Raw genomic sequence first — 72,089 nt, 5'->3', positions numbered from 1 at the left:
TTGGTTTTGGACTCACAATTGGTTGGCATAATCTCAAACGAACGAACAGGGCCTAAATTTTGAGCTCAGGTATGTTTTTTTTTTTCTTTCATTTTTTCCTCTGCTCAATTCAGCTGCAGTGTACTGATTCGTATGAACTTAAATGTTTGAAGAGTTTCCATTTCCCCCTCCAAGATAGATGCAAAAGCTTGGATTATGTTGGGACCAAATCCTGAGCAAAGCCAAACTAGGCTGTTCAGCCCCTATTTTAAATATTCCTTTCCCCTACGGATCAAATGAACTTTACATTCTTCTCCATCCTATTTAATGAGTGCTACCTGAATTATAATATCCTCCATCGTAACTACTATCATCAACTAGCAAAAAGTTGTTCACTATGCAGGAACAGAGGGCTACCATTTGACAAATTTTTTGTTTCTATTTGTATTATATAAGATCATGCATTTTCCAAAATCACTGAATTCTATCAGCTTCACTTGACAATTGACATTTCTTCAAGCCAAATAAACTTCTCAAATCTCAGTTAAATATTAATTCTTTAATAGTTCCTCAACCTCTATACATGAAGATTTATCAGAGAGTATTCTTAATGCTATCAAGAGAGGATTTTTCCGTAGAATTTGTAGTTCCCAATTTATGGTTTTTTTTTTTTTTTTCCAACCTATTTCTACAGTGTTACTGATAGAACTTGATAATTAGTTTAAATTGCCAAAACGCCGCAGACTGCATGTTCGAGTAGGACGGGAGATGAGTTGTGAATTTTTATGCATCTCCGACTGCTGACCTGAACTAACCATCCCTCCTTCCTCCATCCACTGAAGAGGCAAAGGCAAGTAAGTACCTCGATTCAACTCCTTCTCCACTGAAGAGGCATATGACCCGAGTGGTGCCATTGATGCTGATGCTGAGCCAATGGGATCAATACCAAGCACTCTTTCCACCACATTCTTCTCTTTCTTCTGCTGATGAGTCGGATCCGAAACAAAGAATTCAAAACCTAGCCAACCTGCCTCTTCTTCTCTATCCATTGATGATAAGTAAGTTTTATGCATTTATACTATTGTTTCCATTGGTTTGATTTCAGTGTGAACCTGAAAAAGGAGCCAGGAAAATCCTTCTTGAGCAGTCCTCTCAAATGGGTGTATTTTGGATTTTAATTCAGTTTCATCATTTTTTATGCTACCATTTTGCTTACTAATATTTTTTTGTTTTTCATGACAATGGTGTCCGTTCTTTCTGTCTGCGCAAAGAAAGGGACTTGGAGTTTGGGAGATGAATTCACACTTAAATTGTGAGAAATGAATACCTTTGCATCCATTATGCTCACACTTCAAAGTGCTTTCCCTTCTCTTTTTTTTTTTTTCTGACATGGAAAAGGAGGACTTCAAAGAGCTTTCTTATCAAAACAAGGTAGACTTCACCCTATTTATTTCTTTTCTCTACATAATTATTATTTCAAATTTATGGAAACATGTGTTTGATTAGATTTATAAATATTAGATTAGCGTTCTTTGAGTAGACTTTTAAAAATTGACACACTGTCAAAATGCTTTTAGATTAGCAAATTATTCTTTGTTTTAGAGCTAATTGCTTCCATAGAGACCTTAATGTCACATCATTTGAGGCACAGACCCAAGTCCTTCAACCACAATCAGAATTAATCTTCGATATTTGACGCATTTTGATCTCTCAACTACATGTAACTATTTCTCAAAAAATCACCAACTCAATTAATTTTGCAGATAAAACAGAAGAAATCACAAAGTTTGATAATTAGTGTGGGGTATTTGCCTCTTTTTTGTCAATTGGGATTCGAAATTCAAAATTGTATTACTTTTCCAATGTGGCTCACCTAAAAAATGCCACTCTTTTGTATTTCATAGCTTTGGATGATCTTTTTGATTATTTTCATATTTTTGGATCTTGAAGCTTATCTCCCAAATCTTTGTTTCGTAGCTCTCGATCTGAGATCTCTCTAGATATTTCTCCCACAGTAAACGAAACCCTAACGAAAACCATCTCTATCCTCCTCTCTGTGTAACCCATCAAAACACCTCACCCTCTCTACCGCTCTGTCTCTGCTCTCTCTTGCATATCGTTTCGCTTTTATTTGGATGGAAGATGGCAAAGATGAAGGGTCTTTGTCAACGTTTCTGCTCCCATGATCTTTTACCCAACGTTTTTATGGAAATATGTATAGATTTGACCTAGCATCATGGAAAATCAGTGAAAGAATATCTACTTGGGATTTTTGCCAATTCACAGAGGTTTAATAACACAGGGGTTGGGAGTATCTCTTGCCCATGGGGGAATTTTCTTTTTTGTATTGGCTTCTCTTTTAAAAAAAAGTTTGTTTATGAAGTTCTTTGTGATGGGTATGCAATATGTTTCTACATTTTGTTATTTTATTTCCTTTTTTGGTATGTATATAGCTCTGTTTCATTGGTTTTTTCCTGCTCCTATGATCTTTTACACAATGTTTTTACGGAAAAATGTTCCCAATAGAAATATGCTTGCAATGTTAGCCCGACCCATCCACTAGCTCAGTTTCAAGCATGCCCTTCAACAAATCGTACGTCTCCTACAAATAGGTTAGAAAAGACAGGGGCTACTCAAGCTGTGTGTGTCAGGGTTTCTGTTTTTATATCCTTTTTATCTGATATTTATATATGCTCTCCATCTTAGTTGTAACTATTTAAGATCATTTTCTTCGCTCTGATTGATTCTCAAAACCTTTTATATGCTGAAATCTTTCATCGGATTTGATTTTTCAGACCAAGGATTTCAGTGTTGTTACTGATGTTTTTTGAGAATTGGGTTTTCAGGTGTAGATTTTCCGTACTGAGTTTGATCTTTGTTTTCCTACTTTGAAATCGGAACCCGAGAAAGCCACGAATCTGGGTTTTTTGTGAAAGAAAATTGGAGAGAAGAATGCAGTTGATTTCATATTTAATTGATAAAATTAACCAATGACTGCAATTTGGAAGAAATGATTGGGTTCATTTTTAATTCTATAATCGCTCAACCAGGCTGCTTCTTGCATTTTGTTAATTGGCATTGGATTGGTTTCTGTACTTTAGATTTTTATGCTGGTGGATGAGGTGCATGGTCATGGATTTTCTATTGAAGTTCCATTGCAATCTTACTGTTATGTTTTTGGTTCTATGACGTTTATTGTTTGGGGTTTTCTCAAATAACCTTATATTTTAGTATATTTTTTGGGTTGAATTGAAATCTTGCTTCTTCATTAACTACTGTTCAATTCGATCATTGTGGTTATTATATTAGATATAATCGAAGACTGTTTTCTACCACTTATGCAGGTTCGGTAAAAATGGCAGTAAACTTCTGCTTTGTTTTGTTCTGATGGACTTTCTTTGACTCATCTATATAGGTATTAGCAGTTACGTAGAGGCCTGGTGAATTTGGAAAAAAGTGCTCTCTGGGAATGACTGATGCTGCAAGACAGTTCATATGGCTCTCTGAGGTGTGAACTGTAACTAAATTTGTTGTTACTTACATTTGTAATTTTGTCCGGAGCACCCATGGATTACCACCCATAGTCGAGCATTAGTTCATTCAATAAGGATAATAACATGAATGTCATACAATTATATATTTTCACGTGGGCGCAAATGGATGCACATGCGTGGTGACTAAGCATTTTTTTTTATCCCTGTTGATCTCCTCAGCCAATATTTATATTTATTCCTGTGCAATTTGCACATGAAGCCAAGAATAGACACTGCTAAAGACACCTTCCTTTCTTTCAATTTCGTGTGATGACCTTTTTGACAGTGAAATCCTTAACATAGTACCCTTATTTTAATCCCGAATCATAAAGAGGAGAAAAAATTCCCACTATAGTAGAATAATGCAGTTATTTTTGCCATTCGATTAGGTTTTACTGTTCTTTTTTGTGCTTCGGCAGATAATGCAATGGGGTTTATTGTAGCGTCGAGAATAGGGCAACAATATACCCAGTTGCCACAGAGGGTCTCCATAGCTACATTCTACATTGTCATGAAGCACAGTGACCCGTGACCATGGGACAAGATGTTAGATAACTATAGATGTTAGTTGAAGAACATATTTTCTCTTGAAATGATACATTTATTCAATGCTCTCCAATTTTAGGTAGAGACCTTCTAGCTTTATGGGTTATGAACAAACATGCCACTTACTATCTTTCAATGGTATGCATGGTCCCAGTGGCCCCAATTTTGTTATATTCTCATTTTGAATCAGTGTTTTGTATAGTTCTAATCATTCTTGAGAATTAAGAATTTATAGATATGTGGCAACTGCCCTTGCTGTAGATACTAAAGCGGTTAAGCGTTTAAACACTTCTCCTGTCAAAGTATAACAATATACCATACAAAAGAGAGCTGAAGCTAGATTCTCGCGAGAGGATGTGAATGGTTATCCTCTAGGCATATCATGCACATGTTTAGTAGTTCATATTAGATATGGGATCATCAAAAAATATTTTTTCGAATGGTTTCTATGATACCGAACTTCAAATTAACAATTAGTATTTTTATATGGCTGAATCATGTGAAAACCAAATAATGTCAAAGATCACAACCAAATAATGTCAAATATTGCTTTATTTTTCTATTTTACAGTGTCTAAATCAGTATGCAATGCTATTTTTTTATCATTTTCTTCGTCGTCCCGTGAATCGCAGGGGGGTTTTTTACTAGTAAAGAATAAAAGATTTGGTGCTTATGTATAATAGAGAGAGAGAGAGAGATGATTAAGGGAAGTGATATATCTAAACCCCCCCCTCCCTCCACCAACACGCGCACACCTTTTACTTGGGCAGTCCCCTCTAGTGAATTTATGACTACTCTCTTACACTAGAGGAGGCTGTCCCAAAGTAAAGAATAGGGGCAAATATATCATTTCCCGAACATTTATTGTTAATCATTTAGAGCATATTAATGTGGATACAGCATGCTGAACACAGATAAGGGTCCTTGATTTGGTCTGTCTATAAGGCGGGCTCCATTTTGATGGTCTAAAAACTATTTTGATCCAACGATCCAAATCATTCACCATGTTACCTACAAATGAATGGTTAAATTAGTAAAACACTTTTATGAAACTCCTTTTATGAAACTCCTTTTTAGGGGCTGTTTGGATAGGCGGTTTTAGAATACAGGTTTTTGTTTGAAAGCCATGTAAAATTCTGGATTTTACAATCCAGGTTTTAGAAATCTCTCCACGATCCTGAGGTTTCTAAAACCTAGAAACAAGGCATGGTCTCCTACTCTTGCTCGACGAAAAAAGGGGCGAGAAATCATAAAACGACGGACAAAACAAAACGACGGACAGTCTCTTTCTTTTGCCTCCCACCCAGGATTTTGAGGAAATCTAAGATTTTAAAAAATTGATATCCAAATGGCCCCTTATGCAAACTTTGGGTTTATCATTGCCTTAAAAAAAAAATTTACTCATTTTTTTTGCATGAAAAATGTTCGTGCATGTCACATGTTCTTTATTCCAATAAAATGATGACAATCAGATGATTTGATTATGAATTTATGACTACTCTTTTTTTACACTAGTAGGGATGGGCCCAGGGAAGTTAAAAGAGGAGAATGTATCATTTCCTTTGATTATTTTAGGGAAATGATATCTGCGCCAAGGCGTTTCGATAAACAAGCGCTCCACTTGTTTGTCGTGTAGTATTTAAAGGGTTTAAAGAGCTTTTTGAAAATGGTAATATCCTCTAAATCCCTTTAAATACTACACGACAAACAAGTGGAGCGCTTGTTTATCGAAACACCTTGACGCAGATATCATTTCCCTTATTTTATCTCTCTCTCTCTCTCTCTCTCTCTCTCTCACACACACACACACACACACACACACACACACACTTGCGTACTGTGGAGATGAGACATGAATCGGAGATCCTTGGAAGTACCTGGTTTTTCCAGTGTTTGGTTGCTTGGTTTCTCTTAGGCTCTGTTTGGTTGCATAGAAATGTGGCATTGGGGTGGGATTTTCTTTCCAAATGAAGTTCCACACTACCGTTTGGATGTGTTTTTTTTTTTTTAAACTCTGTTTGACCACTGGGGTTGTTGGATGCTTGTCGGCCCATGTGGCCTTCTCCACAACGCCGAATGGCAAACCCAGAAATGAGAGTTTTTTTTTTTGTAGAAAAGGGATGGGAACGGGATTTCGAATGACTCAAGATTCCTTCTTACTGCCCGAGGCATTTCCGAGAGGACGTGAGGGCAGAAAAAATAAAAATAACAGAGAAGACCATTCATGGCCGCAACCACCATTCTCTCTTCCTCGAGCTCCTCTTCATTCCCCTCACCACTGAAGTCGACGAGCAGAAAGTGGAAGGCCAGTCCGGTAAGTTCGTTTTTTCAATTTTTTTTGCCCCTTTGAATCGAAGCTTTTTGATGTTAGCTCTATTTGAGGGCTTTCTTGCATTGTGAAGTGTTGGGTTCTTTATTTGGGGTTTTTTGTTGTTGTCTGGAACCCTACCCATAAGAAAAAGACGAAACCCATGCTGTAACTTGGTTTGCATGTGTGATATTCGACCGGTTTATTTTTTTTTGGGGGTTTTATTGTTTGATGTATCTGAAAGACTGAAACCCTAGTGAGAAAAATCAGTTTGCTTTGTGGGGTTTTTTGGTCGAAATGGCGAAGTTGTGCCCGCTCCTCTCGAGTTTTTCCGCATATTAAACCCTAAAATGGCGAATTGTATTTATTTATTTGGGGTTTTCTGCTATTTGTTAGTCTATTTTTCCGCATTTCTTCCCCTCTTCCAGTACTATTTGAATGGAGTTTTAGGGTAATCATTTCTTTTATTTTTACATTTTTCTTCTCATCCAACTTCTCTACTAGGTGGTTGCTTTATTATTTCTGTTTCAATCTCTGAACTTGTTAACTTGCCCATCAAAAATAAAAAACTTGTTAACTGATGACTATTTTTGTAGATAGTTTATGTCCATTCCTTGCATTATGTATATAATTTTTTTTCCTCTTTATTTGATAAGACTGTTTCTTCATATCCCCTCTGTTTGGCTTGTGATGAAATGAATTTTTTTATTTGGGCTTTAATGGTATTGTTTACTAGATTTTTTCGCATTTCCTCAACCGTAAGAAGGAAATCAGTTTGATTTGTGCTATTAGGGCTCTTCTGATGCGAATGTGCACATGAATTGCATTGTTAACATGTTTTTTTTATATTTTTAATCAATGAATCCAACACACGGGAACTTGTGGTTTTGTGATTTTTTGCAACTGTTACACAACACGGTTATGTTTGGTTCGAATTTTGACTCATGGAATGGTTACTAACACGGCACTAATTTTGATGCAATTATTTATGTTAGACTTGATCCAACTATGATAAGACATCAGGATGGAGGACGATGATTGGGAAATAGATGGTTATGTCTATACCGAGGGAAGTGAAGGCAGTGACGATGAAGATGATTTGGTTGACGAAGTGGCCTCAGTTGTTTGTGTTGGTGCGTGTTTATTTTTAATGACGGTAATGGGCGAAAAAGGGCTTTTCATAGAAAGGGGTCCTTACCAGAACCACTATCTCATTGATCGCAGTTTCGTGAACTATGTAGTAGAGAGCAATGAGCATTGTCATAATCTCCTTAGGATGAACGTCGAATGATTTAGACGATTCGTGAATATTTTTAAGGAGAGCGGCACCCTAAAGGACACTATCCACTGCAATGTTGATGAACATGTTGCGATTTTCCTGCACACAGTTGCACACAACCTGAGGAACCGTTACATGAAAGTGTATTGTCGAAGGTCTGGAGAAATCATAAGTCGTTACTTCAATAAGGTTCTCTGTGCCATTCTGTCTATGGTAGACAAATTTATAATACCACATTCTTCGGAGACACCTACGCAGATTGCGGAAAATCCAAGATGGTACCCTTATTTTAATGTAACCTCCTTCCGTTAAAATTATCTCTAATTTCTAGTGTAACACATAACACTAACACCGTCACTTGTAATTGTTTAGGACTGCATCGGCACGATAGATGGGACACACATTCTTGCAAAAGTACTAGCCGAAATGAAGAAGCGATTTATTGGTCGTAAGGGCCACCCAATGCAGAATGTACTCGCCGCGTGCGACTTTGACATGAAATTCACATTTGTTGTCGCGGGATGGGAAGGGTCTACGTCGGACTCTAGGATCTTAGTGGACGCCATCGCTGACGACTTTGGAATTACCCGCCACCCTGGGAAGTTCTACCTTGCAGACGCAGGCTTTCCGTTAGTAAGCAATTTTATCACTCCTTACCGCGTTACAAGGTACCATCTAAGTGAAAAGAGAGGGTGATGCCGAATGATGCGTATATTGCTGAGGTTGATAGAGAAGTAGCTGAAGTAGAAGGTAGACGTGCCCGCCGCCGCCGCCGAGAAGCTCCCGATGAAGATGATTCAGAGGCAGAAGAACATGAAAGTGCACCACGATTGGGTCGAATAGCCGATGCTAGGGAAGGAAATCGGATTCGGGAGCAGATCTGTAGTGACATGTGGAATGATTACCGCGCGGCCCACTGATGTCGAACTGTTTATTTTGTTTTGAAATTTGGATTGTGTAGTTAATTTGATACTCTTAAGTGAAGTATTGTTATGGTCCTGCAAACACTAAACTATTGTGGTTGTCTACATGAGGCAAGGAATGGAAACATCGGCTGATGATGGGAAGGGAAAATATGCGGCTGATGAATGGAAGGGAAAAAATGCGTCTTGGACATCTGAGATGGACTTGGTGTTATTACAGGCCCTTAGGCATGAGGCCATAGAGGGGGGCAAAATTCCCAACAGCTTCAAGAAGAGTGCGTATAAGTATGCACTACTTGAAGTTAATCAGGCATGCGGTACCGATTTGACGTTTGAAAAAGTGAGAAACCATGTTAAGACAATGAAAGCCAACTACAGAATTGTGGCTGAGATGCTTGCCACAAGTTGCTTTGGATGGGATGAAGAGAAAAAAGAATATCGTAGTTACAAGGGGCGTTGCCATGGAGTACTTGAAGGTATTAATTATAAGCATATCCATGGTTTTTTAAGTTATATAATGCAAACCGCTAGCTTTCAACTGATCTGCTTTTGTTTTATTCCTAGTCTTATCCTAACAGGAAGATGTACTTCAGTCAGCGTCATGATTTTTAGGAGGAGATGGCTGAAATATTTGGCGATGAATATGCACATGGAACCTACAAAAAAACAAACAAGAATGTTATGCGGCCTTCTGAGGAGGAGGTTTACGTTGTCAACGTGGCCAATGAAGCGAGTGAATACACTGAACACACTTCGTCTCAATTTGATTTTATTGGTACTGGGTCTCAGTACGACGACATGCCGAGTTATATTCCGATCGAAGAAATGCCTCAGGTACCTTCCCCTCGTAGGACTTCGCCACCTGAGGTCGGGCAGCGGTCGCAGCGCACTCCGACACCTACTCCAATGGAAACAAGTGCTGATGCAGGTGGAAGCCAATCTGTTGCTTCTTCTAAGAGGAAGAAGAGAGGGGTGTCTGACATGAAGGAGTGTGTACTGGATTTCACTCAAAGCGTCAAGGACATGGCTTCCGTCCTTCATGCTAGGAATGAGAGGGCTGATATCCAATGCCAGAAGGTGATGGAAGCATTACAGGAGATAGAGGGCCTTGACCGTGGTGCCATTTGTGACATTTACGACTACTTGGTTGTAAACGGAAAAGAGGGTCGTGGGTTTCTGAACAGCCCGAAGGACATGCGTGTATTGTTTGTCAACAAGTTCCTTCATCGTCGCTCAACTGTCCGCCATTCCTCCGACTATGGTCTCTGATGCTGCTATTATCAGTAGTTGTTATTTATCATGCTTTGTTTGTTTGGATCATTAGAGTGTTCCTCGCAGTCGTTGGTACTATGCCATCGAACTTGTTTCTGCATTATGTGGATTTGCTTGTTATTTGATGTACGCCCCTAACCTCCTTCGTGTTTGGGGCTCGTAGGTACTATGCCATGGAACATGTTTATGTATTATGTGGATTTGCACTCGTAGGTACTATGCATGGAACTTGTTTATGTATTATGTGGATTTGCTTCTGATTTGCTGTACGTCCCATTCCATGTTGTGTTTGGGGCTCCATTTATTTGTTGTGTACCATTGAACTCGTACGTACTTGATGTAGGAGCATCTCCTTGAAAATTCTAAAGTGGCCAAATTTTTTCATTAGCGTAGGTTTATCTTTGATCATTAGAGCTAAGCCAATAGGATAGCTTAGTCATTTGTGCATTTTTCTTATCCTTTTTGGTCTTTTCTTAAACTAGGGGTAGTTTAGGCATAAGAATCATTTGTAATTGGCTATAAAAGCCAACTTTCTTTCATTGCCAGCGGAACCCACTGTCATAGTTTCCATTTTCACATGAGTTGCCTTCTCAAAATTTATTCATTATAAGAAAAGGAATTTTGTGTTATCAGTTACTCTCTTTTCTTTTTTAATGCGAATGGGATTATGTCTTATAGGTAAGAGAACATAGAGGAGTAGGAGCAACTTTTTTGATTTTTTGCAGGTAGGAAATTGTACCACACAAGGTCATCTTACTAATTCTAACCACAAAGATCCTATTTTCTCATGTGAATTGCCTGTTTCTTCAATGTCTCATTTGTAATTGGCTTGGATCTGCTGTTTTGATACAAGTGCCTTTTAGGCTTTAAATTTTGTTTGACTGAAGGTCTGGAATGTTGTAAATTGGACTGAAATTTTCAAGGTATTCGAGGCAACAGAGAGCTATCATAGAGAAATAAAAGTCCGCTCATAAACTGTTTTGAAAATTCTTAGTTTTGGTACTGTTGTCACAGTTGTCATCAACCACAACCATCAGACTAGAACATCTAATTCAACAACTAAAAAGTAGTAGTACTTCAATGTTCTGTGTGCTCTGGATGAAGAAAATGTGAGTAATGCTAGCATAGTGCCATGTAGCTCTCTGGCTTTGAAAAGGTGCTGGGTATTCCTTAGAATCATTTATACTTGGTCCAATAATTCCTTATAGACCTGAACACTATGGTGTAGTGTGAAGACATTTTGTTTCTACTTGATCCGACATTCATCTTCATGGCTGCACTTCAACTAATGTAGTAGTACTTCAATGTTCTATGTGCATTTCTGCAGGTTAATAGCGAAAAACAAGTTCTATGTGGTTTTTAAGGGAAGAGAGGTAGGCGTTTATGACAGTTGGCAACACTGTCATGTTCAAGTTAACGGGTTTAGTGGAGCGTGCTTTCATTCCTATAGGAGTAGGGATGAGGTAGAAGCTGACTTTAATGCGTTTTTCCATGGCATTAATGGCCCTACCAAAGATATAAAAGAAGATACGAACATTCATGCGGATTCTCAAGCCTCAACAAGTTCTGTTGTGACCAGTTCCTCTTACACTTAGGTTGAACTGTGTTGTTTGTTACAGAAGGATCAGTTACAGTGGAGGAATATCACCTTTGAAGGACAGCTTTGCTCTTGCATCAGCTGGTTGTAGTATGTTTTATTCTCTGATATTAGGTGTTGTATTGTGTTCGCTTGTGTAAACTTTATGATCCTAGTCACGGATCTTATTTTGCATCGTGGGTTTTAGCTTTACTAGTTGTTATTTTTTTATATCTTGGAATGGTAAATACTCTTGGGTTTGTATGGAAATCATTTGCAGTTGAATTTGTGTGCTTTTCTCTGTTCCATATATTACTATATAATCTAAGTGCAGATGGTATTATTGAATTTCAGTTGCATCAGCTGGGTGATGTTTGTACTTTTTCTGATCTTGGCGTGGTTTCCTGAACATGTGGTATTATTGAATTTCAGTTGCGTTGGTGTGGTTTCTGAACATGTGAACATGTAAACTTTATTCTCTATTTCACGGATGTTATTTGCCAGGTAGACTTTCTTATGTAGTACTTGTAAATGTGGTTTAGGAATGCTAAATTTCCATGGTGTTACTCTTTCTCACTTTTTAGATGATTTTTTTTGTTGATTTGTGCTATAAAGTCACTTTCTATTAGGTTGATAATATTGTATTTGGTTGAATATTGAGACCAACCAAATGAAGCACACTGCACTATGCTTAAATAGTTTTATGATTTTGTAAGAAGAATGAGTCATTGATATGAATCATCCATTGAAGAGATACAGGTGTATCAAATGTTATTGAGATCAACCAAAGGAAGCCCACTGCACTCCACAACTTAAATAGTTCGTACCCCATGGGGACAACAAAATATGTTTTTGAGATCAACAAAAAAAAATGCATCTACATGTAGGACAACAAACACGGGACAAGAGGTCTCATCCAAATGGTGTGAGGAATTTGATCAAGGAGGGGCAAAGAATAAGATTGGTTGTGGACAACAAATAGGGGCTTCCCCAGGACCCAGGAAACATCATAAAAAAATTTAGATGGGAGGGCTAGGTTCATCCTATACAAATGAATTATTGGGCAAGCCCATTTGCTGAAAATAAACATAACATTGAAAAGTTATTGTTGTCCTCTCTAAAATGTCCATTTCATGGGCCAGGATGATCGAAACCGTCCATTTGATGGGCCAAAGCATAAATAGGTTGTGGCCAAAAATCCATTTTCATAGGATGATCCTAGCCGTCCAATACATTTTTAATACGTTTCCAACTTTCCATAATATGTTGTTCATTTATAGATGGGAGGGCTAGGATTGTCCTATACAAATGAATTATTGGGCATAACATACAACCTATTTATGGTGTGGCCCATCATCTGGACGGCCTGGATCATCCTGTAGTGTGGCTGATATTTTTTTCAAATAACCAAGCCCAAGCACTGAAAATAAACATAACATTGAATAGTCTCCCACCTATATTCAACCAACCAAATGCAACTTTTACAACTTCTCCTCAAAGCTCCTCTACAAATTCCGTCAACCAAATGCCACTTTTAGAACTTTCCCACACCTCTCCTCAGCATATTCTTGCAACCAAATGCAGGAATTTCTGTCATTTCCAGCAAACTTCCACCTTTTGCCTTTACAACCAAACACCACTTTTCAAAGATGCCAGCTTTCTCCTTTTTGACCGACATCCCACCCAAATCCAGTTTGACTTTTAATTCCACCCAAACCCCAGCACCCAAAAGCAACCAAACAAAGCCTATGCTGGAAATTCAAACTAAGGATTATCTATTGGCATTACAAATCTCCAACCCAAAATCAACAAAACAAACCCATGCCATCCATGTAACCAAATAGCAGATAAGAATCATCCTCCCCTAGGGTTTCAAGTGTTACGAACTCGAATCGGTTCGCAACGGATTTGATCTTCTTAGGGGGAGAATCATCCTCATCATCCACTTCGAGGGAAGTAGAGGTGTAAACGAGCCGAGCCGAGCCGAGCCAGGCTCGGCTCGTTAAGCTCAAAAGCTCGGCTCTGTCAGGCTCGCGAGCCTTACCGAGCTCGGGTTATATTAAGTTCACACCCCTCATCTTTCCTGGACAGCCTTATCTAGTGTAATTTGACTACTTTTTTTACACTATGGGGGGTGGTCCAAGTAACAAATGGGGTTCCAAAAATGAAGTGACATATTTTGTCTCCCCCTTTCACTCCCTGGACAACCCTTTTAGTGTATATATTAGTATATAATATATATATATATATATATATATTAAATTCTTAACGAGCCTTACGAGCCGAGCCGAGCAGAGCCTAGCCTAAATCGGGCTCGGCTCGGCTCGTTAAGGATTCGAGCTGAGCTCGAGCGAGCTTCCGAGCCCGAGCCAAAATTGACACCCTTAGAGGGAAGGATCGATCCTCCTTTGTGCACAAAAACATAATTTCTAAAATAAATTCTTCATTAATCTCATAAAGGCTGCGTACAAGTTATTTATAGAAAATTCCTAATCTAGGTAATCCTTATCTCTAAGACTTCTATACATCCCAAACAACTACAAATCAAATCGTACTAATTAATAAAATCTACACTAATTTATTCCAGCCCCAAGTGGGACTCATATAAGCACGTAACATCGAGCATCTATGATTTCTCAAACCCCTCTCAAAAGATGCTGATACTTTACCAGGGCAAAAACATGGCAAAAACACAAACAGTAACTCCCAAATTGGAAGCTTGTCATATGTCGAACAAGCCTTTACTCTGAAAACGGTTCCTTGCAAATCCTTTGTTTGACACAGCGAGATTTGCCCCAAAAATTCTTTCATTTTTTTACGAATTTGAAACATAGATGCCAGCTTAGCTGACAAAGGGCCGACATCCCAGGGAGTCGTCTGGGCTTTGATTCGGATTTTGCAACCAATCGGAGGATTTACATGACATGGCATAAAAGCCTCTAACAAAGCCCGGAAAATGGGCAACCAAACGGAATGGTGCTCCTGAAATTCTTCTGATTTCCAGACGAAGTAGGTGATGAAAATTCATCTTATCGTAATGTAATAACAGCACAATGTTAGAAAAGAATTTCTATAATTTTTTGACATGTTTCTTTCTTTCATTTCCACCCTTGAAAATCATTCTGTACACATTCTCGGTAAGAATCTCACTTTTGGTCGTAGTTCTTCTGTGAGAAAAGTACAGAATGTGAGCCGATGTTTAGAGAAATTACGGATTGCAGGCACCTTTTAAAACAAGAACAAAAAACGAGCTAAACTTCAAAATCGGGTGGAAAAAAGACCTCAATCCCTTTTGACACCTAGAGGACTCCTCATATGTTGGTCCTCATTAGGGGTGCAAGTTTGGCCCTGTCAGCCCTGACCCGCCCTGAGCCCGAACAGGGTCAGGGCTGGATTTTCCAACCCTGAGGGCGGGTCAGGGTTCATTTTTTTAGACCCTGACTCAGGTCGGGTCGGGTTCTGGGTTAATGCCTCAGGTACCCTGATCCGGCCCGACCCGACCCTAAGTTTTCTATTATAGAATTGAACCATCTATGCATGTTTCTTTTGCTAATGTTTTCTATTATCTTGGATTGATGTTTCTTTAGATTATTATTATTAATTGTTTCTGTTGCCCGTCATGTTGTTGAATTCATATTGTCTTATTTTGTTCCCTTTCTCTGTTTATTGATCATTTTGTTCCATATGATAAGTAGTTGCTTTATTTTTGGCACTCTTAACAGGAATTTGCACTAGGGTCAATTAGGGCTGGCCCGGCCCGGCCCTGCCCAATCAGGACGGGCCAGGGCCAGCACTGAGCCCTGTAGGGCGGGCAATGGTTTGAGGTTTTTCGGCCCTGACTTAGGGTCAGGGCCGAGATAATGGGATCCAGGGTTTTGAAAAACCCGACCCAACCCGACACTGTTGCAGCCCTAGTCCTCATCATTCTCTTTTCATTATTTTACTAGTTTCTTCGGAGGGAAAACCCCCTGTATTTAATGCATATCACCCCCATTTATGTTTGGTGCATTGCACGAGGTTTCGTTGGGTTCGTCTGAATGTATATTTGAACTAACAAAAGCTTGGGTTCGTTTGGATCCTGGCCTTGGAAATTAGTGTAGACGGAAGGATGCTTGACACGTCGTAAATAAACTTTTCCGAACGGTGACGCCTTTGTTGACAGCTTGTTTGGTTTGGTTTCAAAATTTGTGTTTGAACCAAAAGTCCCTTGGGTTCGTTTAAATCTTGGCCGTCGCCGATATGCATAGACGGTCGGATCAACGACACGTGGACATGTACACAGAACGGTGACGTCCTTTATTAATGCAGCCGGCGTTAGTTAAAAAGTTTAAACCAATACCGTCCCACCCTTTGCGCTTCCCTGTCATTTCAACCGTTTCCATCTCTCTGTATTCACCATCTTCTTCATTCGAACCCTTGCCTTTCAACAGTTTGTTCAACCCACCCTTGCATTTGTTCATCAAAACTCCCTCCGTTCATCAACCCCCCCCCCCCCCCCCAATCTAAAGGCAAAATGGGCCCGAAGAGATCCAAGAATGCCGCAACAATTGTACCAACTTCGCAGGTTCCTCCTGTGGAATCACTAGTGAAGCATGGAAGGATGAAGAGAGGTATGAATGATTTTTTTCTTGCATTTGTTTCACTGTAACTGTAAGTAACGTGATATTTGAAAAGAGACGGCGGGGACCACACTGAAGTAACGCCCTTTTCTAGGTTAAACGTGATATTTGAAAAGAGACGGCGGGGACCACACTGAAGTAACGCCCTTTTCTAGGTTAAATGATCATGTGGAAAAAACACTTAAAATAACGGTGGCGTTAAAACCTACCGGTGGCGTGAACACAATACCGGTGGCGCTATCGATTCGATTTTCTGTAAATACCTTGTAGATTCGATATCGGTGGCGTTTCTGGTACAGGTGGCGCTATCCATTCGACCTTGCCACAGTAACAGGGTAAAGTCGATAGCGATGTCATTTCCTGTGGCGTTTCCGTTACCGCTATCTTTTTGAACTTTTCTCATTACTTGGTAAATTTCGATAACTCTGGCGTTTTCATTGGCGTTTCCTGAATCGATATCGATTTGGCCTTGTTGCTGTGTTAGGGTACATCCTATAGCGCTGGCTTTTCAGGTGACATTACCTGCAGCGCTATCGATTCAACCCTTCTGTAGTAACAGGTTTCATCCGATAGCATTGGCGTTTCAGCTGGCGTTTCCTGCAACGCTATCGATTCGACCCTTCTGCAGTAACAGGGTTCATTCGATAGCGCTGGCGCTTCAGGTGGCACCTCCGGTAGAGGTACCAATTCGACCTTGCCTCATTAACTGGGTATATTTGATAGCGCTCGCGTTTCCGGTGGCGTTTCCGCTAGTGACTTCGATCTGACCTTCCCTCATTAACTGGGTAAAATAGATAGCGCTGGCGTTTCTATGGATGTTTCCGGTAGCGTACTAGTTTGCTATTGGCGTTATTTAAATCTACTTTGGCATTTATACATGGTGATAGAGCTATATTTTTTCCGGTAAAGTTTCTAGTGGCGTACCCATGTAAAAGCTACATTGTACGCCACCGGGAATTTTTGGTACATTCTTTTTCCTTTCCACATAAAAATTTTACTCTTCCTCACTGACCCGCTAGTGAGGAAGAGTAAATCTACCATTCCTTGAGATGGGTTGGGTCGTTAAGTTAGGTGTGATTTTTATTGCAGTTGAAGAACTTAATTACGTCGTCTTGTTTGCAGGTTCCGTATGATTCGAGGTGCAGTGCGGCGAAATTTAAAAACTACTACAAACTAGCCTTAACGAAGGACCATCTGGCATTGTTGGGGAGGACTACATTCTCCATGTTAGTGCGGAGAATAGATGACATGCCTATAAACCGTGCCCTTCTGGAAGAGTTGATTCCTACTTGGAAGACAGGGGCACGTCCTTTAAACATGGTGGGCAGTCGGTACCATTTACTGCCCTTGATGTTGGTGCTATATTTGGATTGCCCATAGAGGGGGAGCCAATTAAATCGGGTAAGTCTGACATTACCCCATTCAGGTAGTCATTTGCCTCATATAGTTTCATTGATTGTGAGGTAATATTTGATAGGCTGAAACGATATGTAGCCGATCCTCTCAAAGTGGACGAGAGTGTACGGGTACTTATCTTGCTTTTGTTTGCGACTTTCTTATTCGTTACATCGAAGCACAAAGTCGAGTCGCTGTTTTGTGATTATCTTGATGATGTTGGTGAGATCTATAAATATTCGTGGGGAAATAAGGTGTATGATATATTAGTGGAGAACAAGGGAAAGACGAAGGCGGGACATAAGACTACATATTTTCACGGTGCGGAAGTTGCGTACTAGGTTAGGATCGCATCATTATTCCGCACTGCGAAGTATTTAATTAGATTATTCAATGATCAATTTTTTAGATTTGATTAAGTGTATAATCTTCTTGCTCGTGAAATCACAAGTCTGGTTTTATGAGCACACCGGCTTCTTATATCCCTCCAATCTTAATGTCGTGCCACAATATTTTAGATGGGAGGGATACAAAGCCGGGAAGTCAACGGACCGGGAACTGTACAAAAAGTATTTTAGATTTGAAGAGGGTCACAAGGTAAGAAAATATCATTGTTTGATGCAGTGTTAACTTGTGGATACATAGTTGTTTATAGAGCTTTGACATGTATTTGAGTCGTTCGAAATTTTGCAGATCATTGTTGAGCTACAATTGTCAAATAAGGAGTTGTTAACCATCCAACCCACAGTGAGTGATATAGATTAGCGCATAATATTTAACGTTACACTGTTTTTTAATGGACATGAACACGCTCTGTAATTAGGCTGCAGCAGAAGAGATAGGGCATGGTGGTGCAGATGGAGGTTCAGGGATAGGTACAAGATCCACACAAGGAAAGCTGTAACTTAGTAGTAGGGAAAGGCAAAGCTCGTTCCATATGTTCCGTCAAATAAATCTGTGAAGGCATTGTGTGTGCAGAAGGATGCAGAGGCAGATGAAAACCATGGATTTGAACACCAAGGACCCACTAATGAGGTATAGTCGATGTTCTCAATACTAGTTGCTTCCGTATTCTTCTACATGTAACCACTTCTGTGCCATGCTTTGTTTCTCAGAGTAGCCCAGATATCCCCCCTGGAGCTACACATGAGGTAGCTTCTATGGAGGTTGATTTTCGGAACAGGGATGTTGCTTTGACTATGAGAGAGAGAGAGCTAAGTAGCAAGGAAGCACAATGAGAAGGCCAAGGAATTGAAAATAAAAGAAGCTGAATTGAGGAAGTTGGAGGCTGACCTTAAGGGGGTCGAGGAATTGCGGGCCGAAAAAAATCGGCTCCGCAGTGAATTATTAGCGTCGAATATGAAATTACAGCAGCAGAATGCTTCAGGCTTCTTAGTTGAGGAGAAGTAGAAAGAGGAGAAAGGGCATGTGAAAGATGGCAAGGCTGCAAAGAAATTAAGGAAAGATTTACCTGTTGGGGAGAAGACGAAAGAAGTTAAGGTCGGGAAGGGGGAGGATGTGGATGTGGCTCCAGAGACAGTTGAGAATAAATACCCTTTCAAGGGTGCTATTAATGAAAGTAGAGAGACGCATAATAATAAACGATCATCACCGGAAGCCGAAGAACCCCGACAAAGGACAGTGGTTGCCCCCCAGGAAAAGGAGAAAGTTGTGACGAAGCAGAGATTAGGTCATGTGCCCAAGCTTCCAACCTTGTCGGAAGCTGCGAAGGACAAGGTTGTGGTTGAGAAAAAAACCCAATAACCCCAAGGAAGCACAACGATTGGCCCTCTAGTAAAGGATTAAAGGGTCAAGAAGCAGAAAACGTGTGATTTGCCGAAGCTTCCAACATTGTGGGAAGATGCGGAGGAGTCGGAGGCGGCGAGCAAACAAGGCACCGTTGTTGCCCATGAGGGGAAGGAAAAATGGCAGAAGAAGCAGAAGGCAAGTCAATTGGTGAAGCCTCCAACCTCGGCAGAAGATGGGAAGGAGAAGGACGTGACTAAGAAAAAAAACACAGAATCTGTTGATGTCCCATATGTGGAAACTCCCCCTCCGCTTCCTCATATGTTGGAGCCTGATAAAGAGAAGGCCGTTGAAGAGTTTCAGAGACAACATGTGGGAGACGAGAAGAAGCACGACTTCAGCACCGTCATCGAAACAGGGGAGGAGGTTATGAACGATGAGAGTAGAAATCTTATTCCTACCAGTGTTATTAAGACAAAAGTACTGATTTCTGTTTACTGAGATAATCGTCTATATAAGTGGTGCGCGATATTTGCTTGTCTTAGGCATTCGATGCATATGTTCAGAAAGTTAATCGCAGACTAACAGCTCAACCGGAAGGAAGGGTGCACGTTCTACCTGTCTCCTTTCACGTAAGCACGTGCTCTACCAAGATACTTTTCATGCACAATAGGCATTGACAAATTGGACCTCGCGTCACTTTTCAGATTGTATGACTATGCAGCAATTGATTAACCCGGAGGTCCCGACGAACCCGCCCAAAGCGGGTAAGAAGAAAGCTCATGTGCCTCCCATGACGAATCCGGCCACCGACCTTCCTTTGTATATGGAGTCGTTTATTCTGCTGGAAGAAATATGACTGGCTCGCAGAATTTTCATCCCAATTCTACATTTAGGACATTACATACTTTTGGTTGCCGATGTCGATGGAAAGATGTTCACTATATACAACTCATTGTATAACAAAAACAGAAAGTGGTAGAAGAAGGACCAGTTCGCAAAACTTTAAGTATCTGTCATAGCCTACAATTATTTATATGTTGTAATGTAATTTGATTTTATTATGTTATGTCCGCAGTTGGATATTGTAAGACAGTTGATGGTTTTGGGGGGTCATGAAGCTGATGATTAGCCTACCACAGAGGTATCCGACTGTCCGCAGCAAGATAATAAGTAAGTTTACAACGCACTGTCGTTGTTCAATAAATGTATGTATAGTTTATGATTTGATGCTTAGTTTATGATATAACAATTGGTGCAGAACCGATTGCGGTATTTTCGTGATGCGATACATTGACCATCTCTCAATTTTCAAGAGTATGGACTTCAAGCAGGTAAATTTATTGTCCATAATTTTCCATCTCTTCAGCAGGAGGTTATATTTATTATATCATGTATCTTACAGTATATTTCTTTCCTATCAGTAAGATATACCATACCTCAGAAGGCACTATGGGTATCAGCTTATTAGAAAGGGCAATATCTAACCAACTGCAACCGACAGAAGGAAGAATTCATTGTAAACAAAAGAAGGTTTGGTTGCGGCACCGAGAAAGTTTTAATTGTGGGCAGTGAGAGGGTGAATGTTAAATTGATCACCTTCTTTATGAACTGATGTTGTATTTAACAATAGTTTCTAATTTGTTTCATTTGTACGAGCATCCGTACGCTCTTGACCTTCTAGGTGAAGTGGCAATTGATTCTGTTAACCAATATCTTTCTACTAATGTGGCAATTGATTCCCACCTGGACAATTTAAGGATAGCGTATACTTAATACCGGTGGCGTACCAACTGAATCAAGTGGCGCATTGAACTTCCTGGTAGCGCCTGGTTAAGCTCCGCATGAAGTCTCTTTGCCCCATCAACTGGGTAAAATCGATAGTGTTGTCATTTCCGGTGGCGTTTTATCCGGCGTACCAACATCCTCAGGTGGTTTTCATGTAATACCAGTGGCGTACCAGTACCTACCGGTGGCGTACCAATACGTGCAACAAGCTAAAGAGGGAATATGACAATTAGATGCGTTTGAAATTTTCCATCACCTCCTTGCAAAAAAATTCACCAACCTATCAATGTAATTTGGAATGAAATTACCCCACTTAATCTGTGGGAGTTTATTTCCCTCTATGGATTTGTACCAAATAATATGATTTAAATGAATTCGTTGGAAGAAAGGGGTGGGGAAACAGGAGTAAGCGGTAGAGAGCTAGTTCTGAATATTTTGAACGAACACAAATTATAATATATTCAGTCGTGTTAATTATCAACCATTACATCATACAATGTCATTTATCAGTAATAATTTCCACAGTTACATTGACATTCCCACGAATATATTGATGTTAGTATAAGCGATGTTAAGGGTGATGAAGCGAGCAGATAAATGAAGCGAGCAAATTTGTTGATCCTGAAGTTACCAAGTGGATAGAATTCATTGCGTTTATTGGATGAGTTAGGAGGAAGACAACTGACAATGAAATGAGTATTCTGTGTACATACTCACGAATAGAAAGGCGGCTGTCCGACTATTTCTGACTTGTAACCAACCAGAGAAAGGGTATCACATTATTGGATTACAAGCGATACTAAGTTATACTGTTTTAAAAAATTCTTGGTCTAGACTTTACCTAGCTAACGGCCATGAATGTAGGAGGCGATCAACATCAATTGTGGGTCTCCTGATCGGATCATTCCCGCACCTTCGTTTCTTGTGGCCAAGCTAACCGCAATTACCACATCTGTTATGTACTCCAGAACTAAATGCTGATTCTTTTCTCTTTTTCTTCGGCCTTCCAGGAAGTCTTTCAAATTTTGGCGGATCGATGAGCAGCAATCTAGCTTCAGGTTGTTGCCACTGCAACCTGTCTAGTGTTGTGTTAATCACTTCTCTATACGTATCACGCAGAGTTTCCGACCGGTACCCGAAAGTTTGAAATGCATGACATGAACAGGTCTTCTCTCGTAAGTCAACTCTGTCTTGGTGATACTTCGAGGACACCTGAAAGAGAAGCGAATCGAGAGCACTAACATTCATCCTCCTTCCCTTCTCATTGGCCAATTGTATGGTCTTAACGACGTACGAAGTCAGAGGACCTTTCCAACCGTTACTGATTTCTCTACGTTTTGCAAATGATTCAGATGCCTTCCGCCTCGTGTACTCCACTAGTGTGGCAATAGGATATTCTCTGGCATTCTTCAGAACAGCATTCGAGACCTCACATGCATTTGATGTATAAATATTGTATCTCCTCCCCTTCAAGAAGAGACTAGCCCAATTTCCTTATCAATCTTGTATATCCATTCATATGCTTTTTTATTGGCTGCTTCTATATCGGTAGTTCCTGCCTTCCAGAATTGTATCAATCTTTTTTTCGCACGGCCATGGTCGTGCAAAAAATATTCTCTCTCAGGGTAGTTCCTGCCTTCCAGAAATGTTCTTCAACATATTCGTCCTTAAAGTGCTACTTAATGTTCGCTTGGATGTGCCTAAGGCAATATGAGTGATGATTCTGGGAACACATGATTGACTGCTTGTATTATCCCTTTATGTCGGTCGGAGACAAAAGTGATGCCCATTCTCCGATGCGGTTCACAAACTCTCACACGAAACTGGCACAGAAATCAAGTCCACGTCTCGATATTCTCTTTCTCAACAATAGCATACACGAACGGAACTATTCCATTATTTCCATCCATCCCGCATGCAATCAACAATACACTGGGATACTTTCCCCGTAGGTGAGTACCATCCATGGTGATAACGGGTCTGAGTGATTTATTTCAAGCCCGAATACAAGGACCGAGTGCCCAAAATAGTCAGCCGAATGAGTCATCTCCGCCAGATAACTCGGATAACCTGTAAACTTCCATGGTTTGCATGACGAAACTCTAATGCATATGCTGGTAGTAGGCGGTAAGACGCCTCATGACTTCCAAGGAAATGTTGAGCAATCAATTCCTTCGCAACATGTGCCTTTCGGTAACTCAGAGTGATACCCCATTCCGCCTTCAAGTAGTCAATAATAATATTGGCTTCTATCGGTCGACCAAATTTACCTATGTAAGTCTTAGCTGCCCAATCCGATGTGACTTTAGGATGATCATGTCCGGGTAGTTGAGGAGTACAAGTATGTTCGTCCACAAATGTTTTGACCTTCGCATTACCGTTGCACATGGTTGCTCTTATTCTCCAGGGGCACTATTTTGTTTTGCACACAACTGCGTACTTCTTCGTGTTGCTATCAACAACTCGGAATGAGAAGCGCCGGCGTAGTGCATATTGGGCGACTGCATTTTTTAATGTCGCGAGACTTTCAAATATGGCTCCAACCTTCAATTTTTATTCCTCACTTCCAAATGCATCATCAAGCTCGTAGTTGACCATCTCATTGTCATCATATGCGTTCGAATTGGAACCGTCATCATTGGGAAGAGGTGAGTAACATAACTGACCATTTTTCCCGGCCTCATTCCCAGTCCCATTGTCGTCTCTATCGGTCGCCTCATCTACGCCCACTTCAAAACCCATATCATACAAGTAGTTCATGTCGTCATCACCGAGGTCAATTGCATCCCCCGTTAGATTATAATTAGTATCAGGAACCATAGGAGGAACCTCCTCCTCCACATCTTCATTCAAATCAAACCTATAGTGAGAACATATTAAACATCGTGATGAGAGATTCCATTCCTAAGATGATACCTGCAAAAATAGAAATTACAATAAATCGTGATATTTCACCTTGCAGCATCTTCAAATGCATACGAAATTGGGAGAACCGGACTGCTTGAATCAGGGAGGGATGCATATGGCAGCTATCCTCCGGAAGATTAGGGCTTCGTTTCAAATAGCTGCAGCTTACATTACAAAGTGGAGGAGAAGTATTCTCTTGCACATTGGTGCAGCGTACAGTATAAGTATCCTCTTCCACAAGATAACCTGGTCGATAAGTCTCCTCTTGCACATTATTGCTGCGTACACTATAAGTATCCTCTTCCACAGGATGATCTGGCCGGTAAGTCTCCTCTTATACATTATTGCTGCGTACAGGATACGCTGGCTTATAGGTCTCCTCTGTCACATTATTGCTGCGTACATGATACGCTGTCTGATGAGTCTCCTCCTTCACATTGTTGCCCCGTATAGGGGACACTGCATGGCTTGTAGCCACCCCAGTTTTGATATATATATATATATATGAGAATATGAGAATAGAGTTCCTAAGGGTGCCCTCATATAAGCTTATATGAGGTGGCTCTCACAAAACATAAGGGGCCCACATTGTTAGGATGATCCGAAGCATTCATTTGAAAGGCCCCATCATAGATAGGGTGTGTACAAAAAATCAGCTCCATTGGATCATCCTAACCCCTCCAAAAGTGGGGGGGAAAATGGGCAGATTTGTGGACAAAACGTGTCTATCCATTTTTGCCCCCACTTTTGGAGGAGTTAGGATGACCCAATGGAGCTGATTTTTTGTACACACCCTATCTATGATGGGGCCTTTCAAATGAATTCTTTGGATCATCCTAACAATGTAGGCCCCTTATGTTTTGTGAGAGCCACCTCATATAAGCTATATGAGGGCACCCTCTATTCTCATATATATATATATATATATATATATATATATATATATATATATATATATATATATATATATATATATATATATATATATATAATGACAGCATTCAAGCCTTGCATGCCAAACATTCTCATAACCCCAGAGAGGTCTTGATCGTCGCGGATATCATAAAGAATGTACTTATACGGATCCACAATGTATCGAGAACGGATACGCAGTAAAACATCATTTTCCCTCGTTCGAATAATATTACAGATTGCAAATAAAAATCTAGAGTATCGAACTCTGTGGTCTAAGACTACCGCCTTCACAGTACCCCCAATGTAATCAAACGATCCATCCTCCCTCAAACATCCTCATTAATGCATGGCGCGGTGACGTGCTGCACCATAAAAGTAACTGTACCCCCATCCATCTTCTTAGCCCAGATTGTCAAAATTCAGTAGAACAGAAGCAAGGGAAAAAACATAGCAATAACTCACAGCAACAATAAATATGCCAGTGATGTGTAAAGAATTGTGTGACTTAAACCCTTCATGTTAATGTTGAAAAATAAAAGAGAGCTTCAAAGAGACATTCAACATAGCTTCAAAGAGAAGTTCAAATACCTCCTAACTCTCTGGGATGGAGATCATCTTTGATAGCAAGCAAACTTCAAAGAGAGCTTCTTCAAGTAGCCCTCTTACACAATTTTCTCCATCACCACATTGCAAATATCTTCTTGTGGAAGACTTGTAAGTCTAAGGAGATGTGCTTTTGTTTGCCATGCTTCACATCAGTGTAAAAGAATTCAAATTTGGCGCTCTGTACCTTTTCTGGACATGTTTTTTGTCATACTACGTCTAGCGTACGCACAAAGACGCCAGCGTATTGAAATAAACGCCGGCGTCTTGTATAGGTACGCCGGCATCTACGTTGAAAACGCCACCTTATTAACTAACAATGCCAGCGTCTTACATATAGACGCCGGAGTTTAGTTAAGGACGTCGGCGTCTACTTATGTACGCCGACGTTTTCCCTACTACTTTCTGCAACGTGGATTGTGCAGCACGTCGCCGCGCCATGCATTAATGAGGACGAGATGTGTATTAAATACAACGCCATTTTTTCCTCAAGAAGTGTATTTTTTTCCTGAAAAAGCTACCTTCAAAAAGAATGATTGAGGTGTACCACGAGGCGCAAAATACGAGGAGTCCTCTAGGTGTCAGAAGGGTATTGGGGTCTTTTTCCCACCTGATTTTGAAGTTTAGCCCATTTTTTGTTCTTGTTTTAAAAGGTGCCCGCAATCCGTAATTTCTCTAAACATCGGCCTGCATTCCATACTTTTCTCTTCTTCTGCCCGTCCCTCGGAAATGATATCAGCAATAGTTTCGTTTGACAAGGGTATTTTACGCTTTAGAGTTTAGGGTTTAGTTGGTTGCATGGTTTTAAATTTTCAAAAAAAACCAACATAGAACGAAGAAAATATTTTTGTTTCTATCCCCACAGAAACAAATACTGAATTGAAATGCATAGAGAAACCAAAATTGAAAACGTATTGGTGATATACTATATTAATATGCATTATATAATTATATTTATGAGTTGCACGTGGAATGTGGCATATGTATTATTTATAAATATTTATATGTAAAATGTGGTATTTACTGGATTATCATGAGCGGCAACGCTTCTCACTAGGTGTTTAATGCTGTTAGAACATTATGAATGATTTTTTTCTTATGTGAGGACGTTTAGCAGTATTAGTGCTTATTCCAACACTTCTTGAAGCTTCATCTTATCTATCCATTTGCATATGTTTTCATATGTTCATGTATTTTTATAGTATTTCTATCAAAATTTCCACTCAAAGCCAACATGTTTTTATTTCCATCACGATCAAGGCACATACCGAAATCGAAACCTTGCTTGGCTGTTTAGAGAATCTTGGAAATTGTAAGATCCTTTAAAAGCTAATTAGAAAGGTATGAGATAAGGAGTGGCGTGCCATTATTAAAACAAGCGTGGAAATCAATTTCCTTTTTTCAATCTAAGGGAGAGTATGAGGAAATCTTGAGGGAGGAGATTAGCAGGCGTCAGAAGTTGAGAATCACTTGGCTGAGGGAAGGGGATAACAACTCAAAGTTCTTCCATCGTATGGCAAGCGCTAGAAGAAGAATAAACTCGATCAACTGTCTAAAAGAAGGAGATGAGATAGTTGAAGATGAGAGCAGGATTAAGGATAAGATTGTACATTTCTCCTCTCTCTCTCTCATATATATATATATATATATATATATAAGAGAGAGAGAGAGAGAGAGAGAGAGAGAGAGAGAACGGTCCCTACACACATGTGTAGATAAGTTATCTACACACAAGCTTAAAATACAGTGGGGGCCACATTATTTGGGTGATCCAAACCATTCATTTTTAAGGCCCTCTCATAGATAGGGTGTGCCCAAAAAATCAGCTCCATAGGATCATCCTAACCCTTCGATTTTTGGACGTTAAAAATGGGCTAATTTGTGAAGGTTTAAAGACATCCATTTTACCTCAACAAATCGTAGGGTTGGGATGATCATATGGATCTGATATTTTGTAGACACCCTATCTATGTGAGGGCCTTTAAAATGGATGGCTTGGATCACCCAAACAATGTGGGCCCCCACTGTATTTTAAGCTAGTGTGTAGAGAACTCTCTACACGTGTAGGAACCGTTTTCTCTTATATATATATATATATATATAGAGAGAGAGAGAGAGAGAGAGAGAGAGAGAGAGAACGGTCCCTACACACATGTGTAGATAAGTTATCTACACACAAGCTTAAAATACAGTGGGGGCCACATTATTTGGGTGATCCAAACCATTCATTTTTAAGGCCCTCTCATAGATAGGGTGTGCCCAAAAATCAGCTCCATAGGATCATCCTAACCCTTCGATTTTTGGAGGTTAAAAATGGACTAATTTGTGAAGGTTTAAAGACATCCATTTTACCTCAACAAATCGTAGGGTTGGGATGATCCTATGGATCTGATATTTTGTAGACACCCTATCTATGTGAGGGCCTTTAAAATGGATGGCTTGGATCACCCAAACAATGTGGGCCCCCACTGTATTTTAAGCTAGTGTGTAGAGAACTCTCTACACGTGTAGGAACCGTTTTCTCACACACACACACACATATATATATATATATATATATATATATATATATATATATATATATATATATATATATATATATATATATATATATATATATATATATATATGAGGAAAGTGTTCCTGTGCAGCTGCGCAGGGAGTTCCCTGCGCATAAGTGGCTTATTAAGCCTCCCATTAGTCACTTTTTGTGGAACCGCAAAAGTGGGCCCGCTATACGAACCAATGGGAGGGTTTTCAACCCACTGCTGCGTAGGGAAGCTCCCTGCGCAGGAACACTTCTCTCTCTCTCTCTCTCTCTCTCTCTATATATATATATATATATATATATATATATATATATATATATATATATATATATATATATATATATATATATATATATATATATGAGGAAAGTGTTGGTAAGCTTAAGCTCACCAAACTTATGGTGCGCTTAAGCGCCCCAATCACATGGGTCCCACATTTTCTGTGGTGATCCAAACCATTCATTTCCAAGGCCCTTACATAGATGGGGTGTGTACCAAAAATCAGCTCCATAGGATCATCCTAACCTCTCCATTTGTGGAAGACAAAAATGGGCAAATTTGTGGACAAACAATGTCTGTCCATTTTGACCTCCACAAATGGATGGGTTAGGATGATCCTATGGAGCTGATTTTTGGTACACACCCCATCTATGTAAGGGCCTTTCAAATGAATGCTTTGGATCATCCTAACAAAGTAGGCCGCAATGTGATTGGGCGCTTAAGCTCACCATAAGTTTGGTGAGCTTAACAGTTTCCTCTATATGTATATATATAAACTCAGGAGTTGGAGTGGAGGCTAGATTAGAAGGGCTGGCTTTCAAGAGGCTAAGGAACAAGCATCATGGTTGGAGACACTTTTATGAAGAAGAGGTCCGTTCCACCATTTTTAGTATGTCAAAGGATATAAAGCGCCAGGTCCAGACGGATTTCCCATCGCCTTCTTTCATAAGTATTGGGAGGCAGTAAAGGAGACATTGGAATTCTTTGGAAAATTTCATTCAAGAGACAGATTAGGAAAGGAGATGAGCAAGACTTTCATCATTCTCATTCTGAAAGGGGAGGGCGTGACGTAGAGCTGACAGAAGAGAGTGAGCTTTCAAACAACCAATAGATGGGCAAAACAATGTCAAGTGTCAAAGGGATGCTTTGATAACATTTTGACGTAGGCAAGTTGGCAGAAGCGTGAAGCTCGGAGATGATGTTCGATAGATCTGACAGAAGAGAGTGGGCTTTCAAACGGCCAATAAATTTGGAGATGATGTTCGATAGATCTGACAGAAGAGAGTGGGAAGAGAGTGGGCTTTCAAACGGCTAATAAATGACACTAGGATACAATTTTGATGTTCGCTAGATCTACCACCGGGGAAACCAATCACGACTTATTTCAACGTCTTCCTAACCATCATTCATTAGCCTTCTTCCATCATAAGAATAGATAGGCAAGTTAGAAATAATAAGGATTTATCCTTTTCTTTTCATCGTTCTTGGGGAGCTGATCCACATTTCTATTGAATACGCTCAGGAAATCCCCTAGGTTCATGCATCTTTAGGTTGTACAATTGACATGTCAGATATAACCTGATGGCCAAGTTTTTAGACTTGTAACTTCTTAAATTTAGACGCTTACTCTTCCTCATAATATTGACAATTATGTTATCCTCTAGACATATTCGAATTGTGCTAATGGCCTGAAACTTAATATCCTCTTACTCACCAGCCTTTATCTTCTCAAGCTTCCCATCATTTTCCTTCGATGCCTTAGCTATGCCCAATTGAACAAGAATATCTTTCACCCTTTTCTACTAAAGATTGAAATTAACATTTCCATCAAATTTATCAACTCAACCTTTGAGGTTGAATTTCTTACAGCCATTTCACATCCACCCCATGAACCTTGGAAAATCTGTCAATTTTTGGCTCCCTGGAAAAAGACAACAGTCACCTCTCAACCCATGAGATCACCTTTTTCACTGTGAAGAAAACCCATAAACAGTCTTTTCTTTCTCCATTCTCACTTGGACCGATCTGGACTACTACAGATGAACCATATGTTGTTGATTTAGGGAATAATACGGCTTACCAGAAACAGAAACAACAAACAACGATGTTAGTGAAACCTTTTCTGATGTGGCGAGATGAGGCACGGACTATGTCGCTTTCTTTAAGTTGAATTTGCACCTCTGCGGAAACTAATTCCGATGCAGCAGATTACTATTGCAATCACCCCCAGGATACAACAGCCCGACACACCGTTGATCTCCAAGAACTGCACGATCAAGGAGATTCGAACCTCCCGAACACTCCAGTAGCCCAACAAAAATACGTAAAATATAAAGAGGAGAGAAAACTCTGTTTACAGAAGTAGAGAAAGACAAGAAGAAACAATAATTTTCGTTTTGTTGTTATAGAAAAAACCAGAGAACTTCCTCTTTTATAAACCAAAACATGTCCGTTCAACACACCTTTTAATAGAGTAAATACGTCATTTCAGAAAAGAGCTGTTCAAAAGACATTACAGATGCCAAAGATCGCATCCCAACAACCACAACGTTCAGGAACGGCGCAATTATTCGTAAAAACGAACGGCGGGGTTATTTACCTAGTTAATTGACGTTCCAGTAAGCCGGCTTACTTCAGGCTTACTTCAGGTACGCCGGCTTACCTTATCAATAACGGCAAAGGTAACGGCGACGGTAAAGGGAAGTTAAACGGACAGAAAACAAAAATTAAAATGTAGGGGAAGGAAAAACCTTGACTCACATGCAAGGCCGGCCGAGCCACGCCGGACGGGGCGGCGCGCGTGTTGTATAGCCAAAAGCCCACCAGATCCACTTGGTGCCTCATGCGCGTAGGCCCCCTTTCTCCTCTTCTCATTCGCAAAGCTAAGGAAGTGAAAAGCTATATAACCATATGAAGCTTTTCTCCACTTTCTAATACGGGACTATTCGCTTTTGTGAAGGAAGTGAGCAAACCATTTTCCAAAACCAAAGTGGCTTATTTTTGTAAACAAAAGAATTTTGTAAAATACTACCAAGAGCTATTTTTGTATTAAAATACCAACATCATAAACACCCCAAAATGAACACAAACAACGAGGAATGGCTACATCATTGGGAAACTCTACCTCCATTGAGAATTGATCCTTCATTCTTTCTAACACATCATTTCCTGCTCATCCTTGCCTTAGCCTTAGGCTCTGATATCACTTTACTGTTTTAAATTCGGCGGGCCAATCAAGATCTACACAATGCAACTACATTGGAAATAAATGAGCCACAGATGATATTTGAGTAGTTCTACATAAAAGCCTACGTCCACATGCAAGTCATCGAAATATTCCACTATGATTAAGAACACGAAGATTACAATGGTTTCACCCTTATTAATCTAAAACCAGATCAATCGATCCTAAAACCTTTGAATCCTTTACCAAAACCTCTCTCTCTCTCTCTCTCTCTCTCTCTCTCTCTCTCTCTCTCTCTCTCTCTCTCTCTCTCTCTCATATAATCGGTTCTCAAAATCCAAAACAAACAGGACCAAAATCTTGTTTCCCAAGGTAAGAGGAAAACCCAACCCAACAAAAAGCAGTCACTTCTGTAACAAATATTAATATTTCAGCACCATCTTGATGAAATATTATAAAGCAATTACTTTCTAGTAGCATTTTCATTTAAATCGTTAGGAACAAGGGGAGATATATCTCGACCAAAATAGAAGAGAGAATCACCGGAAATAGAAGAAAATAAAAAGGATAGGGATTTAACTAGGGGAATGACACCCATACTCTCTTATTCTATTAATGGTACACCCTTTATTTACACTTTGTAATGAGCTGTTAAAGACATGTAAATAAAAAAAACTACTTACCAGCAATCAGAGGTGTAAATAAATTTGATAAAGTGAGCTACATTATCAAAATACAGAAATTGGATATCATTTCCCTTTAGTTGACATTCCTTGTGATAGATTATTCTACTTTTTCAGCATTTGTTTTTCTTAAGGTACTGTTCGTAAGAGATTGCGACAACCAGTTGTGAACCCAAAAACCTTTTTTTTTTTTTTTTTTGAAATGGTAAAATAATGAATTAATGACAAGAACCGAGAAAGTCCTCAAAGGAACATACAGAGAAGAAAAATAAAAAGAAAAACACAGACTCAGGGAGGGAGGAAATCAAACCATTCCAAACCCACCCTAGTCACACCATCCCTCGCTAGAGAGTCTGCATCAGAATTAGCAGATCTCCTTACATGCTTAAAGACAATATAAAAGTCGAGAGTTAAGTCTTCGATTTCTTGAAAAAAAAGACAAAAATCCCCAAGGGGGAGCCGCTGAGCTTGTCAGCCATCTCACCACATTTTTAGAATCACCCTCCACTATTGTCTTGCTAAAAAGATTCCTATCCATTTTTTTAATTCCTTGATACGCCGCTTTAACCTCCGCCTCAGTTGAGTCCCCAACTCCAATAGGGCCAGAAAAGGACCATAAGGCCGATCTAGAAGCATCCCTATAAAGCCCTCCAATACCAGCCGGCCCCGGATTGCCCAAGCTAGACCCATCAAAATTGATCTTTAATAGGTCCACAGGAGGCGGCTCCCAATGTTCAATGGATTGAGGTCTAAATTCACTCTCATTGCATACTATTTGCCACCCCTCCCATAAATCAAAGGCCGGTACAAATTTAAACAATGAAAGACCTTTCGCCCAAGCCAGACCCAAAAACCTATTGTTGGACTGAAAATTACATTTAATTATGATAGGTTTGTCACAATCGGTTGTCACAATCTCAAACGAACATGTCCTTAGTTTCAAGAAAATGAATAATATGACATTTTGAACTTTGAATCACAAATAGCAGATATGCAATGGGGGCATAACAATCAAAGCCACTGAATCGGTGGGCCTTCACGTGGATAAGCTGCAACTGAAACATCACAATCAAATGACGCTAACCGCCCACCTCTGTAAATTTTGCTAATTGAATGTAGATAATTGCTTATAAAATTGATTCTAGTGTCATTAAAATTAAGATAATTGCTCATAAATTTGATCAACGTGTTATTAAAATTAAAATTAATAGCAGACCAAGCATCATTCCAAAAAAAAAAAAAAAGCAGAGCAAGCTGAATAAAAGGGCAAGTTGCATGGATAAAAGGGCAACTTTGTCTTACTTGATGCATCTGGCCTTGTATGCCTCCCATCCTTGGAGACGGTACTGCCTAGCAGCCTCAGCAGGGTCCGTTGCCTTTATGATTCCCCGGCCGACGATGATGATATCACTGCCTCTATCATGGATCACCTGCCACAGCCCAACCCAGCTTACCAGTAAAATAACTGCAACTAGTCTACATAAATCCTTCTTATCAACAGAAATTGTGAGGGTAAGAAAATCTCAATCCATGTACATGATTACACCGAGTAGATCCTCATCAGGTTGTTGTATTATATGTCACAGATATCTCCGATATTAGCAAAATATAGCAATTTTATCACGACATTTTGATAAAACGACAAAATCGCAAAATAATCTCGAGAATTTAAATATGAGGAAAGTGTCTCTAGTCGGCTGACTAGAGAACCTTCTCTAGTCCGCCGGCCATAAACACAGTGGGCCCACGTTGTTTGGATGATCCAAAGCATTAATTTGATAGGCCCTGACATAGATAGGTTGTGCCCAAAAAATCAGCTCCATAGGTTCATCCCAACCCTTCAATTTGTGGAGCTAAAAAATGGACAGATTTGTGTAGGTTTATAGCCGTCCATTTTAACCTCCACAAATTGCAGAGTTGGGATGATCCTATGGAGCTGATTTTTTGGGCACACCCTATCTATGTCAGGGCCGCTCAAATGAATGGTTTGCAATTGCATCACCCAAACAATGTGGACCCCCACTGTATTTTTGGCCGACAAACTAGAAAAGTTCTCTAGTCGGCCGACTAGAGACACTTTTCTCAGTGATATTTTCATTCACCACGATAATATCGCAATAATATAACAATATTTTACGATATTGCTCTTATTTTTTTCTTAATTTATATATATTTAAATAATCAAATTTTTTTTTTAAATTTTTCTGATATAAACCCAAAAAATAAAAAATTTAATATATCCGGAGATTTCTATTGCCAAGAAATTCCCGAGAATGATATTTGTGACATAGGTTTTATTCACATTGCCAAAAAAGTCAGTTCAATCAAAACATATATTGCTTATGCTTTTGTTCTCTTCTTTTGTCACTAGCAGCAGTAACAAATAAGTAAAGGAGTGCTTAACAGCCAAGGAGCAGGGTAAAGCCAAGAGGTTCAGTACTGTTGATCGAAATGATAGACCCACCTGTGTTTCTTATCTAGTCATGCGTGGATTCATCATTTGCACCAATGGGAGCATCTACCTTTTTGAAGTAAAAAAAATCCTTGCCCTTCAGCCCATCTCATAAATCACCAAGCTTAAAAAGAAAAGAAAAGAAAAAAAAAGGAGAAAAAAAAAAACACTTTATCTTATTTCCCTTAGCAAAATAAGATGACACTAACTCCGAATTGATCACATCTTCCCATTAGAAAATAAACATACCAACCCTAGCTCCCAACCAAGATCACATTCTGAAGTTCCTCTAAAAGCTCAGAGGTTTGGCCAAAGTTCCAATTAGAAGAGTCTGCCGAGCCAGCCGAAGCAACCCAGACAGTTCCTGTCTCAAAAATACTCTCTACATATCCTCCAAAAGTGATCAAATAGATGATCAACCATGTTCTATTCATTTACACACCTTGAGCTATGTATCACACACACCCCTTCAAGCTTGGTAGGTACATCTAGGAATGCTTATGAGATTGAAGCCATGGGAGATGGCCACTTGGACCTAATGCAGCAAGATCCACCAGCTCACTATGCTTTATCAACCCCTTTGCCAGTTACCTTGTTGCAATGTCCTATCCAAAACCCACCAGCATAAGGCAAGATGCTTCCTTGGTCGAAACAACAGTTTATCTACTTTTCTGCTGAAATTGTTCCAAAATGTAATGACCCGGCCGGGAGCATGAGCACACGCATTTTCACGAGGGTAACTCAATTCCATCGATCCTTTTGTGTTGGAAAGTTAGTTATCAGTACCATTATAAAAAGAATGAGTTATCAGTAGTCTATCAACAGATTAGACGGCGATGCCCTTCCTTGATTTCCCATCTAAGTTCACCAATGTTTAAGCTAAAATCCCTAAAGGGAAGTCACGACCATGTCCCTAAATAGATCATACCAGGCTCTGAAAGAGTCAATAGAATCATGGTCGGAATCGGGGATGGAGCCAGCTAATTATAGATCATGTTAGATGTGTATTATGTATGTATATGTTGCCCAAGGGCATATTGGTCATTGTACCTTCCCTCTTTATATAAATATATAAGTGAGGCGGAGAAGTCTCCAACTCACTATTTTGCTTCTCATCTTCTTCTCTCTACCCTTCTCTCAACATGGTATCAGAGCCCTAGGGTTTACCCTAACCCAGGGACCACCATTGGAATACCCCTCCATCTTCTTCTTCTTCCTTTTTCTTTCTTTTTCTCTCCTCTCTTTTTCCCCCTTTTTCCATCTTCTTCCCCTCAAACCCTAACCTTACGGCCTTCCCACCTCTCACAAACCTCTCGCAATCCTTTTTCACCCGTGAAACCCTAATCTAAAGAATACAGTGATGCTGACTGGGCAGGCTCTCCAGCAGATAGACGCTCCACTAGTGGCTATTGTACCTTTGTGGGAGGTAACCTAGTGTCCTGGCACAGTAAGAAGCAAAATGTTGAAGCCAAGTCTAGTGCTGAATCTGAGTATCGAGCCATGTAACATACTGGCAGTGAGCTTATCTGGCTACGATCACTTTTGTCTGAGAACGGATTTCCCTCCTCATCCCCTACTAAGCTATACTATGACAACAAGGCCGCTATCCACATTGCTACCAATCCGGTCTTCCATGAGCGTATGAAATTTAACTAAGCAACCTAAGGAAGGGGGGGGATTAGGTATAATAAAAACTTTTGTTGTTTGGAAAACTTGTTTTCACAAAATACCATTTCCCAATCCCTTTTAAAAACTGATTCTAACCCTTGTTACTTTGAGAATGTAAAGAGTAGAGTTAAAGATATTACCAAACACAAGAAGCAGTGAGAAAGAGAGTAAGCGGCACACCACAAAGAACACCAAGATTTATAGTGGTTTGGTCTTCTCAAAAAACCTACCCCACTCTTCCAAGTTTGTCGTCCTTGGGCTTCTTCACTATTCCGGACACCACACCACGGCCTGGTTCGAGGCCTCCTTACAATCAACGAGTCTTTAAACTCTCCAAGGGTTAGAACCCTTCTTTTACAATAAAAAAGAGATAAAATTCTCTTGCCTCTTCTTTAGGCTTATACACTTGTGTAGGCTTGTCAAACAACTCTTGTCTAATTCAAAACATAAATCCCTATTGAATCTCTCTAAAGGATGAAAGTAATGGCACTTGGAGAGGAGTAAATGTATATTCTCACAATAAATGAGCAAAGGGAATGTAGGTGAGTCCTTAAAGATAGACAATGGAGGCTTGAAGGTGTGTGAGTTCTAAGAAGATAAGTTCTTAGGGTTATATATGTGTATTTATACAAGAGCATAAGAAAAACCCCAATTTTTAGCTTTCTCGGGCGTCACCCACGAAGTGCGGACGTCCAACAAATAGTGCCGTCTGAAATTCAAAAGCGCACCCAGTTCTGTCACGGACGTCCACCGGTTTCCCGGCGTCCGGCGTTGACTCGGTCATTTTTTGTTTTCGGACCAAATCTCAGATGGACGTCCGCCGGTTTCTCGGGCGTCAGGCTTTGGCTCGGCCATTTTTTTTATCTTTGAGACCACTTATAGATGGACGCCCGCGAATATTCCGGACGTCCGTGATTTCCCTGGAGACTTCAAATTGCATTTCAGAGGGGAAATATCAACAGACTATTAACCTACTTGGGGAGTGTTCTTCCTAGACATATCTAAGGTTAATTAGGAGACTCACTAAGTGCGAAAACCATGCAATCCTAGCAAGAGAGATTCTACAGTCTAGATTCCCTTAAAGTAATCTTCTCTTCTTGTCTACTTGAATCTTCATGAGTCTTCGGATTTCATTCCACGCCAATTGTGTGTGTGTCAAGGCTCCGTGGATCTTACAATGTCCGAGTCGCTTTGCTTGAATGTGATGTATTATATCTGACAACTTCATAGGCAAGCGACATTAGTTGTAATAGATCAATCAATCTGGGTTAGGCTCCAATCAAAACTTGGTGATCAATAGCCATTCGGCTTATAGCGTACGAAGCATATAGAGGTGGATTGTCACTTCATACATCACAGGATTCATCAGAGAGAGATATGCACTACTTTCACTCGATCGATGGACCAACTTGCTGATGTTCTCACCAGGCCCCTAAGCAAGGCTAGACTTAATGATATTTGTACAAAGCTTGGAATGCTCAATATTTACATTCCAGCTTGAGGGGGTGTGTTAGATGTGTATTATGTATGTATATGTTGCACAAGGGCATATTGGTCATTGTACCTTCCCTCTTTATATAAATACATAAGTGAGGGGGAGAAGTCTCCAACTCACTATTTTTCTTCTCATCTTCTTCTCTCTACCCTTCTCTCAACAGATTTCATAGCCCAAGCCAATTATAGAAATTAACTCCATACAATCAAATATTGGTGAATTGCAGTTTACAAAATTCAGGATATTTAGAGCTTGAGATTCCTAAGTTAAGAACCCTACCAGACTCATTTGAGAACTGCTCTTCTGTCATTATAGACTGAATTTACACTCCACTCCCCAGGAACAGCAGAAAACACATGAAGCTGATAGAAATAGTGCTCCAAAACTCATAGAACATAGATGTTTTCATGCCATAATCACATAACTCCAAAACAAATGTGTGGAGGCATAAATTTGATATGGGAGAAGGGGTTTTCATGCCATAATCACATAACTTCAAAAAAAGGTGTGGAGGCATAAATTTGATATGGGAGGTCAAACAATTTTCTCTCAAATCATATTCAACCCCCATAGAATAAGATCATGACATTTTATTATTAAAAAATTGGGCTCTAACAATTAGTTAGGGTTTTTAGCAAATCCCTCATGGGCTGATAGCCACATTACTGACATCAGCTGCCACACAGACACAAGAAGAGGGTTCTCGATCAGCTTATATCAGAAATAAAAACTGGATCTTATGTAGGTTGATTTTGCTCCATGTGGTCGATTTTTAACCTCCAATATGCTTTGATACGATGCAAAGTAATAGAAAAGAAAGAAGAAAAGAGAAGAAGAAGAAGAAGGAACAGAGAAGAAGAGTCTCAACCGTTTGGTGGGGTAACCCCACAACTCTCATATGAGATAATATATAATATATAAATATATATAAGAGAGTTCGAAAAACTAGCAAGTTTCCCTCTGACCCCTACTGTAAGATGGGCTCCTTCCTAAGTACATAAAAAAATGAAAAGATTCATGTAGTCTAGCAACGATATTCAGGGTGAGATAAATATATATAGGTGGCCTTGCTAACCATGGCATGGATAACACTGGTGCATGATTTTCTGATGCTCTCTCTCTCTCTCTCTCTCTCTCTCTCTCTCTCTCTCTCTCTCTCTCTCTCTGTGTGTGTGTGTTCTGCCTTCACTTCTCCAGTTTGTGTTTTTATTCGCAAGGGAAGTGGCCTCAATCATTACATCTTTGGCCCAGATGTCTTATTCAAGGTTTTACTTTTGAAAATATTGCACTTGTCTACAGTTGTGATAGACAGAGAATGTGAAATAACAAAATCTAACATTAGCACATTATTGCTATAGCTTTTCCAAATCTGCATGTTCTTGTTAAATAATTCCACTGGGCAAAGCACTCCATACTCAAATGACCAAAAGGGGTCATTAATTTAGGGAAATGATACCACCCCCCCCCCCCCTCTGACAGATAAAATCCCCACCTTTAACGTTATTCGTTAAGTTTTAAAGGCAAAGAAAAACGTTACAGGGGGTGAATTTATCCACAAGCAGTGAACCATTCTCACAGAAACCATTACAGGGCGGGGGGGGGGGGGGGGGGGGGGGGGGGGGGGGGGGGGGGGGGGGTATCACTTCTCTTAATTTAAAGGGTTAACACAGAAACTACTGGGGAAAAAAACTTACAGAATAAGGAGTGTTGTACTGCTGGCCCAATGCATCACCTCCGTTAACCATTTGAACTCCAGGGGTCGCTTGAATGAATGAGGGATTTGCTCTCCCCTGCCATGATGCTGGATTGACGGATATGAACCCAATGACAAAATTTGGATGATCTTCAGCAATTTTCACTGCGGCAGATGTGTAGTCCCCCTTGGCAAGGTTACCAGATGAGCTCATTTCTGCCAGCAGAAGTAAGCCCCTACCTCGAGGCAAACCCTATTGTACCAGAGTGAAAAATTAGGGGCTGATCAACACTAAGAATTAGGGGTGCAACTCGGGTCGGGTTGAGGCCAACCCGAACCCGACCCAAGGAACCATTTACTCAACCTGAACCCAAACCCGACCCAAGTAACCCTTTTTTTTTCCAATCCGGACCCGAGTTCAACCCGACCCGACCCGAGTTTGTAAGCATACTAAAAATATGATTAAGAAATGTCGGGTTTCACTCGGGTCGGGTTGCCCAAGCCCTCAGCCCAAACCCGATCCGAACTCAACCCGAACCCAAACCCGACTTTTTTTCGGGTTGAACCAGACGGGTTCGGGTTCGGGCTCAACCCAGCCCAAGTTGCACCCCTACTAAGAGTGACTACTGATTAATATGATATGATAGTTAAAGTTCTAAATATAAACCTTCAATTTCAGACCCTCCACAATGCCAGGGCCTGATATTATGTGAGCATTAACTATATCCGCCCAGTCTAGTATCCGGAAGATACCTCTGCAAACAACATGGCCAAAGCCTTCAAGCAAGGCTAACAGGGCTGTAACTAATTGAAAAAACAAATAAAATGTAGCACATCTTAAAATTCCCAGAACAGACAAAAACAAAATCTCACCCTTCATACTGCATGGTCACTGTATTTCCAATGTCGGCAAACTTCCGATCTTCAAAGATTAGGAAATTGTGTTTGTCCGCAATCTTCAATAAATATGGAAGTGTTAGCTATTTAGCAAACAGTAGCAATAACTAAAAATAACAATAGCATAGAAATCAACAAATTTAATAGAAAAAAGATCCCAAAATACTTGCCTCAACAATCCAGAGCAAACCCCCAATTTTGTCAGAAATTCAATTATTGTGAACTAGTGAAATCATCAATGGAAAAAGATAGTAATTTAAGAAAAACATGAACAGCTTGCTTTCGTATGATGCTGTATTTCATGTGAATCCTAATATAAATATGATCACCATGTTTCAGTATGATATAAATCTTGTGAAACCTAATTAAAGATTATTACCTAACCTCCCACGTTTCATATGGTATTTCAGTATGATATATTCCTTGTATTTCATGTGGATCCTAATTTTAGGTTTTAGAAGGATTAACAAGAATTGTTCAATTGTAAACACCCATCTGCTGAAAATAATGTTCATATTAAGGAATAGGAGCTCTTCATGGTGCTCCCAAATACTGTAATATCACATTAAAGCTACGATTTGTGGACATGGACATGAGTGTCGCATGTTGACACGGACACGAAGTGTCAGACACAACAAACTCACAAAATTTAAAAAAAGGGGACAATGCTAAAATAGAAGATATATATATAATCATGATTTGTGGCACAGATTTGTGTGCCGAGTTTCCACACGGATACGAGGTATCTGACAAGGAAAACCCTAAAAATCTAGAAATAGTAGCACACTCATACACATGCATACATATAAAGCTATTGACACTTCCAGCAGTACACTTAAAAGTGTCGAAAGGAGTGTCGACACGTGTGGACACAGGTGTCGTGTCGTACACGACACGAACCGTGTGTCTACAATAGATTCAAAGTGTCGGCCAAATCATAGATTTAAAGGGGATTTAAAGGGGCAGTGCTACAAGTAATGTTTCTAAGAAGCGATGTTGGTATCATCCAAATGACCTTCAAAGTCACCGTCTCACTTATAATCTCCTTGGCACCTTATCTCTAATTGTCATTGTGAGATCCCACATCGGAAAGGGAGGAAAAGTTCCTGGGCTATATATGTGGATTCCCCCTCTCCCCGTGTAGACGTGTTTTCTGCGGAAAAACAAAACCGGGGAGGGCTGCGGCCTAGAACCGGACAATATCTACATGGATGGTCGTGGCGTTACAGCTTTTTTTTTTTTTTTTTTGAAATCGTAGATAAACATATATGAATATGCGGATTAAAGGAGAAGAGAAAATAAAGAGAAGGGGAGAGGAGAGAAAAAAGGCAAGGAGAAAAGAATTCGTAGTGTTTGGAGTGCTTACTAGTTACTACATGAACACCATAAGCTTCATATATATACAAATGTGAATCAAAAGAATTACAAGTTTGCCACTCGATGACAGGAACACAAGTACGGAAATATAAACATATCGCTTTACACTTTCCCCCGAATTGGAGCATAGAGAGCGTCCATGCCTAGCTTAGAACATATAGTATGAAATCTCTAATGACCAAGTGAGTTCTTTGGTAAAGCAGTATGACATCTGCTAATTGATACTTGGATTTCACATACGAAATGGAGATCTATTTACCTCATATCTTTCCTCAAAAAAAAGTGACAATCAACCTCAATAAGTTCAGTGCTTTCATGATCAACTAAATTGCCTGCTATATGAATCATCACCTTGTTGTCACATACAACTTCATAGGTTTCACTATTGACCTATGATGAATCAGAGCACATTAAAACCTTATACATTAATGCTTTATGAAATAACATGTATGTCCTCAGTGACTAGCAATGTTCTCTTCGACGCGAAGTCGTCCAATAATAAAGACAATCCAAGAGTTGGCACCAATGATCTCTCATGACCTGTTCTCTCACCTTGGTTGCACATTCTTCACTATCTAATTGATTATGTTGGTTGAGTCTCCTTCGATCCAAAGTCTCTTAATCTGCAGTGAGGAACCAAGTGCAAATCCATGAAGCATTGCAAGATATTTTGTGATATGATTACTTGTCCGTGCTTCTACGAACTTGCCACTATGAGTGAGGGCTTGGGTTTTCCTGAGGAGGATCTATCAGAGTTGAGTTTTACTATTCCAATTGGAGGGAGTTGCAATTGGCATTGGGTGGCTTTTTAATGGGAAGCATCTACAATCAAGAGAAGACAGGGAGATTGTGCTTAGAATGTTCAGGTCAAGTGGGCTTAGAAGACCTTTCAAACCCCTATTTATAAAATTCATGAAAATACTTTGGGTGAAATTGTCATTTCGACAAGTTTTACCTTGGTCAAACTATCACAAATGACAAATACCCTTGATTGGGGTTTTTGTAGGATAAGGGAGGGCCCACTTGATTGATCACAAGATTGGAATAGGTTTAATTGATGTTGGGAATAAATTTGGGAACGTTTCCTAATTTTGAGATTTAGTTTTAGGATAGTCCAGTAAAAAGAGTCAGTTTGTATTTTAGTATGTTTCTGTTTTTAACCAAAGAAGAGTCTTAGGTTAGTTTTTGTTAATGGTAGAAAGTCTTAGGTTAGTTACTATTTCAATTTAATTTTTCAAAAAAAAAGTCACTATTTCAATTTATTGTCTTAGGATAGTTTCTATTTCTATTTTAAAGCAAGTCAAAGATTCTAGTTGACTAGTTGTGTTTCTATTTAAGTTTTAAGTTCAAATTAGAAATCTAATTAAGAAAAAGACAATTAAGAGGGGGCATTATATTTCCTAAATGAGAAGAAACCCTTTGTGTAAGGTTGAAAAGCTTACTCGAATCTTCAAATCTGAGTCTATACATGTACGCCTTAGGTCCATTGTCTTTTACATGTTATGGTGAAATGAATAAAGAAAAATATTGTTGAAGCTTCTTTTTCAAAAAATAAAATAAAATTGTTGACACTTGCTTGTCCTGGATTGAGTGATTCTCCTGCGCCTGACTTGATCAAAGCCTAAGTGTGATGCCCTAGTACCTATCTTAATTTTCATAAGATTTGTTGCTTCCCTAGATTTCATCTAATCTCCATTCTTGTTCTCTTGCAATTCAATTTTCTGCATATTGTAATCTATGGATTGTTTAAGCCTTGTTCTTAATTTCAACCAATCCCCCATCTTTCTAGTTCCAATTGTCAGATAAACTCTAAAATTGAACCACTTTGCCTTCTTACCCTCTATAATCAAAGATCTTACTTTAGACCTATGATTTGACCGACACTTCGAATTTATTGCCGACACGTGTGTCGTGTCCGACACGACACCAGTGTCCACATGTGTCGATACTCCTTTAGACACTTTTAAATGTACTGCTAGAAATGTCAATAACTTTACATACATGCACGTGTATGAGTGTGCTACTATTCCTACATGTTTAGGGGTTGACGTGTCATATACCCCGTATCCGTGTCAAAACTCGGCACACGAATCTGTGCCCACAAATCACGATTATATGTACTTCTATTTTAGCAATGTCCTCGTTCCTAAATTTTAGAAGTTTGCCGTGTCAAACACTTTGTGTCCGTGTCGACAATCGACACTTGTGTCCGTGTCCACAAATCATAGCTTTAGACTTGATCCAACATAGGATCTTCTCCTAATATCTAGATAGTTCTTCAAATTCGATAGTGACACCACTTCAAAATTCTCAAACATGTCTTTTCTCAACATTGTCACATTGGATTCCATTTAGTTCACATTTAAAAAACCTAATCAATTCTTAATTCACTTCCTAAAGAAATCTTTTTAGAACTGTCCTATACCACTTATGCCATTACATGCCTAATGGAGGTGTGGTTCCATTATTGAAGAATGGATAGCAAAAACAGCAGCCAGCAGGAGGCGAGAAATGACAAACTGGAATATTCAGACGAGGCATTCTATAATCAACTCTGGAGGACAGGGAAGTTCAACTGGGCATGTTGGACCCACCAAAAGATGTATGCGAGGAAGGTCAGCCATAGAGTTCCTATACATCCAACATTCAGGGCTGCATGGTACCATAATTCGATGGCGTCCTTAAAAGTCTTCAAGCCAGTTCCAATTAATGGAGAAACTAGTTTTTATTTTTTTATTTTTGAATGGTAATGGCAAAACCAGTTAATATCCAATGCCATACCTACCAACTTTTAGGGTGGTCCAAAAAGAAATGATCATCACTTTGTGCTCTTTGCTACAGAGAGAGCATAAGGTTGGGGTGGCAATTCATTTTTCCATTAAGGCAGTCACTAGTTATGATATGTTTTGTTTCGTAAAATTCAGAATGCTATGAAGCAGGCTATTTTGATGGTATATGCGTCGAATGGAGAAAGTGACCACACTAACTTGTCTTCTTTTGAGTGGATATGGATGGCTGTACTAAATATTTTATCGACAATTGGGGGCTCCCAAATTGGATGAACTATTGTTCATGCCATTTATGTGTAGGTCGGTATATCAGCTGCTCTACCCTTTTGATGTGATGGCGGTTTTTGTAGGCTTGAGAGGTAGCAAATCGAAGAATATTTGTGTAACTTTTACCATTAAAAAAGAATAATTCTGTATGGGACCAAAGGATCTTCCCAGTACTATGGCAATCTTCTGTCACCTAGACTTCAATGCCGTCAATTCCAAAGAATGTGTATAGCTTTTAGGATGGCTTTCAAAGCAGTTGAGTCCCCATTCCTTGGATGAATTTGTTTTGAATGGTACCTTGGATGACTTACATTGATATTAGTTAATATTTATATGATAATATATTTTCATTACAATCAAATTATGGTAACGAATTTTTGAGCAAGTCAAGTTTGATAGGATCCGAAGAATATCTTCAATCATTTTCTTTTCATTGCTGACTAAGAAAAAGAAAGCATTATTTCCTACACAGAATAATGAAATGAAATGGTGGTATTATAAGCAAATATATACTAAGCAATGTACCTCGCGAAGCTGAGAGCCGAAATCTGGTGTAAAATCAGGCAATATATCAACATGGGTTTTCAATAAGCAAATCTCAGGTCCAACCTGCATGCATATTCAAACCATCAGCAACTTATTGATGTATAAACAAAGCTTAATGTCTACCCAAACTTTAAAGAAATAAGAAGAAAAACATGAGGACAGCACTTAGCATCTTGACTGAAAATAACATAATGAGATGAACCAAGACCACAAATCTATATTTCACTCATAATCCCAGGGTTTCTGATATATAGTGAAACATCACGACATGATTCTAATTTGGTAGGAAAGTCATTTCTCGCACTATTTATTATATACATTTTGTGTATATTGCAATGCATTGACATTTTTACTAAAATGGTATAGACAATTTTATTTCTATTTACTAACATTTCATTATTCTTGTTAGACGAAAGTTTAGACAGAGAAAATAGAATGAGTTAGGGTTATCTCCCCCTGACTCATATCTTTATACTAAAACATAAAGGGATGTACAAAGTCCTAAATGCCCTTGGGCAAGTTACATATTCCAACACTCCCCCTCAAGCTGGAATGTAGATATCATACATTCCTAGCTTGTTACATATATCACTCAATTTTGACTTATTTAAGGACTTTGTAAACATATCAGCTAATTGGTCCCCTGACCGAGTAAACACAGTACAAATCTCTCTTTTCTGGATTCTTTGACGGATAAAATGACAATCCACTTCAATATGCTTGGTGCGCTCATGGAAGACTGGATTGTTGGCAATGTATATTGCAGCTTTGTTGTCGCAATAAAGCTGCGAAGGAGAAGATGAAATAAAGCCAATTTCAGAAAGAAGTGAACGTAGCCAAATAAGTTCCATGCTTGTCTGTGCCATTGCCCTGTATTCAGCCTCTGCACTGAACTTAGCTATAACATCCTGCTTCTTACTCTTCCATGAAACAAGATTGCCACCTACAAATGTACAATACCCAGTGGTGGACCGTCTATCTGCTGGGGATCCAGCCCAATCTGCATCAGAGAAGCCTTCAACTTTCATATGGCCATGTCTTTTGAACATCAATCCCTTCCCTGGAGCCCCTTTCAAATACTTGAGAATCTGTGTCACCGCAGCCCAGTGAGAAGTACGTGGAGAGCTCATATACTGACTGACAACTCCAACAGCATATGAAATATCTGGCCGAGTAACCGTGAGATATATAAGTTTACCGACAAGCCTGCGATACCTGCCAGGATCCTCCAACAACTCTCCTTCTTCTGGAACGAGTTTCACATTAGGATCCATGGGTGCAGAAGCTGGTTTAACTCCAAGATTGCCTGTTTCTTTTAGCAAGTCCAAGACATACTTTCTCTGTGATAGGAACAAGCCTCTAGAAGAACGAGCAACCTCTATCCCCAAGAAATACCTGAGCTGACCCAAATCCTTAGTAGAGAATTCCTTTTGCAAGAAGGTTTTCAAACGTTGTATACCTTGTGAATTGCTCCCTGTGATGATTATGTCATCAACATAAACTATCAACAAAATACACCCAACTGAAGAGTGATAACTGAAGACTGAGTGATCCACTGCGCATTGTTTCATGCCAAAGCGCATGACTGCCTCACTGAATCTCCCAAACCACGCACGCGGAGATTGTTTGAGGCCATAGAGTGACTTGCGTTAGGCGACACACGTAGGAGGAAGTCTCCCCCTGAGCAACAAACCCTGGTGGTTGCTCCATATACACCTCCTCAGTCAGGTCGCCATGGAGGAAGGCATTCTTCATATCCAGCTGATGAAGGGGCCAGCTATGATTAACAGCAAGAGACAGGAGCACACGGACAGAGGGAATTTTCGCAACGGGACTGAAGGTCTCAGTGTAGTCAACACCAAAAGTCTGAGTGTATCCTTTCGCGACTAACCTTGCTTTTAAGCGCTCGACAGTACCATCAGGGAGGTATTTGATAGAGAAAACCCACCGACAACCAACAGGACGGGCACCAGTGGGTAGAGAAACCAGATCCCATGTATCAGTACTATGAAGAGCGCCCATTTCTAGGTTCATAGCATCACGCCAGCCAGGATGGTCAAGAGCCTCAGCCACTGACTGTGGTAAAGACATAGAAGATAAGGAGGAAACAAAGCTCTGGAAGGTACTGGTGAGCTTATCATAAGAAACAAAACTCGAAATAGGATGTGCAGTGGAACGGGATCTCATACGAGATGCAATAGGAGAATCAGAAACAACAGAGGAAGGCGGAAGAGAAGATACCTGAGAGCGAGAGAGAGGCATCATCGGCTCAGAAGATGATTGTGCAAGAGGAGGTAGAAGAGACCTATCTGTAACTTGGCGCCGCTGATACTGCTGTGTAATTTTAGGTGGAGCTGACTTCTCCAACGTGGCAGAAGAAGTAGAAGCTGCAGAAGCTGGCCGCACGGAAATAAGAGATGACCGAAGAGAAGCAGGTAGATCTGGTAAGGGAAGCGAGACCTCAGACTCGAGAGAAGGGGTGAAAGATGCCGCGTCATGTGGGAAGAATGCCTCAGACTCAAAGAACGTAACATCGGTTGAGACAAACCAGTGACGCAGACGAGGGCTATAGCAACGATAGCCTTTCTGCGTACGGGAATACCCCAGAAAGACACAACGCTCAGACCGGGGATCGAGTTTGTCACGGCCAGGTCCAAGGTGATGAACAAAACAAACACATCCAAATACACGAGGTGTCAGAGGAAACTGTTCCTTACTAGGAGATAAAACCTCGAAAGAAGAGGCACCCTCTAAGACAGAGGAAGGAAGGCGATTTGTTAAACACGCCGTGAGAAGGGCATCACTCCAGTATGCCTTAGGAACACTCATCTGAAAAATAAGAGTGCGGCCTACTTCAAGCAAATAACGAAGTTTCCTCTCAGCAACACCATTCTGTTGAGAGGTGTACGCACATGAAGACTGATGTAAAATCCCATGTTGGGAGAGATAGAATTGAAAGCCATTAGTATCAGAAAAATATTCTCTAGCATTGCCAGTACGAAGACATTTAATATTGCAATTATATTGATTCTTAATTTCAGAATGAAATGTGCGAAAAGCAAAGAACACGTCGGATCGACTCTTCAGTAAATATAACCAGGTCATGCGTGAGAAGTCATCAATAAACACAATAAAATACCGAAAGCCAGTAGTAGACGCGACCCTAGAGGGTCCCCATACATCAGAATTGACTAATTCAAATGGACTAGACACTCGACTAATGATCCGGGACGGAAACGACACACGACGGTGCTTCCCGAGTTCACAGGACTCGCACTGAAAACTAGAAAAAGGTCCGGGAACCAGAGAAGTCTGCTGCAGCCGCTGAGTGAAGGATGCCCCAGACGACAATGCCACTGAAATGTATCCACAGAGCTATGTAAGACAGTAGGCGGCCGGCAGTCAAGACGATAGAGTCCATCTACCTCACGACCCGTTCCAATCGTCTTCCCAGTCGAGAGATCCTGAAATAAACAGTAAGATGGGAAAAATGAGACAGAACAGTGAAGAGATTTAGTAATTTGGCTAACTGAAAGTAAACTAAATGGTGATTTTGGTACACATAAAACAGAAGATAAGGTAAGAGCAGGATGAGGGGAGATATGACCAACACCAGTGATAGGTGTAGTGGACCCATCAGCAAGGGTGATAGACTGAGAGGGAGACGAGAAAGAGCAAAAAGAATGAAGCTGAGAAGAGTTACCAGTCAGGTGATTGGATGCACCAGAGTCAATGATCCATGACCCTGAGCAAGATAGAAGGGTAGTGGGTGAACTACCTGGTTGGGCGAAACCTGCAGAGGGAGGACGAGAACTGAGCCGCAGACGCTGGAACTCCTCATAATCGGCACGGGATAATGTATAGGTGGAATCAGCTGGTGCAGGAACAGAAGCAGAGGGAGCGCAATCTGAAGCCGAAGCAGTAGTAGCACCCATGTGAGCCGAGTGTGCCTGACGAAGCTCGGGGATGCAGGGTATAGCAATGGTCAATATAATGTCCCTCGCGCTGAAAGTGAGTGCAAAAAGAACAGCCACGTCCACCACCATAACGACCACCACCACGGCCGGCACGGCCACGGCCACGACCAGAGGAGGCTCCACCACGAGGCGGGCGAGTACTGCCATCATAGGTCGCGAGAGCAGAACCATCAATAGGAACAGATATCATGGGATCATCAGGAGAGCACTGTTGGACGCAGGAGTAGACCTCAGTAAGGGAAGGAATAGTGCCAGAACCGACAATCTGCTGACGAAGATGCATGTACTCTGGACCCAAACTCTCAAGGTACTGCACAACACGGATCTGATCCCTCTGACGGGCAGCCTCTGTGAGATCCATGGTAAGCGGCATGTAAACATCAAGCTGCTGACAGAGGCCAACGAATTAGCTGTAATGGGTGGCAAGAGGAAGATCACCACGGCGGAAACGCATCCACTCGGAATAGGTAGAGCAGATCCGACTAATGTTTGCCACGCCAGAGTAAAAAAGAGTAACCTGATCCCAGATCCGTTTCGCAGTAGGCAGAAGCATCAAGGGCCCAGAGACGTGAGGGGCCATACTCTGCGACAGAAGGGTACAAACAAGAGCATCCTCCTGTTCCCAGCGATCAAAGGTGGGATCCGTCGTAGGAGGAGGATCACGACGAATGACGTGGGCTTTCCCACGGGCAATAAGATACTTCTCGACGGCTGCCTTACAAGTAACGTAGTTTGCCCCATCCAACTTAACAGTAGTGATATGTGGGAATGATCCATCCACAAAGAGAGATGATGACAAAGAAGACGCCAAAGAAGATGTCGGACGAACACCAGGAGCCACTCCTGTGGAAGGATTGTCAAGCACCTCCTCCATAACAACAAGCAAGAAAGAAACAGATAATCCAAACCAAGACGAATAACAGGAGATAACAAAATAGGTGGGCAAACTAGGATATGCCAAGAAAGCTAGACGCGGCTCGAAGAATGACGGGCATCAACGAAGCTTGAAAAGAGGGGAGCCATGAGGCACAGAGGGGAGCCGCAAAGAAAAACTAGAATCAAAGTAGGGTAAGAGTAAGAGATGAAGATCTAACACATAATAACAAGGAGAAAAGAGTGATAGGGTTTACCAAGAGATGAAAGGGAGAGGATGAAAAAATGATGGGGGCTGGGGAAAAAAAAAAACTTAGGGTGAGGCTTACCAGCAAACCTACGAATTGGGGGCTGGAAAAAAAAATTCTGGAGCGAGGCGAAACACAGTCCTGGAAACTTATTTCCAGGAAAGTGATTTTGTGGGGAGGGTCAGAAAATATTTTCCCGGGGGGGTGCAGATCCTCAGTCCTGGAAAAGGTTTTCCGAGGTGAGAAAATATTTTCCTGGGGGGGTGCAAATCCTCGGTCCTGGAATATTTTCCTGGAAAATTTTGGGGGGGTGCAGATCCTCGTTCTTGGAAAATAATTTCCACCCTGTGTGGAAGATGTTTTAGGGGTTGCTGCGCGGGGGTACAGGACCAGGAAGGGAGGAGAAACGTGGGGGGCGGAGGGCCTGGTGAGGCTCTGATACCATGTTAGACGAAAGTTTAGACAGAGAAAATAGAATGAGTTAGGGTTATCTCCCCCTGACTCATATCTTTATACTAAAGCATATACAAAGTCCTAAATGCCCTTGGCCAAGTTACATATTCCAACAATTCTTTTGGTATGTTACTATATTGATGTAGCTATTACTCTGAAACATTGATGTTAGATACATTATTAACGCTATGCACAAACATGATTCATACAAAAAATGTGTTTTTGTGACTAATGTCTTGTGGGCTTAATGCTTCAAACATGGATCCCACATAACATGGGTGTTTGGTTACCATGCAACGCGACCAGCATGGCCTTGGTCCGACGCCACAGACATGGTTTTAAATTTCCACCAAAACGGCTGAACCGACAAGAAACGATCCATCCCCACTGAAACGATATCAAAACCGAAAGACAGCGAAATCAAAATTGAAGTGCATTAGTGGTAAACTATATTAGTATGGATGGTTGTAACAATTGTGCGATTCACTATTTGAATAGTACAATTCAAATTGAATCATGCGTTCAACTATTCAAATCAAGCGTTTGACTCGTTTTTCATATAAATCGCATGATTCTTGGTTTTTACGTATGTTTTATTTTATGCTGGGCCCTTTGAGATTTGAAATCGTATATAAATCACAGTCGCCGGTGCGGGAAGCATAGGCTCTCGGGAAGGTGAGAAGCGTGAAGGGTTGGGACAGGGAAGCGCAAAGGAAAGCGTGAAATGATTGAAAAATGAAAAAAAAATAAAAACAAGTAAATTCTAGTTTCTAACCAACATAAGCAATTTGAATCCCACCATCATAAATTACATGCAAATCCAAGATCATAGTTAGACCATGGTCGGTGGCCATGAAATTTTTTCATAAAATATTAGGTTATCCAGTGGTGGGAGAAGGGCAAGGAGGGTGGAAGAGGGAAAGAATTGAGGGAGCATGGACCATCTTGTAAACCAATTATTCGATCTGGAGATCCCAGCAAGGCTGCTGGAGGAGTGAGAAGTGGCTAAAAACAAGGAGAAGAAAAACTAACTCTGAGGCCGGAGCTTCAATCACAGCTTACCCATAAAAATTTGGGAAAAAAAAAAACTCTACTCACAAACTAATCAGAAAGGATAAAAAAAAGGATAAATTTGGGGAAACGTGCTTCCCAAATTGGCAAAACAAGCTTTCCAAATTAGGGAAATGTTTATTGCATGTTTCGGAAACGCGCTAACCCAATTTTTGGGAAGCAAGGCATTTCTCACTTTCGAAACACACTTCCCCAGAAGTGAGATTCCCACCTTCTTGGGGCGTTTTCAGCAGCATTTATATAACCCCCTATAAGTTATAACGTAATAACAAAAGCCCTAAATTGTGTTTTACTCATTTTTTCCCTCTTCTGTTCACAGTATCTGCTGGTTGTTTGTTCTTCCAAGCAGAAGAAGAGAAGAAGAAGGAAAACAAACAGGGCTGAAGTTTGTTCTTACACTTTTTTGCTCACGATTTGTTCTTTCTCACCCCTTTATACCTTATGGTTTCTGTTACGAGCGGAAAGTGGAAGAAGAAGAAAAGGACAAAAAGTCGACTTACCTGCTAGTGTTTTTTGTTCTTGCAGTTTCTCACCCAGGATTTTTTTCTATTCTTCTCTCTTTTTTCTTCTCTTCCTCATCCTTCCTACTTCTTCCCATTATCATCTGCAAGTTTTTTTCTGTGGCAAGAGTTTTTTCCCCTTTCAATGATTTAGCTCCTGTTTGTTTTGTATTTTGATAACTGATAGTGAGTCCAAATCAGTAAGTTGGTATGCTTTGGATTTTGGACTCACAATCGGTTCTCAAAATCCAAAACAAACAGGGGCTTCTATTGCACACTAATTTTATTATTGTCTCTAATATTTCTGCTTTGAAGTGGTTTTATAATTGGCTATATTTTCTTCTGTTGGTGAGATTGTTTTGAATTAATTCTATATGTAGTTATCACATCACTATATTTATGGTTAAGATGAGTTTTACTTATATTTTAATCACATTACAATATAGTATACAGTAATATACTGACTCACTTTTGTTTAACTGTTTTTAATCTCTAAAGAAGATTTACATTTATAAGTTCTAAATAACCTCATTTTATTTAATAAAGAATTTAATGTATTCCATTCAAAAAAATTATTCAATGTATTTCAAATGATTTGCATTTAAGGTTTTGGATAACCGAGGGGCATGTGCATTACAACTGCCTTACAGATAGTATAGAGATGTTTTTCATAATGTTTTGAATAGCGTGGGGCATGAGATGACACCCCGGGTCTTCCCATTATATATAGTATAAATATATCCAATAAATCAATTCATAGCAATATATTATGTTGCCACTAAAATCCCTCAGAGACCATGATATCACTATACAAGCTTAATATCAAGAAATCATCAAACAAGTGAAATAAATCAAAGGAAGCGAAACGGGCTCATATGTTGTCCACCTAAGGTTGATTCCTATGGGGGAAAAACAGTTGGTAATACTTCTGAGTAAAAGATAAACAAAGAAAGAAATCTAGAATGCACTAGTAGATCCCAACACAAAAGACAGCAAAAACAATCCATGCTGTCAGTTCAAATATGCACATGCTTTCCATTATTCCTACACCATAGTCTCAACTGCCATGTGACCACCTCCCTTGTCTTTTGGAAGGGACCAATGTCCAGCCCATACAAAAATTCTAGCCTCCCTAGACAGAGTCTGAGAAAAAGGATTGAAAAGCATAAAGTAAAATCCTACTAGCCTATCAGTGTGTAAGGTGACTCATTTAACACACTCAGGTAAGTGAGCAAAATAAAAAAGCACCCTCAAAAGTTTAGCAAACCAAATAGAGTAGATTCAGAGGCAAACATGGTGGCCAAGGGGGTGTTACTAGGACTGTCTTTGTTGTTCAGGTGTAAGACACACCACTTTAACTGCTCTCTGATTTTGGCTTCATATATGTGTCAGACCCACCACTTCAACTTCCCTGATTATGAAGCCAAAATCAGAGAAAGAAGTTAAAGTGGTGGGTCTGACACTGGAAAATAACAATTTTATTTCTGAGATATAATAAAATTCTATTGATTAAAAATAGAAAAAAAAAGGTAATAAAAAATTAAAAAACATGGTGCTAACACAAACTGACCAAATTATTAAAGTTCATTTCCTTTTCAAAGTTCATCTTTTCATTGCTAAATCTTTTTTAAGGGGAAATAAGCTTATTGAGAATGAAGGGGAATAATGCAGCGGTAAGTGGTGCTATTATTAGTTATTGCTTCCACGTCTCACAGCATTCTATGACCAAACACGTCCCCAAAGGCACATGAGCCCACACACAGAGAACTGACAAAGGATATTCCAGCAGAGAGAAGGAAACCCTAAGCATCGCCAAAGCACTAGAACATAACCCTTACTTTGATAATGGCACTCCTCACTTTATGTAACAAGAGAGTTAAGCTAGATCAAACGAATGGAAAAGCCACATGCAATTTAGCAGATAACTTCTTAACGTGCCACAACAGAAACAAACAAAAATATCAGAAAAAAACGAAAAGTGAATCATGGCTTGACAAGGTTGGGCTTGCACCTGAATTTGTAGCAGACTGCAAATGCTGGTGAAGTCTAATAAGTCTTGAAAAACATAAAGTATAATGCTACTAGGAGATGCTTATCACTGTTAAGTACCATAGAATCTATCAATTAGAGGAAGGTAAATGAGCAGAAATTAGTGGAAGGTAAGTTACATTTAGATCATTATGAAGGGTGAGCACTTTAACACCTCATCATTGCCTAGGCCTATCATTGTGGAAGGTAACTCATTTAACACACCCAGGTAAGTGAGCAAAACAAAAAATTATCCTCAAAAGGTTAGCAAACCAAATAGAGTAGATTCAGGGGGTGTTACTAGGACCATATTTGTTGTTCAGGTGTCAGACACACCACTTTAAACTGTTCTCTCTAATTTTGGCTTCATATATGTCAGACCAACCACTTTAACTTCTTCCTACAATGAAGCCAAAATCAGAGAAAGAAGTTAAAGTAGTGGTTAAGGGGGTGTTACGAGGACCATATTTGTTGTTCAGGCTTCAGATATGTCAGACCAGCTACAATGAAGCCAAAATCAGAGAAAGAAGTTAAAGTGGGGGTCTGACACATGAAATTAACAATTTTAAATTTGGGAATAGCTAGCGTCCATCTCAAAAGGCTTTTCGCGGCTGGTCCGACGTGAGACCAGCCGCGAAAAGCCTTTTGCGATGGACCTAGCAAATCCCTTTAAATTTTATTACTGATATATATATATATATATATATATATATATATATAGAGAGAGAGAGAGAGAGAGAGAGAGAGAGAGAAAACGGTTCCTACACATATGTGTAGATAACTTATCTACACACTAGCTTAAAATACAGTGGGGGCCACATTATTTGGGTGATCCAAACCATTCATTTTTAAGGCCCTCACATAGATAGGGTGTCCCCAAAAAATCAAATCCACAGGATCATCCTAACCATTCGAATTGTGGAGGCAAAAAATGGACTAATTTGTAAAGGTTTAAAGACATCCATTTTACCTCCACAAATTGTAGGGTTGGGATGATCCTATGAATCTGATTTTTTGTAGACACCCTATCTATGTGAGGGCCTTTAAAATGGATGGCTTGGATCACCCAAACAATGTGGGCCCCCACTGTATTTTAAGCTAGTGTGTAGAGAACTCTCTACACATATGTGTAGAAACCGTTTTCTCATATATATATATATATATATATATATATATATATATATATATATATATATATATATATATATATATATATATATATATATATATGCCTCATTAATAAAATTTCTATTGATTAAAAATAGAAAAAAGGTCATAAAAAACAAAAGGGAAAAATACAGTTGCACCCCGTCAACTTTCTGATATTTTCAACTCTAACCCTGACTTTTAAAAGTCACCAACTACACCCTTGAGGTTTCAATTTGTATAAGGTAAACCCCCTCTTTCGAAACACTATCAATGCTAATGAAGACCCCAAACCCCCCCCAAACTCCATACCCGAATTCAAGCACTACCAAAAACACAGTGGGCCCACCTTGTTTGGATGATCCAAAGCGTTCATTTGATGGGCCCCGACATAGATAGGGTGTGCCCAAAAAATCAGCTCCATAGGATCATCCTAACTCTTCGATCTGTGGACGAACTGTGAACTAAGGAGGGCGTAGTTGGTGACTTTTAAAACTCAGGGTGATAACACAAACAGACCAAATTATTAAAGTTCAGCCGAACAATGCAGAGAGATGTGGTGCTATTATTAGTCATTGCTTTCACGCCTCCCATCATGACAAAACACGGGCCCAAAGACACGTGAGCCCACCACGCACCCAAAACTGACAAAGGATATTCCAACAGAGAGAAGAAAACCTAGCATCGCCAAAGCCGTAGAACATAACCCTTACTTTGATAATGGCACTCCTAGAAGTTATGAACAAACGGAAAAGCTTAAAATAAACCAAAAATAGAAAACACAAAAACCTTAAAATAAAATAAAATTCAAACCTTGTCAGCGAGACTGAGCAATTCCTTAGCAGTAGAAACATCGGCCGCTACACACAGATTACTCTCCTTCGCCTCCATCACCTCAAAAACCCTCTTCCCCATCGGATTCCTCGCCATCCCACCCCTCTCACCGTATGAAAACCTCGCCGGAGGAACAACAGCAGAGATCGCCGGAACCCTAACCCTAGAATTATTCTCCAAAAAAACCCTAACCTCCTTCTCAGTCTCCTCCGAAATCTTCCCTTTCCTAACAAGAATCTCCACCATCTCCGTCAATTTAACCATCGAATGAAGCTGAATCCCTTTCTCCGCGAGATTCTCCCTCCCTCCCTGCTCTCGATCTATCAACACAACCGCATCCGTGACCTGTAAAAGGCCCAAACAGCATTCAAGAAAAAAAGTTACATAAAAACTCAATCCTAAATGAGCATTCATACTGACAAAAGTTTCATCAAAGTTCAATTCGAAATAGCAATCAATCAAGAGAATGAAAAAAAAAATTCATAAAAATTCAATCCTGAACACTAGCAACTACTAAATTATAGGAACCACTAAGTAAAACTCCCAAAACCTAAAATCCTAAGATCATAAACCTGTAATCCTGCGGCTCTAAGAGGTCCAGCAGTTTCGAGCACGGACGCGCCAGAAGTTACGAGATCTTCAACTATGAGACAGATCTGACCAGATATGAAAACCCCTTCAATGGATTTTGCAGTACCATACTCTTTGATCTCTTTTCTACGCATGAGCATTGGAATTTCATTGGCAATAGAGAGGGTAGTGGCGATTGGGAGAGCAGTGTAAGGGACTCCACAGACTAGATCAAAGGGGACTGAAGAGAGGGATTTGAAGAGGAGGGATGAGATTTCGCGAAGGAGGGATGGGAAAGAGATTATGAGGCGGAGGTCTATGTAGATTGGAGATGAGATTCCTGATTTTAGTTTGAAGTTCCCGAATTTAACGGCCTCGATTGAGTGGAGTTGCAGAACCAGAGATTCAATGTCCATTTTTATTTTTTTTCCAATGTGAGAACTGAGAAGGCGATGATGAGTGAGGGTTAGAGAGTGAAGGAATGGTTTTTAGAGACAACCTCAATTTTGCTTTATAAGATTTTATTTATGGGACCTGACAAATTCGTACTTGGTCTAGGATAATTCGCACCGCTTACAACTTGAATGGTAGACATCAAATCACATTACAATGGTGCGAATTATCCTACAGGGGGTGCGAATATATATCACTACCTTATTTATTTACTAGGAAATGTTATCAGCAGAACCTGATTTTGATATCAGCACAAACCCAGCTGTCCTTTCTTCTTTATTGGCTCGTGATCGTGAGAGCTTTTATGTAATAAAGTTTTGATTGACAGCCTTTAAATAGGGCTGCAAACGAGCCGAGCCGAACATTAGGCTGTTCGTGCTCGGCTCGTTTAGTTTGAGGCGCTCGTGTTCGTGACGTGCTTTTTGTTTTTTTTGCTCGTGTTCGGCTCGTCAAAATTTAGCAAAACTCTAACTCGAGCTCGGCTTAGCCCGTTTAGTAAATGAATGAGCCCGAGCCGGGCTTTTAATGAGCTGAGCAGAGCCAGGCTCGAGCTTGGTTGGGTTTAGGTTCAGCTCGTTTAGTAAGCACATCAAATAAATAACATTAAGTAATATATATATGAGGAAACTGTTGGTGAGCTAGCTTGTCCAATCACATGGGTCCCACATTTTGGGGAGTGATCCAAACCATTCATTTGCAAGGCCTTATCATAGGTGTACCAAAAATCAGCTCCATAGGATCATCCTAATCCCTCCATTTGTGGAGGACAAAAATGGGGCAGATTTGTGTCTGTCCATTTTTGTCCTCCACAAATGGAAGGGTTAGGATGATCTTATGGAGCTGATTTTTGGTACACCCCCCATCTATGTAAGGGACTTTCAAATGAATGCTTTAGATCATCCTAACAAAGTGGGCCCCCATGTAATTGGGCAAGCTAAGCTCACCAACAGTTTCCTCTGTATATATATATATATATATACATAATCTGAGCTTTAAAGCACGGCTCGCTTTATGAACCGAGCTTAAAAAGTTCACGAGCTTGTCCGAGCCGAACTATACAAAGCTTGAGTTCGGCTCATTTATTTGACGAGCCTAATTTTTGGGCTCAGGTTCGGCTCGTTCAGTGAACGAGCCCAAGCCAAGCTTTTACTGAACGAGCCCGAGCCAAGCTTTTAATGAGCCAATCTCAAACATGTTCGTGATCAGCTCAGTTCATTTGCAGCCCTACTTTTAAAACAAAGATATTCACAAAATGAGTTAGAAAATATCAAAATAAGGTTAGGCAAAATATCAAAATGGGGTTGTGCTGATATCATTTCCCGTTAGGTAGGGTGAATTAAAAAGCTAAAAGCAAGCGCATAGGAAGATTCTCTGTTTTTTATTCTCATTCTACCCATCGTTGGCGTGGGAAAATATTTATTCTGCTTTAGTCAGATTGCTTTTAATAGTAACGAATTTTGCAAACACGAGTAACATACTGTGGGATATTTGCAAAACGAGTAACATGGTTTGCTAATTTGCAAAAAACCCATTTTAGCAAATAGGGTAAACTCGACTGAAAGCATTAAGAAAAAGACAGAACAGTAATCACATGCTTCATGATCACAAACGAAGCATAATCCCAAACGACAAGGTCTTAGCATATTTAAAAACCTGAATTTTTATATGGTGTAAGCGCGTGTTGTTCTATATTTTCAAAATGTAATGTATGGCACACACCATAGGATGATCCAAACCGTCCATTTGATGCGCTACAACGTAAATAGGTTGTGCCCAAAAAATAATTCATGTAGGATGATCCTAGCCTTCTATTCAATGTTCTCAAAAAATAATGTACGGCCCACGATCCAAAGCATCCATTTGATGGGCCGCAACGTAAATAGGTTGTGCCCAAAAAGTCATTTCCATAGGATGATCCTATCCTTCTATTCACTATTTTCAAAAAGTATTGTATGGCCCACACCATAGGATGATCCAAACAGTCCATTTGATCGGCCACAATGATCATAGCCTTCGGATCTATAGAGGTTTCCATAGCATGCAGTTCCTCCATAGATCCGAAGAATAAGATCACCTTATGGAAATGATTTTTGGAGGCACAACCTATTTACATTATGGGACATCAAATGTATGGTTCGGATCATCCTATGATGTATCATAGGATACTTTTTGAAAAATACTGAACAATGCAAGCTTACAGTATAAAACTCCAAAAATCAAGGGGGTGTGGGAATATCATAATGCTAACCCAATATTCTTTGAATAAAGGGTAATTTTGTCATTTCAAATTTAAAATATCTTACGCTTGAATTTCGTCAGTAGACCCTTAAGCCTACCCATTTGCGAAAAACAAGGGCCAAATGTCATTACTCGTTTTGCAAATAAGCAAACCATGTTACTCTTTTTGCAAAAACCACTAAATAATATAACATTTGGCAAACTGAGGTTTGAGAATTAACTTTTGGGAAAATTCTCAAAAAAATATGATTGTTATCTGGAAATCTCAAAAAAGGGTAAAGTTGGCTAATTTCTCAAAAATGGATGAAATGCATCCCAATGAGTGTTTTAGGACAAAAATGCCATTGTATTTGTTTTCCCTCAAAGAAAGTAAGCAACAGATTCCAATGCATTTCATCTAACATTTTTAACTTTTTATCTTCTTCCCCATGCCCAAACGAAACTCCATTGTTTGTATTAAAATTCCATTGCAGAGAGGTGAAACTGCCCTCTCCTAAAATCTAGCATTGGATTTCTTTATTTTTCTTTGGCTATCAAACCTATAAGCTTCTTTGGTAGGTCCATTGTGATACATTTGCATACGTTTAACATATTCCTTACAATGCTATGGTGTATTGTCATCATCTTGGTTATTTGTTAGGGATTTGTTATTGTCACCATCCTCTTTATAATGCTATGGTGTATTGAAATAATCTCTCTATCTATCTATTGCCCTCTATGTTTCTATGTAGAGTAATCCCGGATGAAATCCATGTCTATACAATTACAACCACTATTTAAATGTGTAGAAGCAATATTTTATTCTCAGAACACTGTTGATATTTGGGAACCAGTATTTAAACACTCAGAAGCAGCAATTATACCTATGAACCACTATTTACCACTATGTAGTGGTTCCGATGGAGGAATAGTGGTTCCAAGGTATAAATAGTGGTTCCAGAGTAGAAGTAGTGGTTCCAGAGTAGAAATATTGCTTCACACAATCTAATTAGGTGTCAATATTGCAATGAATTTATGAACACTGGGTTAAATAGTTTTCTAAACACTTAGATGTTATAGTGGTTCATAGTTTAGATCGCCCAATACTTGTGAGAATGACTGTATTTATAGGGTTTTAAACACTCATAAGCACTCATTATACCTAGGAACCACTAATTATACTTAGGAACCACTAATTATACGTAGGAACCACTATTTACCATTATGTAGTGGTTCCAAGCTATAAATAGTGGCTCCAAGGTATAAATAGTGGTTCCAGAGTAGAAATATTGCTTCACACAATCTAATAGTACTTCATTGGGTGTCAATGTTGCAATGAATTTATGAACAATGGGTTAAATAGTTTTCTAAACACTCGGATGTTATGATGGTTCATAATTTAGATGGCCTAATACTTGTGATAATTACTATATTTATAGGGTTTTAAACACTCAGAAGCACTCACTATACCTAGGAACTGTGGACCCCGATCCTGAGGACGACGAGTGCGGCGAGGGACGCGAGGTCCCCACAGCAATCCTCTAAGATCTTCACAATGTGAAGGAGAGCTCTGCCAAGGAACTCTCGAAACGGATGCCACCCTCACAGCATAGCACGAGTGGCGATACAAAACGAATGAGATACATCCTGATCAGGAGCCAGGGCTCGAAACCGAGATGTACCTAAAAAGAACTCAGAGTCGCCATCCATGGATAGGCCATGGAACCCTAAAATCAAATCCTCTGTGCAATGGATAACCAGAAATATATATGGGTTCGTGCCTGGTTACGAATGGGGAAGGTCTGAGAGCACCCCCAATTCGCCCGAGTGCAAGCACTTGGTCTCTTATGCCATTTTCATTAATTCCAAAGAAGTTTGAGTAAAAATCATGTGAAATGGGAACAATCCTCAGGAATCGTCTACCTAAGCATGCATTTCCTGAGAATGAAGAAATAAACACATAAAATGAAAATGTGTCACCTAAGCAAAGCTAGGTTATGGGTGACATGCCTAACTCTAATGCAAGACTGGACTCGGACCAGAATGGCCATCCATCCTAGCTGCACTACGTATCCCGGCCTCGGGAAGAATCGGAGCCCACGTAGTTCGATGCCCTATTCTAAATTATGATGCCTAAGACATCTAGTCCTCTATCCTAGACTCGATCTAAAAGACCGAACCAGTTATTAAAGCTTCTTGTATGATTATTAAAATTCCAGTGAATTGTGGATTTTAGGACACCCTATATGCCCTAACTAATGCAAGTTGATTAGCCTTAGGCTAATGCAGGTGGTTCCTACAATCCTATGTGTAACTAGGCTGTGCAACCTAATGAAAACCACGGGCTGACTATATGCCTAGTCTAGCCATCGGTTCGACTAAATGTCTAACCGATCGACTCGAGGCCTCCTAATTCTAGGGACACTCACACGACAGGACATACCATATCAATACAAATCAAGACAAACTCCTAACTCTAGAACACAACCTAAACAGCTAGGACATACTCCTAACTCTAGAGGAAGATCTTTTTGAAAATGGTTTGAATATTTTTGTAACTTTGAAAGATTTAAAATTTTTATTTTTAAAGGTTTGGCTGGACTTGGGATGTGGATCCCAAGCTGCACTACGTACCTCGTGGAAGAGGATCAAGCCAACGTAGTTCGAAACGAACTCTCAAACTACGCTTATAAAAGAAAACACTCAACACTTTAGATTTTTTAAGGTTTTTGATGTTTTCAAATGTTTTTTGAGTTTTAAATTTCTAATTTTTTTTGGATTTTAAAGCTTTTCCAATGCTCAGGACCTTAAAATATTTTTAATCTTAAAGGGAACACGCTAGTAATACCACAAACTAGGGCAAAGCCCTAAAGCAAAAGGGGAAACCCCGAATAAGCAATTAGCGTCTCAAAGAGACAAACCACAACAAGAAAGATAGCGTCCCAAGAAGAGAGAAAATGATCCAAGATCCCAAGCAAGCAAAGCTCTAATAAGACTGAGTTAGCCTCTAATCAAAAGCGAAGTAATCAACAACTCTAAAGGAGAAACTCCGAACTAACAACACTAAAGAGGGGAACAAATGAGTCAGAGACTCTCTAATACTACAACTTAGAGGAGGAATGAGTCAAAGACTCCCAAATAACACCAACGGAAGAACCAACGAGTCAAAGACTCCCTGGTAATATCACAAAAGAACAAATGAGTCAAAGACTCTCTAATGATACCAACTAAGAAAACGAAGTGAGTCAAAGACTCTCGAAGAGAAATGGAAACACGAGTCAAAGACTCCAACAATACCAACTAAAAGATAAATGAGTCAAAGACTCTCTAAAAGAAAAGAAACATGAGTCAAAGACTCCACTAACACCAACTAAAGGATAAATGAGTCAAAGACTCTCTAAAAGAGATGAAAACACGAGTCAAAGACTCCACTAACACCAACTAAAGGATATATGAGTCAAAGACTCTCTAAAGGAAAAGAAAACACGAGTCAAAGACTCCACTGACAACAGCTAAAGACAGATGAGTCAAAAGACTCTCTAAAAGATATGGAAACGCGATCGAATCATATAATAGAAGATTGAAAATCTGTGATCAAGATGAGATGAGATAGCATAAGATTGCTTTCAACGGATGGATCATGAATGACTAATCCTATGAGATCTTTGGAAATGAATGGGATTTACATCCTAACCCCAAAGGAAAAGTTTTTTAATCTTCACACATTTTATCAGTGTTACCTGAAGGCATCAACTCTAACCCTAATCTAGCGGAGTGGAGAGAGGATCTCGACTCATGACTTTGTTTGTGTACCTAGGACCGATCGTAGCCATTGGAAGATGGACTACGGCCTAATCTAGACACAAATGGGTAGGATATCCTAAACTAGGCTCACACACGTGATGCACATGTGTTCGTATACTACATGCATGTGTGGGTTAATCTAGGGGTAAGGCCAAGAGTTCCCTTAGCGCGAATCCATGTTCGATATACTGTACCAGTGTCCGGCGTATCAGTACGTGAACAAGAGATCCGTTTACGTACCATAAAGGTACTAGGCTAAGGGTGGAATGCTTCTCTAGCACAGAGGCACCAGGTGATGAAATCCCAGTCAACCATGCTAGATAACACTCCGGGTTCCTAAAATGGGACGTGTGTGCATGTGAGATGCAGGGGTTTAGATGAAAGTGATGTAAGTGTGTGCAATAAGTTCGCGCAATCTATGATGCCTTCAGGTTTTGTTAGATTAAGTTTGAGTAAATGTGATTTTATCAATGGATTTTATCAATTTTAATTTCGAATTTCGAATGTTGAAAATCACTTGGTAGTAATTAGTTTCGAATTTTCAATGGATTGTATCAATTTTAAGCATATGAATGATTTTACAAGTGAAATTATTGCAAACAAATTCGAAATGAGTTGAAATTTCTACAGCAGCAAGATGGGAATGTATGTAGCTTAATAGATGAGTTTTGCAGATTTTTACATTAAATTCATATTTAATCTTGATTTAACAATTAAATGACCAGATTGCCAAATTAACACAGAAACTACAAGAAATAGACATATAAATTCTATGAAATTTCTACAGAAATAAGATATCAATAAAAGGAGCATGCAGTGAGAATTTCATAAATTATAAAGACTATTTACTACCGATTTCGGATTTTACAATTTTCAGACCAGATTAAGAATTAACACTACATCCCATATGAAAACAGATCCAAATCACTCAAAAATTTTACAGTAACAAGAAATATGGAAGATAAGACTACTGTAAAAATTTTAAGAATTTTAAGGGTGATTTGATGTCAGTAACAAGTCTCACAAAATCTGATAATTTTCAAAGAAAACATTAAATAATATACCAAATAAACTCCAAAAATCCTTAACAATTCATGGTAAAATGAATCAGTACCATATTAATTTCCCACGAAATTGCATTAAATTTGGAATCTGTTTGGTATATAATTTAATTTTTCTTCGTCAAAAAATGTTTTTTTGAAGAGTTTTCTATTTTTAAAACACAATTTGCGGAAAAAATCAGAAAAATTCGGAAAAATACAGAAATATTTTGAGAAAAATGCACCTACCTGTGGTGAAGATCTTGCCGCCGCCGATCCGATCCGCCGTCTTTCGCTTTCTCTTAGAGGGAAGGATTGGGAGGTGATTGGGAGAGATAATGGAAGAAGAATATAGGGAAAGGGATTTGAGGGAGTGATTGGAAGAGATAATGGAAGAGAAAGAGATAATTGAAGGTAAATCTCCTTTTTTTTCTCCTCTTTTTTTATGGATGGGAAGGAAGATATATATAGGGAGAGAAAGAGAGAGAGAGAGATGTGTTGGTGGAGAGCTCATCATGTTGTCCCTCTTAGTGGAGAATCCATCATCATTCTTCTTAGTGGAGGGCCCATCATGTTTCTTAGTGGAGAATCCATCATCATTCTTCTTAGTGGAGGGCCCATCATGTTTCTTAGTGGAGAATCCATCATCATTCTTCTTAGTGGAGGGCCCATCATGTTTCTTAGTGGAGAATCCATCATCATTCTTCTTAGTGGAGGGCCCATCATGTTTCTTAGTGGAGAATCCATCATTATTGTTCTTAGTGGAGGGCCCATCATGTTTCTTTAGTGGAGAATCCATCATTATTGTTCTTCATAAGAGGCCTCACAAGAGGCCCTACTGAGGCCCTACAATGTGGGCCCCACAACGCGGGCCCCACAACGTGGGCCCCACAATGTGGGCCCCACAATGTGGGCCCTCGGTTGATTCGAATTTTAAACAAATGTTCAATGCGGGCCCACCAAACGGGTCCAAATTCTCCCTCGCTTGGATTCTTATGAATAATCTCTCTCAACCTCTCACGGAAAAATGCGAAACATGGCGGAAATGATCGGATGGGATTTCTCCCAAGCATAGCGAACTTGGGTCCGGTCAAAATGGGGTGTCTACAGATGCCCCTCTTTGGCAGAGCGTGTGTAACACGCGAATGGCAAAGCTGAACAGACGACACATTTTGACTGACCCGAAACCAAAACAAAGCAAATTTTTGGGTTTTCAGTTTTAAAACGATATTCACAAAGATAAAACTCTACTAACAATAGGGAGATAGTCTCTCACCGACTCTTAACTCGGCAACTAAGACATCTCAAAGAGATAGTCTCTCCCTAATACTCATGACTCGACTAATTAATAAAAAACGAACGAACGATTACAAAAACACAAACATTTTTTTTTTTTTTTTTTTTTTTTATATATCAGGGTAAGCCAAAGTAAACATAACAATTGCTCCAAGAGCACCAACCAAACAAACAAGTTAATCACTTCAATCACTCAAAGAGCTTCTATTTTCTTTTTTTAATTTTTTAGAAACCACATTGCAATTTGTCCAAGACAAGTATAATTCGAAACACTCAAAGAGTTTTTTTTTTTTTTTTTTTTTTTTTTTTTTTAAATCATGCCGATCAGTCAAAGACTCGACCAATTATTAGGGTAATCGAATATTCAAGCTAAACTCAAACTTCTAATACCCGAGGCGAGACTAAGTCTCAAGCCCAGCGATAGTTATACAGATCATTGCTGAAAATAAATCTGTGTAACTATCCGAGTAACTCTGACTCCTCTCTTTCAAGGTAGCGAATCACTCCGGATCATGCGGTTCTGCTAAACAGTTCCACGTAAATCCAAATTCGTAGGTCCTGCTAAACAGTCCCCTACAAACCTCTTCGCAGATACACATGACTCCTAACACGTTAGGAAGCTGCACATTGCGGGACGATGATTAGGTAAGTCACCACTTGACATTACACTACTAATCATCTGGGTACTAAGTACCAGAGGCGAGACTAAGTCTCAAGCCTAGCGATAGTTATACAGATCATTACTGAAAATAAATCTGTTTAACTATCCGAGTAACTCTGACTCCTCTCTTTCAAGGTAGCGAATCACTCTGGATCACGCGGTTCTGCTAAACAGTTCCACATAAACCCAAATTCGTAGGTCCTGCTAAACAGTCCCCTACAAACCTCTTCGCAGATACACATGACTCCTAACTCGTTAAGAAGCTGCACATTGCGGAACGATGATTAGGTAAGTCACTACTTGACATTACACTACTAATCATCGGGGTACTAAATACCCGGGAGAAGGAAGAAAAGACCAATCCGTGTAACACAGGATCGGAAATATTTTCCTTATTAAAACATTTCAAAAAGACCAAACCGTGTAACACAGGTTCGATAATTTCCATCTCTATTAAAATCTTTCAAAAGGACCAAACCGTGTAACACAGGTTCGGTAATTTCTATCTCTGTTAAAAACTTTCAAAACGACCAAACTGTGTAACACAGGTTCGGTAATTTCAAACTCTGTTAAAATCTTTCAAAAAGACCAAACCGCGTAACGCAAGTTCGGTAATTTCAAACTCTGTTAAAATCTTTCAAAAGGAATGAAGAATTTACCATCTTTGATCGATTTCACTAATGGGCCAGTCATCTCTTACCAAGAATAACTAGGAGCGCATGATCTTTGCTGAAAGCAAAACTCAAATAGATTGATGAGATTTTCAGGTGCTGACTCTCTTTAACATGTGAGAAGCATTTTGATGAGGTTTGAAGGATGCAGGAGTAGATTTTATACTCCGCTGGGAATTAAAGTTTCTGAAACTGACTCCAAAAGAAACAATTTGATCAAGGAATTCAACTCAAAGAGTATGTTCAAGCTTCTCTGGTTTCTATTTGCTAAGAATAGATATCCCAGTTATCATTGTGTAATATCTTTTATGACGCAAGTCATAAAAGATGCCCCTAGTATGATGTGCTTCCATGACAAGGTCTTAAGAAAGCAAAACCAAGGTAAGTAGGAAAAATTTGAGTTTGCATGGGTTCTTTCTTTGGTATAGTGGTAAAACCATCTCCATAAAGGCTGAACGTAAGAGTTCTTCATTTTGCTCAGTGCTTGAGGCTTTGATGTTTCAGGCAGGTCTGAATAACAAATCTCTTGCCCTTCTTTGATTCTTAAACCAGGAATTACTCTATATTTTTCTTTACATTTCGGAAGGTATACACCCATTCTCTCCAGTGCCAAACACTTTTGATTCTAAAAGAAAAACAATGATAAACCAGAAACAGACTTCTGATGACTCTTTCAAAGAAGACTTACAATATTCAAGGGACTTGACTAAATTTTTATTCACCCTTAGATAAAATGTGTTATTTTGTTATGGTAAGGTTAGCCACTCTTAGAGCACTCTCAAAAACTATGTCAAGATGACCTAATTTCCTCCATCGGGATCTCCGTCATGGTTGTTACCCCTTTCGGATTGCTCGGTTTCAATGCCCCTAGTTTAAAAAGATATTAAAGTAAGTCTTGTTGACACTACTCGGATTCCAGGATCTTACCCTATGTAGAGGTTGCTTCTCCGCCTCTTTGATTTCTCTTTTCGGAAGAAGTCAAAATTAATGTCTTCCAAGTTTTCAGTCTAAAAGACCACTTATCTCAACTTTTGCTTTCCAAGCTTTCAGTCTAAAAGACTACTTATCTCAACTTTTGCTTGTACTCAAACTTGGGAATTCTACGTAACTGATGAACTCCTTCTGCTTCTATTCAACTCAACTTTTCATGGGAAGTATTTGCCTCTGACTAGATTGTCTTTTCAAGTTTTCAATCCAGCAGACCACTACCCTTACTTTTTGGTAAGTCAATCCCTTTACTTGTTGACTTAGCAAGAAAAATGACTTTCACCTTTCTCTAGGCCGCCCTTTCGGGTTTTCAACCTAGCGGGTCTTCAGACTCTCATTCTTTTCTTTCTGTTTTTCTTTTCATTCGCCTCGAACCTTTGCTTGTTTCACCAGAAGGACTTTCTAGGTGAGCTTGGGTTCCAAAGGGTTGAATACCTAAGGTTCTAAAGATTTGGACCGAATCTGGTCTAGCCAGACTACCTACGTACCCCAAAAATGGAGGATCAGGTCCGCGTAGTTCGCTTTGGGATTTTTCAAAGAATGGTTTAGCATTTAGCTTCAAAATTTTCAAAGGGGATTTTATCCCAAGGTTTGACCGAACTTGAATTAATCAAGTTGCCTACGTACCCCTGAAGAGGTGGGGATCAGGTCCGACGTAGTTCGGGTGCATAAATGCCCCGGGTTTATAATGTGTTTGAAAAGAAGTTGTTTTAATTTTGCTTTTGGCCCAAAGGGTTTACAAATGGATTTTAAAACATTAGGATTTTGGCTATAAAAGCTCAAACGATCAAGGATGGCCTCCTGATGTATTTGATGTACAAGCCCTTTTGTTTAAGGTTCAAAGCCTTTGAAATTTTTTTTTTTTTTGAGGAGTCTGGTGGTTTTCTGGCAAAACTTCAACCACTGTGCTCCACTCCCGTCTCAAAGATCTTGAATTTATGCTCAAGATTCCACAACTCTGTCTGAAAATCTTCTCTCAATATCTCATCAGCTCCACAGGATGCCTGACGCTTATCTCTTTAAAATTTTATTCCTCAACTGGATGTCTAAAGCAGATGAAGTCTTGCTTTGATCAACGACAGGGCATTCCCCTGGTTTATCCTTTATAGGATCAAGCAAAACTACCTCAAACCCCTCTAAACAGGTTTATCAATTCTTTGCGCTCCTTAGGAGATAAAGTTTTTCCAATCCATCCATCCCGAGTTTCGGATTTTGATACCACTATCAATGGCTTTGATTTCTTCTTTAAGTGGCTATGCTCGACGCTCTTCCTCTCGTTCGACCATCTTTCAGATCTCGAGGTGAATTTCGTCTGCATTCTCATCCGAGAAGGGGGTCTTTAGTTGTTTAAACATTAGATCTAAGAGTGAATCATAGAGTATCAAAGATACGAAATCAACAATTTTATTGAATTGAGGACTGTAAGTACATTGATGATTTTTGACACACCTCGAAGGGCTCTTCATCAGTCCTGATAGAAAACAGAATACTGACTCTGTATAAGAAATATTGACAGACATGACTTCATTTTTTTTTTTTTTTTAACATCTACGTAACTGAACTTTTTCAACTTAGAGAGAAGAAAGTTGATGTACACTCAATGAAAGACAAATCTAAAGATACAGGACACTTCTTCAAAGGTAGTGAACTGACACTGAAAGCTTATAGGTGATACACCTTTCCTCATGATAATGATAACTATAAAGTTCAATCCCGGAGTAGAAATCACAGAAAAGGCAACTCCACAAGGTCTAGGTTAAATGGGGCAACAAAAGGCTTATGTTGACAATGTGGGTAAAACAATAGACTGCCTGGATCAAGTATGATTAGAAATAGTCAGTCTTTAGAAAAAATGGTCTTTCGCTAAACATAGACTCTTGACTTGGAAGCACACACACTAGATCAATAGTCATGGGATAAAGATTCTGAACAAACAGAGAAAAGAGTAATCTTGAAATACACCAAAGGGTATTTTATTCTAAAAATCAAAGAAATATTGTCTATGAAGGTCAAAGCGAAATAGACAGTGATATTATGACCTACATCAACAGGGTTTCAATGAATTCTCAATCCACACCTTGAAGTCTCATTTGAGTATAACTGCTCTTCTTTTTGGGAATGAAAGAGTCAGGAACAATAAACATCCATAATCAAAATAAATTTCGATCTCAGCAATGATCATGCACTCAAAGAATACAGGTAAGATCAAACTTTTCCATTAATGATTTCGATATGATCCAAGGGTAAAAGATATATGATAGGTAAACATGGATCAAAAAATCAATGGCTCAGATAATAGACCATGGCCATAAGAATGACAAAAGTAGGGTCAAAGACCAGATCTAAAATCTGAATGATGGATATCAACAACTGTACGATCAATATGAGATGAAATGATAGACCATGGTCATAAGGACAGCAAACGAGCTATCGGCCAGATCTCAAGACAAACAGGTTGACAAATAAGGATCTAATCCTACTAAATGATGTATACATGAGAATCAAGACAAGGCAGACTGACTCCAAAGGATAGCAATTATGCTTAACATACTTTTGGATAAAATCCAGCAGCATAACGGCTATACGAGGAGGTCAAGGTCCAGACTAAGTAAACTGACTCTAAAGAGTAGCCGTCATGCTCAAAATGTTCTGGATAAAATCCGGCAGCATAACGACTATACAAGGGATCACCCTAGCTCAATCGAAAGGTATGAATAACGGTTACTAGAGAAGGGTGATCAACAGATGGACTAACCAAAGGTGAGAATATACAACAATGGGTCAAACCCTATAATCAACAGATCAAGGGCTAAACTCGGCCAAGGTAATGACGGTCAAAATCCACTGACTAGATCTAGATCTAAATTCGGAATGGATATAACCGACTGAAAGGAATAAGGAATCTCTGACTAAGAGGAGAACCATAATATACATAATCAGTATATATAAGTAAATACACATACACACAAATCCTAACCAGGGGCACCAGCCCTAATTCTAATCTAACAGAGTCAAGGAAGTCTCGACTCAAGACAGACTGGTGAGTGTACTAGGACAGTGTTGTAGCAATGTAAAAATGAGCTACCCTAGTCTACAAATGGGGCAAAGCTCCTCTAGGCTCCACATGTGTAAGCAACAGATGTTCGACCCTATATGAATGCAATATACACACGGGTACTCCCTAGTTGGGCTTCACTAGGTCAGTAAGTATATATATAATATATATAAAACAAAGTAGGGCTCCGGACTCAATCTAATGGGTACTATGCGTATGAAACATACTTAATATGCTGCAGCGCTGGCGCATAGCTTGGAAATAGATTCAACAGTACCATTAGGATGTAATAACATCCCAGTCAGGCACGCATTGAATCTATCCCATGGAGCCAATAATGAAAAACAATGAAAAATAATAATAAAAAATAAAAATAAAAAATATGACAATGCATGATGTGCAGTGTGTGAATCCTTTGTTTTAATTACGCACCTACCTGGTGCCCCTGGATTCTAACGATAGAGTTCCCATTTAAAATGATTTTAGCTCAAATTTCTCCAAAGTTAATAAAAATGGCATTTTTAAAGAGTTAGGCAATGTTTCAAGAACTCCCCAGCAGAGTCGCCAGCCTGTGGACCCCGATCCTGAGGACGACGAGTGCGGCGAGGGACGCGAGGTCCCCACAGCAATCCTCTAAGATCTTCACAATGTGAAGGAGAGCTCTGCCAAGGAACTCTCGAAACGGATGCCACCCTCACAGCATAGCACGAGTGGCGATACAAAACGAATGAGATACATCCTGATCAGGAGCCAGGGCTCGAAACCGAGATGTACCTAAAAAGAACTCAGAGTCGCCATCCATGGATAGGCCATGGAACCCTAAAATCAAATCCTCTGTGCAATGGATAACCAGAAATATATATGGGTTCGTGCCTGGTTACGAATGGGGAAGGTCTGAGAGCACCCCCAATTCGCCCGAGTGCAAGCACTTGGTCTCTTATGCCATTTTCATTAATTCCAAAGAAGTTTGAGTAAAAATCATGTGAAATGGGAACAATCCTCAGGAATCGTCTACCTAAGCATGCATTTCCTGAGAATGAAGAAATAAACACATAAAATGAAAATGTGTCACCTAAGCAAAGCTAGGTTATGGGTGACATGCCTAACTCTAATGCAAGACTGGACTCGGACCAGAATGGCCATCCATCCTAGCTGCACTACGTATCCCGGCCTCGGGAAGAATCGGAGCCCACGTAGTTCGATGCCCTATTCTAAA

The 72,089-nt window shown here is 39.7% G+C and overlaps 1 protein-coding gene and 1 long non-coding RNA gene across 8 annotated transcripts in view; one reads left to right on the top strand and one right to left on the bottom strand.

The window, feature by feature from the left end:
- The window catches only part of LOC143853007 (uncharacterized), an 11,538-nt gene extending 356 nt beyond the window's left edge, over positions 1–11,182 (top strand). Inside the window, exons 1-5 of one of the 7 annotated variants that reach the window (XR_013236955.1) lie at positions 1–69; positions 723–1,410; positions 3,395–3,487; positions 6,172–6,372; positions 11,168–11,182. The exon at positions 1–69 is cut by the window's left edge and continues 356 nt beyond it. This is a non-coding gene — a long non-coding RNA (uncharacterized LOC143853007). Of the gene's footprint in view, positions 70–699; positions 1,411–3,394; positions 3,774–3,931; positions 4,234–6,171; positions 6,373–11,167 lie in introns of those variants that run through there. The other 6 variants (XR_013236952.1, XR_013236953.1, XR_013236951.1 and 3 more) reach the window with 6 other exon arrangements.
- A 21,739-nt stretch (positions 11,183–32,921) lies between these two features.
- LOC143852798 (uridine 5'-monophosphate synthase / UMP synthase (PYRE-F) (UMPS)) lies at positions 32,922–57,188 on the bottom strand. The gene is made up of 7 exons (XM_077362401.1): positions 56,692–57,188; positions 56,099–56,464; positions 44,969–45,052; positions 39,987–40,069; positions 39,781–39,868; positions 39,115–39,366; positions 32,922–33,235 (listed from the first exon to the last, which is right to left on the bottom strand). Exons 1-7 carry the CDS (start codon positions 57,103–57,105, stop codon positions 33,104–33,106), a joined length of 1,419 nt encoding a protein of 472 aa, XP_077218516.1. The 5' UTR covers positions 57,106–57,188; the 3' UTR covers positions 32,922–33,103.
- Positions 57,189–72,089: the final 14,901 nt, after the last annotated feature.

Source organism: Tasmannia lanceolata, unplaced genomic scaffold (assembly GCF_043159265.1).
Source record: "Tasmannia lanceolata isolate RefF3 unplaced genomic scaffold, GAP_Taslan_0.1 ptg000019l, whole genome shotgun sequence".
In the NCBI taxonomy this organism is placed as follows: Eukaryota; Viridiplantae; Streptophyta; class Magnoliopsida; order Canellales; family Winteraceae; genus Tasmannia; species Tasmannia lanceolata.
This window is presented reverse-complemented; position numbering and strand designations above follow the sequence as displayed.

Excerpts from the sequence above, each read along its gene's own strand:
- LOC143852798 (XM_077362401.1), bottom strand. The coding sequence starts at position 57,105 with ATGGACATTGAATCTCTGGTTCTGCAACTCCACTCAATCGAGGCCGTT. Across the intron at positions 39,869-39,986 it reads GTGACCATGCAGTATGAAGG|AGGTATCTTCCGGATACTAG; the intron begins GTGAGATTTTGT and ends TGTTGTTTGCAG. Across the intron at positions 39,367-39,780 it reads TGGAGGGTCTGAAATTGAAG|GGTTTGCCTCGAGGTAGGGG; the intron begins GTTTATATTTAG and ends CTGGTACAATAG.